At 41.5% G+C, this 71,177-nt stretch overlaps 4 protein-coding genes and 1 long non-coding RNA gene across 6 annotated transcripts; 3 read left to right on the top strand and 2 right to left on the bottom strand.

Moving 5' to 3' along the window:
* Positions 1–17,886: 17,886 nt before the first annotated feature.
* On the top strand, positions 17,887–25,711 carry cilp (cartilage intermediate layer protein, nucleotide pyrophosphohydrolase). The gene is made up of 9 exons (XM_086181413.1): positions 17,887–17,988; positions 18,827–18,995; positions 19,347–19,400; positions 19,495–19,764; positions 19,927–20,106; positions 20,721–21,026; positions 21,112–21,220; positions 21,346–21,494; positions 21,643–25,711. Exons 2-9 carry the CDS (start codon positions 18,932–18,934, stop codon positions 24,000–24,002), a joined length of 3,492 nt encoding a protein of 1,163 aa, XP_086037539.1. The 5' UTR covers positions 17,887–17,988; positions 18,827–18,931; the 3' UTR covers positions 24,003–25,711.
* Positions 24,326–32,644, bottom strand: eif3jb (eukaryotic translation initiation factor 3, subunit Jb). Its single transcript, XM_086181398.1, has 8 exons — positions 32,532–32,644; positions 32,297–32,385; positions 28,283–28,340; positions 28,075–28,181; positions 27,863–27,959; positions 26,678–26,848; positions 26,506–26,579; positions 24,326–25,490 (listed from the first exon to the last, which is right to left on the bottom strand). The coding sequence occupies exons 1-8, from the start codon at positions 32,542–32,544 to the stop codon at positions 25,362–25,364; spliced, it is 738 nt and encodes a 245-aa protein (XP_086037524.1). The 5' UTR covers positions 32,545–32,644; the 3' UTR covers positions 24,326–25,361.
* On the top strand, positions 32,020–34,151 carry LOC147269243 (uncharacterized). Its single transcript, XR_015109613.1, has 3 exons — positions 32,020–32,191; positions 32,859–32,926; positions 33,449–34,151. It is a non-coding gene; the product is annotated as an uncharacterized LOC147269243 (long non-coding RNA).
* Positions 34,152–34,640: 489 nt separating this feature from the next.
* Positions 34,641–51,471, bottom strand: strc1 (stereocilin 1). The gene is made up of 29 exons (XM_086196208.1): positions 51,438–51,471; positions 50,461–51,162; positions 50,336–50,360; positions 47,872–49,234; positions 46,983–47,798; positions 46,116–46,181; positions 45,909–46,019; positions 45,660–45,814; positions 44,097–44,283; positions 43,712–43,827; positions 43,113–43,242; positions 42,811–42,993; positions 42,244–42,282; positions 41,991–42,161; positions 41,327–41,467; positions 40,746–40,807; positions 40,409–40,544; positions 39,893–39,981; positions 39,537–39,672; positions 39,260–39,456; positions 38,987–39,077; positions 38,103–38,274; positions 37,204–37,379; positions 36,902–37,057; positions 36,192–36,334; positions 35,902–36,050; positions 35,685–35,782; positions 35,308–35,458; positions 34,641–34,750 (listed from the first exon to the last, which is right to left on the bottom strand). The coding sequence occupies exons 1-29, from the start codon at positions 51,469–51,471 to the stop codon at positions 34,641–34,643; spliced, it is 6,105 nt and encodes a 2,034-aa protein (XP_086052334.1).
* A 1,179-nt stretch (positions 51,472–52,650) lies between these two features.
* Positions 52,651–56,799, top strand: nsun3 (NOP2/Sun RNA methyltransferase 3). 2 transcript variants are annotated; one of them, XM_086194308.1, is made up of 6 exons: positions 52,651–52,874; positions 53,747–53,850; positions 53,936–54,444; positions 54,814–54,968; positions 55,156–55,277; positions 55,466–56,799. In XM_086194308.1, the coding sequence occupies exons 1-6, from the start codon at positions 52,848–52,850 to the stop codon at positions 55,788–55,790; spliced, it is 1,242 nt and encodes a 413-aa protein (XP_086050434.1). In that variant the 5' UTR covers positions 52,651–52,847; the 3' UTR covers positions 55,791–56,799. The 2 variants fall into 2 exon arrangements, with proteins under 2 accessions (XP_086050434.1, XP_086050429.1); XM_086194303.1 differs by lacking the exon at positions 52,651–52,874 and adding an exon at positions 52,881–53,143.
* The last annotated feature ends 14,378 nt before the right edge of the window (positions 56,800–71,177 follow it).

Here is a 71,177-nt window from a genome sequence, read left to right as displayed (position 1 = left end):
ATTTTCAGAAACACAGGAGGGTATCTATGAAAACGGCTAGCAGCGGCAATTTACGCCTCGTTCTATTTTAATGCAGCATTTTCTGAGCAGTAAATGTCAATAAAAGTTTTATTCTGGATCCTGTATTTAGTGTATTTCTGCATTTATATTGTTAAAAGAAAAGCAGCCTTATTCCTGATGGAGTCTCTCCAATGTCAGCAGAGGTCGTTTTATAGTCTCTAAGCCAATAAAGGAGCATCTTACACACTGTAACCTCTGACGATTGGAAATCCATCATGATTAATTGATCAGTACAGTTCAGGGAATATAACCTTGTCATACAATCAATTGACCTGGACCTGAGAGTGACAGGAATTAACCAAACTCATTTTCCCACTTTGACTGCTGAGTTGCAAAACCATCTTATAATCAATTAGAAAAATTAAAAGCCAACTAAACAAAGGGGAAGAAAATACACAGATTAATTATGCTCTCAATTTCCTTAACTGCCTGTAATGGTAGGTCGCTCAGGATTCTCGTTATGTCATTACGGAGCCTGACTGCGTGACACGCCTGAGATGATGGACAGATTTATCCATCTACACCGCCGGAAGGAAGAGTCCTCTAATGTTCTTCCGGAGAGGATCCATTTGAGGTGCCCCGCTGATGGATGGACAGATGGTCTGAAACCTGGGGCAAACAGATGGGAGGAGAGAAGATGTAGAAAACTTGGAAAAGAAACTAACGGCAAAAGGAAATATGTGAAGGGAAAGACAAGGAATGGAGAGGACAAGGAAGGAAATGATTTACCCTGTTGTTTTATGGTAAAAATAATGTTTTCTGTGTCATAGAAACATGTACAGGTGCTGGCAAAGACCAATTTAATTAAAAGGGAGTGTTTCTGTTGACAGTTGACAGTCAAAAGACCCTCTGAGAAACAAGGTGAGGTTGAGGAGAAAAATAATGAGATGGAAAAAGTAATTTATGTAAGCTCTGAAAATGCACAGCAATTCTGAATAAATGGTAGGTTTGAATCCAGGTAAATTCAATGACCATTGACAACACCATGAAAGAACAGAAACGTACACATTTAACAGTACCAGGCCCACAAATACAGTTGGCCAAGAGAGAAACTGGCCATGTTTTCAATTTTGTACGATTTTTTAGACATAGTTTAAAAAGAATTATATTTTAACTTACTTTAACGTGCCCGGGTCTGCCTTCATCCCTGGAGAACACAGATTACAGCAAATTACCAATGCTAGCATTTGCAGCCATGGCAATGAGAAATTGTTATCATAATTCAAAAGAGCAGTTGAAGTTTAAATTATGAATTGACTCTAAATCAGACATTCACGGTGTCAGCCATCACCATGACAGCAAGCGGATACAGTAACTTGGAGTAGCTTGATTCCATTAGCAAATCAGGAAGATGGGATATGTGTTACCCACTTGCAAAATTATATACAACAAGGCGCAGGAGAGAGGGCCACTGATGTTACATTAGGTAGGAATTTTGTTTCGGAAGCTTACGATGAACTTATTATAGCAATCAACTGTTAGATGGATTTGGGTCCCAGCTTTTTAAGGTCCAGCTGGGTGGTACATTTACAGGTCAAGCACAGGTACCTGGGTATTCCAGGCTCAAATGGAAATCATCAGCAAGGAGGTCGGCTTCAGCCAAATATCTGCTGAGAGGGAGGCAGGTCCTGGGGAGTCTGCTCACTGGGAAAATAAGAGATCAAAGTCATCTCAACATATGCCAGGACACCAGTCATCAGATACCCAGCCGCCAAGAGAGGAGAGGAACCACATATCAGTAAAGAAATCATTGCTACATCTCTTTTTTGTTACTTTAGTCAGTGAAAAAAGGCTGAGTGATAGAGCTGCCACCCAGGATGAGATCCACAAGTACCTCAGACACAGAACCCCTCAGGAAGAACTGCTGAGTGGGAGCTGTACCTCGGGCAGCAAAATACAGAGAGATGTGGGAAACAGCAGGCATCATGGAAACCTCTGCCCCTCCTTGGGATGTACAAGAGGTGGGGTTCACAATAATTGAATTGAAATAGCCCCCGTATTTTTGTGGTTGAAAAGAAACAGGGCAGTTGAGAGCAGATGAAGGTGAGGAAAGAACTCCAGTGGTAACACTCAGGGCTGTGACCCCCAAACAGGATGAGTGGCTCCATCAGATTTTAGAAAAATAATGCAATGTCTCTGTATGGAGGAGTGTCATCTGGGAACAGCTGAGGTAGTAAATAGAACCCTTTTACGCCCACGCCTGTGTCTACTGGACAGGCTGTGTCAGTACTTCCTTCGCAGGAAGTGGGAAGTAAACATTCATATTACTGTCATGTACTCATTATTCCATTTAATGACCCTTAACTTCATTTGAATGATTCCTACAATGCTATGTGGCATGCAGACCTGAGAGAACACAAATTTGGGACACAATTTGGGAAGAATATCTGAGAAGACGCTGGCAGTGTGTGATCAGAGCTTACCTTGAAGAAACCTATTTTAAACCTGTTGAACCTATTTTCTCTTCGCTGCAAAAGTTTTTCATGCACCGAGGATGTTTTTTTTTCCCCCAAATTTTGACGTCAAATGTCATTTTCCATTCATTTTCCATCAACCTTTGCTAATGCAAAGAATATTGGTGAAAACACCCACATGTTGTGGGTTTTTTTTTTTTTCTACTCACAGCTTTCCTGTCTATATGTCAGGCAGTGATTTGGAAGCCTCTGACTTTCACTGGAAGCCAATTGGTCAAAAACAGACTCATCTGATTAAGTTGGAAATAAAAGAGCAACTTGGGGTCTCGAGGGCAGTGGGAATACAATGAGTAGAAAATGCAGGTCAAAGGGGTCAAAGCTGTGTGAATAAGAAGCCATGATTGGTGGATTGGTGGAAGTACACTGTGTTCTGGTCGGACTCACTGCTGCAGACATGCGGGGGCACTCAATCAGTCCTTACAGTGGCTGAACGGTACACAGCAGAGGGATAAAATGAAAAGCTTTGAAAGTAATCTCCAAGATAATAGACTGCTGCTCTATCCAGAGGTGGATCAATGTTGGGTTGGACTGGGCAGGCCAGAGGACAGACATTTTCCTTTTTCATCTTCTAGAGATGGGGCCATAACACAAGCCAGTGGAGTCTGTGGGCTTCAATATCCATCTATCTGTTCATCCTCTCTCTACTCCAAACTGACTCTCTCTGGCTCACAGCAAAGATGAATGTAAAACATATAAAAGAGGGTCACGCGCTCCCTTATGAGAGTTCATTATCTTACACACAGAGGGAGGAAGAGACACGGGGGAGGCATTCACTGGGACCAACGGGGGATTTCATCCACGGTGGGGAATTTCTCCAAGTTCTAAAGGGGGGGAAGGAGGGATACTGGTCACAAAAATGCAGGTCAAGAGTGTCAGACACAAAACAGCACGGCATTCATGGCAGAAGGAACACTTCCACAATGCCAGAGAGGAAGGAGAATTGTAATTTATTTTACCAGCAACTGTTCCAGTGTTATGGAAATGTACATTTAAAAAGGTGAATTGTATGTTTTGTGTCTCTGGTGGTGCAGCTTTGTTGTTCCCTCCTGACATGCACTTAAACTAAGCAGGAGCAAAGATCTGTCCTGGTATTCGGATGTGCGTGTGTGTGTGTGTGTGTGTGTGTGTGTGTGTGTGTGTGTGTGTGTGTGTGTGTGTGTGTGTGTGTGTGTGTGAGATGAGTGTTACAGCATGCGTATCAGCTCGAAACTGTGTGTCAGTGAATGTGTACAGACGTCTGTTTGTCCCCTTTCTGTGTCCTGCCAATTGTCACACTGGAAGCTGCTCTTTCAAACTGCCAACAAAAGGCTCTTTCCCAAATGTTCGCTCTCTGCAGATACACTGTTTTCCTCTTGAATGAAGCAAAGCCAGTATTGCAAAGACAAAGCGTGAATAAACGGGGGAACACAAAAAGGATTTATCAACTCATGTAAGCAGAACTATCTCAAGAGGTGTGAAGAAAGAGTGAGACACAGAGAGAGGTGGTGGGGTGAACGGAAAGAAAGAGCGCCACTGTAAGTAGAGAGGGGAAATGTTCCCATAGCTGCTGTGTGTTTTCTCTGTCGTTATTTCTTCCCACCCGGACAGTTATTATGGTTTGGAGAGTTCTGGCTGCGTCTCGTGTGGTCGCTGTGACAGTGTGACCCAGTCCAGATGGCCTCTTCTCTTTCTCCTCTGTGTCTGCTACACACTGCTGGGACGGTGACAGACGCGCTGCATAGCTAACGGCCCACAGGGAGGATAGAAAGACAGACAGGAGGTGTTTCAAACCAGCGAGACAAGCCAGGAGAAACAAACACATTCATAGATAGGTGAAATGTTGAAGACAAACCTCAGGTAACAGAGGAACTAACAGATGAAGGTGTCAAACAGAGAAAGAGAGGTTACAGAATGATTTGATGTCAGTGATGCAGATTCTAAATATGAATCAGAACCCAAGTGCTGTCACCAGAATCACCAGAGACCACGTGCAGTCAACCACTTCCAGCACTCAGTGAGATGTGCAGGTGATTAAGTGCGCTGTAGGAATCAGGCAATTATCGAAAACATATACAGCATTTTTATGGTTATAGGAATGATTTATTAATTTGACTAGAGATAATACATTACAAAGGGGCGACATGGCTCAGAGGTAGAGTGGCCATCTAGCAATCAAAGAGTCGCTGGTTGCATCCTCACTTCCCCCGGTGACCATGTCAAGTGTCCTTGAGCAAGATACTGAACCCCTAATTGCTCCTGATGGCCCTGCGACAGACTGGCGATCTGTCCAGTGTCAGCTGGGAAAGGCTCCAGCCCCCCCCCCCCTTCTTTTACTTTGTAAATCTTAATGGCGCTGTTTCATTATCTCAATTTTTTGAAGAAAGGCTGATAAAGCTCCTTCCTCTTCTGTCTGAAGATTGTGAATAAACATATGCTTTAATCATTTCAACAAAATTTTGTGCTGATCCTTGATTACTAACAATCTGTACCTGTGTTGACCCTGAAAATGTTTTTTTGACTGACCCCCAGTGTGCTGTAGCACTTTTGACCAATATTTTCCATGCAAGATTTTTGACATCTTGTAATGATTGTTGTTAATTGTATTAACCATAATCATTAACTTTGTGGTTTTGTTTCCTAACTCTATATAGAACTTTCTCACAGTATTGTCGTATGGGTTCTGTCATTCTCTGTAATCACTCTGTGCATGTTGTCCACAGGTACTACACAACTCCTGGGTGGTTCTATACCTGATACTTCCCACCAGAAATTTAGAACTGAAGAAGCTTCTTGGATGAGGGGCGAAACGTCTTCACTTACAAGACGTGAGTCCAGTGGCCCAAATTGATTATTTTTGAGAATTGACCTGGATGACTGTGAACATACATAAAACACACACATCATCTGTTAGTGCTGTTACATCTCATATGATAGTTTTGAGTCCTTGTGTGTGTGTGTGTGTGTGTGTGTGTGTGTGTGTGTTTGTGTATGCGTGTTTACATGCCATATGAAAAGCTTCAAGTCCTCCCGCCTTTCTGTCTTTGTTACATATTGGCAGAAAATGTACTGCTATTGAGCAACTCCATAGCCTTGATGATGTGGAATGTGAAAAATTTAACGGCTTTTATTTTATTAATACTCTGAGATATTGAGTCTCTGAAGGTGACAAAAGAAATGCTTTTCCGCTTTCCTATTGCTATTTCCTATAGTTTTTTTCATTGCCAAGGTGCTTCAATGTAAATGTTCCTGATGCACAAAATGTTCTCGATCAGTTACTTTGCTTTGCCTGCTTTGTTTATTATTTCAGGGTGACAGTCACAGAGTTGGAGATCTTAATCAAATCCAAAATACCTTGATACCTGATACATCATCAGCCTGTTGCTTCTATTGGGGGAATGCTTTCAATTACAAGTAAAGCTACAAGGTACATTGTACAAAAAAAAAAAAAAAATGTATGAACCACTAAATTCCCAAATATAAACAGGTGAATAAATGGCTCCTAACATGTTAATATCAACATGTGGGAGAATCTCAAGACAAAAGCATTTTAAGATATTTTGGACTGGATGTACTTTAAAGAGGTAAATGTTATTTTGTAACTTCAACTATGATCAGCATTGATGCCAAACTGCTTTACACCCCTGAGGTAAAGGGAGATTAACGTGTAATTTGTGACATATTTCAGAGTGGATCTTTAAAACTGTAAAAGATACAGACAACACACATGTCTGACTGAAAGTAGAAAAAATCAGAACCCCCCTTCAAACAGGTGCTTTGAGGATGGTTTTACCGCTGAGAAAATTATTTTTCATCAAGTCTTAAATCTTCTGAGGTGCCTGAAAGGTTTTCGAGCGGTCCAAAATCTTGCTAAAACAGTTAATTTTTAACTGTCATTCCTCACCTATCTGTGTCAGCTCCTTCCATCTACCGTCGATTGGTCCTCTGCTGCTGTTTGAGGAGATGCCACCAGATCTTGTCAGGCTTGAAATAATCATAGTGACAGAGAGGGCTTCATAATTACAACCTCTGACCAACTGACCGTGAACTGCCGTCTGCCAGCTGCTCCTCTCTTCACACACCTCACGGCTACAACAGTGCATCTGGCCAGTCTATCCAACCTCTGAACACCTTAGGCCCCCTGCAGCCCTCCCCCCAATCCTGAAAGTCTCCATTCATCTATTAACACAGACAGGCAACTACCACACTTCACTCCACATTCAATAAGAAGTTCAAAAAACACACAAGATCTCCTGGCACCCTAACCCTTACCAGCCATCATAGATTCAACCCCCAATCCACCACAGATTTAATCCAAATTTTCATCTATTAACATCTTCTCTTACTGTAATGTTGTACACTATGTGATGAACCATCCTTCTTAGAAAACAGGTGTTCCTCAGGGTTCTATACTTTCTCCACTTCAGTTCAGTTGATACAGGTGTGATATGACAAACATGTACAGGAGTAGGCTTTCATTACATAGTCTTTTAAGTACAGTAAAACTACTTAAGTAATTTCTATACAGCTGTCTTAGAACCTATACCATCTAGAATTGTATTAAGAACATGTACATTGTAAAAATTATGTTTGGTATTCCTCAGGATTTGACCCTCATTAGATGTCAAAATGAGTAAAACTATGGTTGACTCAGACTTTGAGAAAACTAAATGTAATATTGGTATGAGTTACTTTTGCTTAATGTTGTCTTTTGTTCTATTTTTAAATGCACATTTCCTTTTCCTTTATCAAGGTTTTCTGTAAAGGGCTCATCTAGGCCTACGCCTTAAATTATGCAGTATTTGGTTTTGTGGCACAAGTCCCTTTAATGTAAAAATATAGATGTTCAACGTAATCTAAAATGGTCTCACTTCTTAACACCATGAAGGACATACTGCAAATGCTTTTCAGAGTACTTTTACCACTGATAGTTGTGCTGCATTACAGGACTTTATGGCATGATATAAATGCTGTGAGGATCTAATATACACCATCAAACTAAAGGACGAGACAGTATGGGAAAACAAACCTGCTGCACATGCTTTAATTAGGTAATTAGGAAAAGCCTGATGAGACATTTAGCGTCCCACTGGGAAGAGCAACGCCCATTACCTAGTGATTTCCTTGAGCATGACTGTTACTTATGGTATGTAAAAGCTTTGTGCAACAGTGACCGGTTAATTACATCCATTACTCAGGACTGGGTGGCAAGTTCACATGTGGAGAAATACACATGTGCATACTAACACACGCACATACACAACAACATGCTTTTGCTCACATGTATGCAGATGCAAACATGCAACGGTAAACAGTCTACATGTGTTTACACTTGGAAGTCGCTGCTCCCGGTCGTTTCTTATTTCCCATAGCTGCACACACTGATTACTGCAGCCATTTTAGACAAGAGTGATTGATTCCATAAGCTGACATATGAAAACCATTTTGTTGAGCGTTTCAAGAAACAAAGACATTTCTTCCTCTAAAAACATTTCCACTAGAAGGTTATGCCAGTTTTGACCTTTACAGTCAGCCTTGCTAACCTTTAAAAGCCATTATAGTTTAATGAGAATCTGCACTCTTAACAGAGCAGCAGAGTGGATGTGCTCTCTCATTCAGAACAGAGACTCCATGTTTGAGCTCTGCCCCAAGTGAAGGGATTCTTTGCTTGAACGATGGATCTCATATGAACTCTGATTAGTCATACCACATTTGCTGGCATGAGCGCTTCAGGTGGAATACATTACCACACAGTGACACCTACTGGAGAAACATAAGACCCTGATCTGCCAGGAATTGCATTTGAAATATATATTTTTTCGTGGATATCAGGTTCAGCAGCATCTACTGGAAGCAAGAGGGATTTAACCTTGCTAATCTGTTATACCGGATGTTGCAATAAAGACAAAAGAAAACTCTCTGAAACTGCTACACGATCACAAATGTAAGTCAATATTTCAAGATGAAATGTCTGTTCATGGCCCCATCTGGAGCACACAAAAGCCACAGATAATGTAAACAGTTCATATCTACGAAGAAATATTTTGATGATTCGATCATCATCAGCAGATCATCTGCAGCACATCTCCTCGCTATCGTTCAGTGTCGGTGTCACCCTTTGAGCCACTTTCTACAAATATTTTGTGGCTCTCACTTCATATTGAATCAGAATCAAGTGAAAAATAGCTCTTAAGTGTGTTACAACAGCAAAAAAAATTAGACCGTTAAAATGAAGCAGACTTGCTTTTTAAACGAACAGCTGGAATAAACTCTTTGCCACCTCCACATGCAGATAATGGGTTCAGACATGTTTATCTAAAATTCTGTTCAAAAGCATCAAAGTAACCACTACGAGCGCAATCTCTGTTAACTTTCACTGTAAAAGTCGGAGCATACAAATTTCCAATTGTTTGGCAATTAATCCTAATTTGAAAAATTCAATAAAACAATCAGGCATTTTTAATCACAATGTAATTTATTATTTTAGAACTTTGTTCTGAAACCCCCACTGCCACTAAAGAGCAGCAGTGCCACTTTGTGACCTGACTGGTATTTCAGCTTTGTCTTAACATATCATAACATTAGGACAGGAGGACAGTCTTACAGTTCCCAGACTAAACTCTCACCTAGATTATAAACAACACCAAGACAAAGAGAGCAGGAGAAATGCAGAACTACAATATACAAATACAAGGGCCAAGCACATGTAGGTACACAGGTACACAACACCCATGGAATGAATTTCTTTTTTTTTTTAATTTCTCTTATTGTCCTTTTCCTCTAAGTTAATGCAGTTTAAAAAAAAAACATGCAGTGTAAAATAGGACAAGAGTCCATTTGGAAAAAAAAAACCCATTCACTATATTCTTAAATTGTTTTAAAAATACAAACAATGAAGGGATAGACTTCAGAACAATCACATCATATTTATTTATTTGTTTGTTTGTTTTTTTTAGATGAACTTCTAAATTGGACAAAAAAGAAAAGTGTAGCTCTTCTCAGCCAGGACATGAACAGCGGACTTCTCAAATTCTAATCTGAAGTCATTTCAAAGTGAAGATGGTGTAAATATTACTGACTAAGAAAGAATAATGATCCGTGTTCTTAGTTTATTTCAGAAATTTGTTTAGACATTTTTATCATCTGCATTCAAAAAGCAAACCCTGCTGCTTAGATTGCTAACAGGTGTTGATCCTAGAGGACATGACAGCACACCCTTCCTTCCTCTTTATCTCTGCAATGTGATGTTTTCTTTTGTGATTAGCGCTGAGCGTCAGTATGTAAAGCTTTTCATGTCCGCTCGCGTACATCAGCACCCCAAGATTGTTGCCTACAATTTTCCAAAAGACTAATTTGAGGCAGCTTTACGCTGTGATTAGCAGGAGAAAAACTGTGTGACATGACTGTTTATCAGAGTGAAATATATCCTGAGCTTCACAGATGAAAGTCAAGTACCCGACATAATGGCTACCAGGTCGAAAACATATAAAGGTACTTTCAGAAACTCGAGCCAATATTGGGTTCTTGTTCAGTGTTGAGAGAGAGAATAATCAACGTCCTGTGGGGAATATCTGTTTTCCGCCTTGACGGTGGCAGCTTGATTAGTAGTTAGTTTGATGAGGAGAGGAGCTCCAGGAGCTCCTAGACGGTGATCTCATCGTTTTCAGGAGGGAAACACATGGAGCGAAGGTGATTGCGCAACGTCCTTCCACTGAGGTCTCTGGTGTCTCATTTTGCTGGCAAGTAAAGGGTGGGGAAAAAAAATGGAATATTGAAAAAAAATCTTAAAAGCAAATTAAAATGATGAACCGATTAAGAATAGTTTATTTTCCCATTATTTTGTACAAAATAAATTCTGTATTTTTCATCAGTATACATATTAAAATCTTACATTCATCCATCAAAGTCTGCATCATGATTTTATGATTTACTCATGGAAATATCTTTGTTTACCTCCAAGTGGGTCTGGTCTTACATCCCTGGCTGCCCCTGCTCCTCTGACCATGTTTCTCAACAAAAAAAAACAAAAGAATCTGAAAGGTTTACCAATCAACACAACACATATTTCAGCTGACCAATCAATAATGCTGCAACATGATTTGTTCATCGATTTACTTTCCCAACAGGTTTCTGGATGTAATATGACACGCAGACACTTAAGAGGAAAGAAGTCTATGTTGCAGCATTTTATCTGTTGCATCTCCCACCTTTCTTTTCTATTTGCAGCCTGATGTCACTGCTGCTAAAGGGTGTTTTGTCATGCTGTTTCTGGATATTTGATCGGTGTAAATTGCTTGAGAGCACTTAAGAAGCAACATTGTAATGTATTGCTTTTAACTCAAGATCAGGGTACTTGCACCACCACCCTCTGTCTTCCGCTGTCCTTGGCTTGAACATGAACTTTTCCCTTTTACAGCCTGCAACCGTTTTGCTCATTATGTAATGTTTGCCAGTCCACTGAACTGTTTCCTTTTTCATGTTGTAACTTTCTTAAATTAGACTTTCCAGGTCTAGCTAATGAGAAGACGAGAAGTACTTTAACACTGAAATTATTAAATGTTTCTTCCAGTTGATCATGTGACTTGTGGAATATCCCATGTTGACCTAATGTTGAATAATGGGTAAATCACATATTGTGCCTGTGTTTTTACAGTTGCAGATGCTGTACATTTACTTCAATCGCTCTCTCATCTACCACTGTGCAGCCTCTCATGGTAACTTGGTGAGACCTGAAATTTTCAGGTATGTACGACCTTTGACAACACATAGTTTTCTTCCGCTGACTCTGATTCTCGCTGTCAAAAGAGACGACCAAATTTAAATCACATGACATGGGAGGCAGGTCGACCTGTCCAGGGTGAACCCCACCTCTCGCCCGTAGCCGCTGGGATAGGCTCCAGCCCCCCCCCCCCCCCCCCCACGACCCTTAACAGGAATAAGCAGAAGACAATGGATGGATGGATGGATGGATGGATGGATGGATGGATGGGAGGCAGGTTTTATTTCATCACCCTCCATCTTTCTAACGCCAGGACCACCAAAACGCAACAATAGAACATTTTTTATGTTTTGTGTCACTTGCAAAAGTCCATATTTACGCCTGTGCATTGATAAAGACACAGATAAGGATATAGAGCTGCATGGAGCAGCCGTGCTCATAGTTTTACAGTGTAAGTCAGATCTGCAACATTTTTCTCAGAACTTTCACAGGAAGCATTATCCTGTCTTCCTCGCCTGGGTCTCTACAGAGCCTCCTGCCTATAAGTGACTCATCTGACTGGGGAACAGATTAAGTCTCATTGTGCAATACATCTTGCTCTCCTAAAGCTCCAGTTGAATAATGCCAGACTCAAACAGCCCGTTACTCGTGCAAACTCATGATTGTGGGAGCTTCCTCCAGCTGAGGAAGGTTTCCCATCTGTTCTCCGTCTAGGGACAGAAGTATGTAGAAAGGATTATCTTCACATCGACTGAAATTCCTTCTACCGCAATTCCACATGAATCTATAAAGGAATTACATTTAGAATTCTCGATCTGTTTCAGTTCATGTCAGACGATGTGACATGAACTTGAAAGGCCAAATTCATTTCTCTGGTGATGTCAGATCTGCTCACCATCACTACTGACAGTCAGATGGGATTGATCAATAAAAAAAAAAATGTTTCCAAGTTTTTTGCAATGTTGGCGCAGGGTTAGAAAATATTTTTGCCATTACACATCCAGTGCTTTGCCTTTTCAATGGATACATTCAACAGCGATGGGTTTGGATTTGATCATATAGAACCAAAACATCACCGGTATTATTCTTGATGTGTTAAGTACCTGGAAACTCAAGAGCAAATGGAGGGTCCTTGTTGAAGCTGCCAACAGTGAAGAGTGGACCCTGGTACCATGATGATATTTAGATTTACACTCACACGTGAAACACGTCTGTCTTGATGTATAACTTCAGCATAGTGACAATCACTGCAGTCAACAATCAGTGTAGTCAACTGAAGCAGCCACACTGACCACATTACTTGTGCGAGACACACACGTCACCATGAGGCACGCATGTTGGTCGACACATATCTGATTTTTGAGACAGTGTTTGTGCTACGAGGTGGTTAGAATAAAAGGAGGCAGTGTTGGCACTTCTACAGCTGACATGTCGCACAAAAATAATGTGTGCACTTGTCGCATCCACTACTAGGTGGAGCTTGACAACATCCATCCATCCATTTTCTTCCGCTTATTCCTGTTGGGGGTCGCGGGGGGGGGGGGGGGGGGGCTGGATCCTATCCCAGCAGCCTTCAGGCGAGAGGCAGGGTTCACCCTGGACAGGTCACCAGTCCATCACAGGACCAACACATAGAGACAGACAACCATTCACACTCACAGTCACACCTACGGTCAATTTAGAGTATCAATCAGCCTCGTCCCCTCTTGATGTCTTTGGACTGTGGGAGGAAGCTGGAGTACCAGAGAGAACCCACACAGGGAGAACATGGAGACTCACACAGAAAGATCCTGTGATGGAGCTGGGACTGGAACCTGGAACCTTCTTGCTGTGAGGTGACAGTGCTGACCACTGCACCACCGTGCCTCACATTTAGATCCATGCAAACATTTTCTTTACTTCTTCCCAAGCTTTCAGTCAGTCGAGCATCATCAGGGTAAACGGTAAATGCTAAAATGAGATTTAGTTACCTAAAATTCAGAATACTACAGCAGATACATATGTGGCTGAAGGCAGTTATACATTTTTTTTATCAGTATTGCTCTTGATGACATTCTTACCTAATGCCAGAGAAATTTCAGAAGAATAGTCTGAGGATTTTTATTAAATCTCAAAGGTAAAATCTTTTCCTCTAGCACATGTTTACTAGAGAGACTTCAGAGGTCTCCAAAACCTGGATCAAGAAGAAACTGGACGACCTCACAGAGAACATATCATCCGTCTTCCTGGTCAGACCCACATGTTTCTAATCTGGCCGTGAATGTCTTCATGCTTTAGTGGGCTGAGAGAGCTGACCGGAAAACATGAAGGACTCTCTAAAAACCTACATGTGCTCCCAATAATGTGTCAGCAGAAAAACACATGTCCTCTCCTGCTACCTTTCTTCAGGTTAACATGTTTTTACTGTCATGTAAGAGGGAATAGCTATGCTCATGTGTGGTCATGACAAGGGGTTGGACCTCCGTCTGCTCTGAGAGTCACTAAGTTAATAGTCGGAGATGTGCAGATATGCAGGGCTGTTGAAAGTTTGTCTCCCCCTGTTGCCAAATCAGTTATGGGACTGATTATGTTTTGGTAATTAAAAATGACTTACATAAGAGTGTGTGTGTGTGTGTGTGTGTGTGTGTGTGTGTGTGTGTGTGTGTAGACAGTAGGATATTTTTCATTAACAGAACACTTGATTTTTATCATCTCAGTCTCCTGCACGATTCTCTAACGTTTCACTGATAATTAATCTTATTTACTTTTTTGTCATATTTTAAGACTAAATTTGTTTGTGTGTTGTGGAACTAAAAGAGACATTCATTAGCTTTGAGATTTACTCACAACCTGACATTAGTTGTAGTGCATGAACCGCTCAGGTCTGCAAGTTACGACAGAGTTTCCATATATTTGTTCTTGTAGAAGGTAGTACAGGAATTTGTTATGATACATTCAAAGTTGTACTGTCTTGAAGTAAACATGTAAAGGTTAAGCAGTTGTTTAAAAATAACTTTGTAAAAGACAGTCTTTTACTTGGAGCATTTTAATCATCAGATGTCAAGGATGACATGTCTCCCAGACACACACAAACACACACTCTTTAATTTCCAGTCATGTTTCCTCCACTGATGCAGACACCTCCTATTTTATTCTATTGCCTTTGACATTGAGTACTGCAGACCGATTCAATGTTAAGATGTTTAATGCACAACGAAGTGTTACCTTGAACCAGGCGTCTATACAAGTCTGACATGGTGATTATTTGGAAAAGAGTGACGTCGTTGTGGAACATAAAGTCAGGGAGTTGAAGGTAAATGTCCTCATGTGTCTACATTTACTCTGAAAAAGTTTCTTGGACAGTGTGATTCCCCCCCCCCCCTCCCCCCTTACTCCAGCTGCAATTCTACGGTAGCAGGACTCCAGTACATCTGGGATAGACTGTTTTCTCTTGAGAAGAACTTCATATAAGGCTTCTAAATCGTAAGCTCAAACAAAGAGCTGCTATCAAATCATTTTGGTTCTTGTCGCTGCGATGTACACTGGGATTTGATTTCTGATGCCGTTACCACTGACAAGCTCATCTGCAACTGTGGAGCACAAACGCATCATCAGCGTGTCAGTGTTCTGCTGACTGCTGGTTGAACACAGGAGACGGACAGAGATTCTGGAACTTCATGAAATGTTTCTGCTGAACAGCCTGGGACAGAGAGGAGACAGAGAGGTTACGCAGGGGTGGTGTTGGTCCCTTTAATGACTCTACCAGTGAAAGTATGCAGAGCAGCTTCTGCTACTGTCATTAGGGGCCCGACATCACACAGAGGGAGAGGGCCTACTTCTCTTCCTTTTGGTCTGTTCAGGAAAACAACAAAACACAAAAGTGGTTCTGATTCAAGGAAATTTCCAGGACATTTAGAATGTAACACGTGGGATTTGGGACAAAAAAATCACAATGAGCAATTCTAAATCTGATGACACTGTATTTTGAGATTAATATGAAATCACTCACCAAATATACTTGAGTCCGATTTTAATATTCAACAAAATATTTGCAATTTGCAACTTTTTCACCACTGTGGCCACAATTAAAGGAAATTAACTTGGACATCCAGAAAGAAAGGCTAGTAGCTCAAGCGCAGCCCTAATAAGCTGAGGAATCTGATTATTGATGGGTTACATCCTACTATCTGTCCAAAGCTTGCTAATGTTTTGTTTTGTTTTTTGCAGGTAAGCAGCTGGCAAGAACCAGATATTTCCAAACCAAAAACAGAGTGAAGAGTGGTCTGGCTCACCAGATGGAAGCACAATTCTTAATGCCTACGGACATTGTAAATAAGCAATTGCTTGCTAACAAGACTTCCATGTTAACTTAACGTGATGATATGTCCTGGGTGTGCTTACAAATTTCTTCCAATGAAAAATGTATATAGAGATAGATTAGACAGACGGACAAAGTGATAGATAGATAGATAGATAGATAGATAGATAGATAGATAGAAAGATAGATAGATAGATAGATAGATAGATAGATAGATAGATAGATAGATAGATAGATAGATAGATAGATAGATAGATAGATAGATAGATAGATAGATAGATAGATAGATAGATAGATAGATAGATAGATAGATAGATAGATAGATAGATAGAATTTGGTAAAAGACTAAATAGGAACACAAGCAGAGCAGCTGAACAACTCACTGATAAATTGTGTTAACAGAGGTTCAGCAAATACCAGCCAAATGACAGACGACTTACATCTTCCTTCCTCAGTACATAAATGTTTTTAAAAAAATAAGAAAAGAAAATGATGATTAAGGTGTCTGGAGCTACTGGCACATGTGTCTCCTCCTTACTTGGAGACAGGCTTGTTGTGTGGCTTCCCCTCCCCCCCACATTACTCATCACCGCCGCCTCTGTCATCCTTCTTTAAAGTCCAGTTAGGACATGCAGGTTTCCAAATCGTTTCCTCAATAAACTCCTTTTAAATGTCAGAAAAAATAACCCGCTGTACAGAGCTTCTCCATCTAGTCTGACTGGAAGATGGGATGTGTGACGTTAAAAGGCTCAGAAGTCTATCCAGTGTTGACAAGTGGACAAATGTTACGTAAATATATGATTTGGGATGGAATTAAAAAGCAATTTAGTTCAAGTAGGATATTTCTACCTTTGGAAAATAACTGACATTATTGTTGCTTTGTCTGAATTTGGTCTCAAAACCAAACACACGTGATTACTCATACATTCAAGGGATTGTTCACTGGGAAAAAAAAAAAATCCTTAATTATCAACTCAATCTCATGCTGATTGAAGGTGGAAGGTCGGGGGAATTGTCTTTGCCCAGTAAAACCCACTGGAGTTTCACAAGAAACGGTGTTGCATTCATCTCCCAAACATGAAGTGAATGGGGATCAATATTCAACAGTGTGCTGGTGAGGTCACCTCGATCCATCGCTTCTGTTCGTGGATCATCTTTTCATTACATGTTTAAAACATGTAAGAAAACAGGAATACCAATAACATGAACAGACACACTTTCAGGAGGCAGTCATTTCAATTTTTCAAAAGGAGTAGAAAGAAGTAAATATTTATCAAATTTGACTCTTTTTATATTTTATCCACGAACACCTTGGTAACTTAAACTCACTTAAATATTCCATTTTTCTGGCCCAGATTGTCATCTCAGCAATTAGACGACAGTTATCGTGAAGCGAGCTTGTTTTTCTGCAGCCTTTTGCCTCGTACTGATTATTTCTCACAAATTGCCGACGCAATTGACTTGAGGTATAAAGCATTTGACCTCAAGTCAAACCTCCTTTCACTCAGCCTGGGAAGGAAGTGAGTGAAGGCTGGAAAGAGTTAGCAGCAGACTGGTTTTTCCTCCTGCCACTGCGTGTGTGCTCTTTGCCTGGAATTGACATGGTGAGGTCAGCTCATGGATTGTGTGTGGAACTCCTTCAGTGAATACCAGACACTGTTTACCGGATGATAGATGCAGTACACAAAATAACCTAGGAATGAGTGCTTTTATTTTGTTACAGTACCAAAAAAAGAAAAAAAATGCCATCAAATCTCTCAAACTTAGTTGTCCTCACATGTCACATCATCTCAACTTTTGTTCGGTAACTATTCTTAAGTGTTTTCTACATTTTAATTTTGTTTCTTTAGAAAGTTTTAACCAGCAGTTATGTCTTAATTGATGCCACTAACGCCAACTAATTAAAAAATACTTCACATTACAAGCAGTGAGGTGTTTTTCAGCTTTAATATGCACTCCGAAGGGGCTTGTCAGCATAGACAGAACAGTTAATATAGACTGTGCCACATACTTCCATCTTCTTTTACCATCACATGTAAAGTATCGCAATACAAAGAACAAGCCGTAGAAGAGAGGAAAAATGTCCCGTTAGACTCAGCATTGATTCTGAGCATTGGGGGGTCTATTTATTAACACCAGCATTTGTTACTCAGACTCCCTCCTGACTGTCCCTCATTCTTGTGAAGCCCTATCTAATAACCATTGGATGTCATGGCTGTACAATGAAGGTGATACATTATAAGGATAATAGAGAAATCAAAGGACACTGTGGCACACTGCCAAGAGAGGAGGGAGGGGTGCCGGAGGCCGAGCAGTATAAAAGAGACAGAGAAGGAGTGTGTCAAACTAGAGAGAGGACTGGAGGAAAAGGAGAGATAAAGCCACTGATAGAGAAGGACATTCCCATTTTAAAAAAAAGTGCTGCAAGAGCCATAAAATCAATAAGGTCCATCAACAAAGAGGTAAGAGAAATCCTTAGCTATAACCATGCATTCATATTAATCTGTTTGATGTCATAGAGGAGGATGTGTTCTCGCTAAAGGTGCTAACATGTAAGATTCAAGTAGAGGAATTATTGATTTAATGGCTTACGTTTCACATTAGAGAGTTGTTTCCAACTAAAGCCTGCAATCTGAGGTATGGACACTTGCTAAGTTACTCGGAATGTTGATGCATTTCTAACATGCACATGTGTTTCTCAGTCATCGTAATTAGAACCCTTAAAAACCAATGAAGCGTAAGGTGATGAATAATTTGGTTGTGCATAATTTCACAGTCTGCAGACGCAAAATTTGTGTTTGTGTGTGTGTGTGTGTGTGTGTGTGTGGGGGGGGGGGGGTGCTAGTGAATGCAGAAATGTTTGAGAGTTCCCCTGATGAATGGTGATGGCTAACACAGATGTGTAACTTGAGTGTGTGCGTGTGTGTGGTGGTGGGGGGGTTGTCCCGTAATGTTTTCTTCACTATAAAACATTAAATCCAGAGACATTGGAATCTATGCTTAAGACTCATTATTGTTTTAGTTGTCAACTATTGTTTTCAAGGTTTTATAATGTTTAAAAATGTGTCTGGTTTTTTTTTACACTTAACTGGGTGGTATGTCAAATCACTTAGATTAATTCATAATATCTCCAGTAGAGTGTGTGTGTGTGTGTGTGTGTGTGTGTGTGTGTGTGTGTGTGTGTGTGTGTGTGTGTGTGTGTGTGTCGTCATCCTCTAGTAATGAAACTTTAACTTGGAGCATTGTTTCTTGACGATGTCCTGTTTCCCTCCCATTCTTTTATCTTCATATTCCCACTAGTGAGACAGTGCTGCTGGACTTTATCTTCTTAAGAGTTCCTGGCGTCAAAACTCACATAACCAGAGGTGAAAGTTCAAGGGTCAGCCAAAACAGTAGAGTGTGAGAATGTCAGTGAGGCGGCTCCTTCTCATCCTGGGAATCAGCACAGCCTCTGTTGTTGCAGCTCAAGGTGGGTCTCTCACAAGGATGCTGAGAATCGTCTCTCCTCACTTGTTTATAGCATATATGTACTGAAAAGCACCACACCCTCTCCAGTACGTCTAAAAAAAACAGACTGAGGTACACGGGGACACTTGCAGATGTCTACAAAACTGATAAAGTTTTTCCTATTTGCCCAAACACAATGATCTAAAGATGTTCACACCGACTGCTGCAATTAATAAGCAGGAACACTGCCAGTAGTTTGAATGCCTTATTTTTCTAAAAGTTACCCAGATTATATTCTCCCTGAGAGGTATAGTGGCACCAAAATCATGTAAGGTGCAAAAAAGACATTCATCATTTAATGTGGCTCTTGCAGGAGGATGGAGGAGAGACAACAGAGATTCTAACCCTGCTGTGCACCATTCTGACGGTAACTTTGCTCCCAGACTTTGTACTGTTTGTATAACTGTTTAAGACGCTTTCGGTAGGTTGTGTCACCCCATGCTTGCTTCTGTACTGTCTAGACAACTATGAGTGGACCACATGGTTCAATGTTGATCACCCTGGAGGACGTGGAGACTATGAGCAGCTTGAAGCCATTCGTTTCTACTATCGTTCCCGAGTGTGTGAGAATCCGAGGGCATTGGAAGCCAGAACAACTGAATGGGTCTCGGCACGTGAAACTGGAGAGACGATCCATGCAGACCCCAATGTGGGCTTCTGGTGCCTCAATGAGGAACAAGGTCCAGACCGTAACTGCTCCAACTATGCAGTCCGCTTCCTTTGTCCAAGAGGTTTGGTTTCAAAGCAGATCTATTATATACATTTTTTTTCCAATTATTCCCAATGAAACTTACAACCAAGAATTTTCACTCAGTCTTCTAATACAAAACATGACATACAATCTCTTCTTTGGGTCACAGTTTGAATGTCAATCATGTTCTACTTGCTAGCAGATATTAGTGTGAACCTCCAGGATACCTGGGGTCCATGGTCAGACTGGAGCCCATGCCCCGCCCTCTGTGGTCAAGTGGGGGTCCAAATTCGCTCCAGAATCTGCCTGACACGCTCGATACCTTGCAGAGGATCCAAAGTAGAGGGGAAACCATGCAATGGACCTGAGTGCCTGTTGACAGGTGAGCTGGCATTGGTTCATCTCAAGCAGACTATAGTTTTAGCTGGACTAGCAGCTTGAGGGATGGCAACCATTTCATTTGAGCTTTGAAATCAACTTAACTCAAAACACTGAGTACAGAAAAACCTCTGATGTTTCCTCTGCCACCATGAGGGGTCACCATCCCATTTGTGAGAAGGGGTTTTATTAAATGTATAATAGATGAATGAAAATTGGTTTAAAAATTTGTGCCCACCACAAGAAGCATTGAAATGAGTTTACTGTTCACTTGACATTTTAATCAGTGCCATCATCTGATAAAATTTTCAAATTAATATTTTTATAACACATTATTTATATATTTATCAAATACAAGCAAATCAATCTATATTATCTTGTATTTCAACTTAGCACTGTGTTAAGGGTGAGTTAGCAAACCTTAGCATCCTTTCCTTAACATTGTTGATAGGGGGAGCAGGATATCTGCTTAAAATCAGCATGTATGACCATTACGACCACCAATATGACCACAGACTCTTTGTCTTGTACGCAGTCCAAGAGAGATTTTTATTTATTTTTTTACTCAGCTTTCAGACACATTCCATTAAAACAATCCTGTTCTATCCTATCTTTTAGATTGCTCTCTACATTGCACCATGGGAAGGGTGAATGCTGACTGTGATGCATGCATGTGTGAAGAGCACATCCTGTTGGGCTCTGTCCGCGGTGCTGGGGGTCTAATTGCTGAAGGGGCTGCAATTCTTCGTTCTGGCAAACTCCTGACCCTCACAGATCACAATGGACATTTCCGCATCCCTGGTCTCTGCCCTGATGGTAACATCACCCTGACAATTAGCCTGCAGGGTCACACCACCCATCGCATTACTGTCCCTCACACCACAGAACGTACCTCAGTCCTCAGCATTCAGCTGAAAAGAATAGGTACAGTAGCATCTCTTAATCTGTGTTTAAGAGCCAGTTATTGGAAGCTGTGAGGTTATTTTTCACTTTGATGTACGATTTGCAGAGAAGCTTCATGTGGTGAGCAATCCAGAGAGCAAGGCCAGACAGGAGGGACAAACTGCTGCCTTTTGCTGCAAGGTGGCAGGAACGCCTCAACCAGACAACTACCAATGGTGAGACTTACACTGTACTCCTGTACTCAGAAAATACCATTTTTGTGTCACATATTCATTTTATTTTTCATACATTGTTTCATTCCTTTGCTTCAGTTGTATTTTTTTCTTGCGTGAACCAACAGGTTTCATAACAACAGCCTCCTGGAGAATCAGTCGGAGGACATCTTGGTCTTAAAGGATCTACTTCCTGAGCATGCTGGGGATTACTACTGCCGAGCAAGTGGTTCATCTGGGGCCATTAAGACCAAACCAGCTTCTCTCAAAGTTATAGGTGTGTTCTCAATAAATTTGCTGTACTAAAATAATACAAAGATATGAGAAAAAAGACATTAAATTATGTAATATTCATGTTATATGTTTTAATGTGGTGACACGATGATGAAACTGAATCGTTCTTTTTATTTCTAAATCTCTCCCAGGGAGAAATGACCATTCATGCAACCCTACACCTGAATCCCACCTGATCCGACTTCCACATGACTGCTACCAAAACAGCACAAATTCTTTTTACTATGATGTGGGCAAGTGCCCCACAAGCACTTGTGCTGGGCATCTGGACAATGGCATCAGGTGCAAAGACAAAGTGTCTTATTGCTGTGGAGTAGCAAAGATGGAGGAGAGGCAGGTAACGTGCCAGGGTTACCAACTACCCACCATGGTGGTGACTGAGTGTGGCTGCCAGAAATGTGTGGACACGAAGGCTATTGTCCATGGTAGGGCAGTTGCTGCAGACAATGGTGAACCAATGAGATTCGGCCATATCTACATGAATAGTGTCAGAATCGGCCGCACAGGCTACAGAGGTACCTTTACCATCCAAGTTCCCCCTGAAACAGAGAGACTTGTCTTGACTTTAGTGGACAACATGCAGAAATTTGTGAACACCACAAAGGTTCTTCCATTTAATACCAAAGGGGGTGCTGTTTACCATGAAATCAAACTTCTCAGAAAAAAAGCTCCTGTGACCATTAGCTCCATGGAAACAAACACTCTTGAACTTGGGGAAGTAGAGGGCCAGGATCCGATGGTTCACATTCAGATTCCTCCCAATTCCTTCTATAAGGAGAATGGGGAAGTCTTCATGGGTAACGTCAATGCCAGTGTTACTTTCCTTGACCCCAGAAATGTCTCCACTGCTGCTGCAGCCCAAAGTGATCTCAACTTTGTAGGAAATGATGGAGACACCCTCCCCCTGAGAACATATGGGATGTTCTCTGTTGACTTTAGGGATGAGGAAACCAGTGAGCCCCTGAATGCAGGTGAAGTGAAAGTGTTCTTGGACTCTGCCCAAGTGACAATGCCTGAGCACCTCAGTACTATGAAGTTATGGTCACTTAACCCTGAGACTGGCCTGTGGGAGGAGGAGGGAAGTCTGAAAGTGGAGAAGAAATCAAGAGGCAAAAGGGAGGAGAGAACCTTTCTGATCGGTAACATGGAGATCAGAGAGAGGCGTCTGTTTAACCTGGATGTCCCAGAGAACCGCAGGTGTTATGTGAAAGTGAGAGCCTTCCGCAGTGAACGCTTCATGCCCAGTGAACAGGTGGAGGGAGTTGTTGTGAGTCTTATAAACATGGAGCCCTCTGCTGGTTATTCATCTAACCCACGAGCCTGGGGCCGTTTCGACAGTGTCATCACAGGCCCCAATGGTGCCTGTCTTCCTGCCTTCTGTGATGAACAGAAAGCAGATGCCTACTCGGCATATGTTATGGCCAACCTAGGAGGGGAAGAATTGGAGGCTGTCCCATCTGCTCCCAAACTCAATCCCAACCTCATCGGAGTGCCTCAGCCCTATCTGACAAAGCTAAACTACAGGCGCACTGACCATGAAAATCCCAAAGTGAAGAAGACAGCATTTAGCATCAATGTGGCAAAACCACGTTCAAATACAGCTGAGGAAGGCAACGGACCAGTGTATGCATTTGAGAACTTGAAAGAATGTGAGGAGGCCCCGTTCAGTGCTGCACACTTCCGCTTCTCCAGAGTGGAAGGAGATCGCTATGATTACAACACTGTGCCATTCAATGAGGATGATCCGATGAGCTGGACGGAGGACTACCTGAGTTGGTGGCCTAAGCCCATGGAATACCGGGCCTGCTACATCAAAGTCAAAATCAACAGCCCTCATGAGATCAATGTGCGGTCCCGCAACATGGGTGGCACCCATCCAAAGACTGTGGGCCAGCTGTATGGTCTCCGAGACACTAGAAGTATTCGTGACATGGACCAGGCAACCGTATCAGCTGTTTGCCTGGAGTTCAAGTGCAGTGGCATGTTGTACGATCAGGAACGGGTAGATCGCACCTTAGTGAAGGTGATTCCACAAGGTAGCTGTAAGAGAGATCACGTCAATTCAATTCTCCAGGAATATTTGGTCAATCACCTGCCACTTGCCGTCAACAATGACACGAACGAGTTCACCATGCTTGCACCTCTTGACCCGCTTGGCCATAATTATGGAATCTACACAGTGACAGATCAAGATCCCCGTACTGCCAAAGAAATTGCACTTGGACGCTGCTTTGATGGCACCTCTGATGGCACGTCTCGGGTCATGAAGAACAATGAGGGTGTTGCCCTCACGTTCACCTGCGGAGATCGTGAGGTGACGCGCCAGAGTGTCTTCCAGGCAGTGCAGCGGTCTCAAGGTCAGACAGTGACAAGTGTGGTGAGAGGAGACAGCAGGCAGAATAGACGTCGGCAGAGGGCCAACGCCCCCCGCAACAGTCGAAGACGCAGCACCAGAGATCCTACAGGAAGACGCACTAAGGCCACAAGCTAAATAAGATTCTCAAAATCAGGACCCCCGATCGACATTCACAGTAGAGATGGGAGCGGTAATGTTCAACCTGTTTGGACACAAATATTTCACAGTGACATTTTTACAGCTTAGGTGAATCTTTTATAAACAAATCGAGAGCTATTCCCTGAGTCTTCATGAAACTCACACTTAATTTCATATTTTTAAATGTACTGTGGTGATATTTACTTGAAACTGTAAATAGCATATTTATTGCACATGCTTTAAATCAATACTCATTGAACGGTGCTCATTAGATTCAGATTTTTGTCACTTATGTAAACAAGAGCAGAAACAATTTATCCTTTTGACCAGTGGTTTATTAAATTAGATGCTTATAAAACACTGCAGATGCTGTATCTTCATCACTGTTATGTATCCAACTGTTCATGTAACATTGAAAACTGGTCAACTGTTTAAAAAAAGAAGAGGAGAATAACACACCCCTTTCAAATAACTAGCCCATATGAAGACCTGGTGGGGTGAGGCCCATAAATCCCCGCTCCTCATCACACTTGATACAAGCCTGCAGAAGCAATGATTAGGAAACCATATCTAGCAAGTTAATCCACTTGCCACACCTTATTAGCTTAGTAGATATCAAATTAGTAAAGTACATTTTTGTCATGCACAAAAAATACCAATAAGCAATCTTTGCTCCAAATTTTCAGGGACATTTGAGAGATGTATCAAGAGAATGGCTATGAAGTTTTAAAGTCAGTTTTATTATAGTTAGCTATCCCTTTTATATATTACAATGAATGTCATGTGATCTCTGTAAAACTACAACAGAATGCAACATTTCCAGAGATAAAGATGAATGTTCTCAATAATTGTTCTGCATTTGGCAACCAAAGTTATAGATACTATATACTTTCCTGTTTAAGAATCATCCACAGGTAAGTGAGACCTATAATATATACATGACATTCTGGTCAAAGAATTTGCATAGAACCTTGTGTTTCTATGTCACTACACTTATAACCGCAATACTGTATCTGTTGTTTTGACAGTAGCAACATTTAATTAAAAATGGGCCCTGAAAATTGAGACAAGACCAGTTGCAAAGTATTCTCCTTGAAGCTGAGTCACCCAACAGATACTACATGATTATGTGTGTGAGTCAAGGTGGTATGAGAGAGAAAAGGCAATTCCTTATGTTTAAACAAAGAAATGGTGAGACTGAATGCTCCCTGGTATAGTCCCAATAATCACTGAAGCAAAATGAAGGGGGTGGTGACACAGTTCAGATTTTCCAGGATAGCACTGGACAGCATGAGAAGGTACAGCTGCATTGCTCAGGGTTGGATGGGGGAGAGGACAGTGGTGATAGAGCCAATGTCACATGAAGTCCTCATAGTCCTGGGCGTAGCCACCATCAAACTCTGCATAGTCCAGGTCGTCTCTCATCTGTGCTTTCAAACCGCCACCTGGTACGACTCCTTTCTTCTTTTTCTTTCCTTTGTTTTGCTGAAGTGGAAAATAAAAAGCTGCTTAAGCCACAAAGCATATGACATTTGGAGTAAAGAATAAAAAAAAAAAGTTTATTTTCACGAAGCAGAGAATAAATTGCTACTTCAAGTGTGACAAGAGGTAAATTGAGTCAAAACTTCCACATTTATGTTCTTGCAGTCCAAGATTAAATTTGTATTACCAACATTATTTCTTGCATTTATTATTTTGCATCTAAAAGGAGAAATCTGAATAATCTTGATATGTAGCTTTATAATCAGTATGGCAACTGAAAATACTGTGTAGAGCAGGGGTGTCCAAACCGGTCCAGTGAGGGCCGGTGTGGCTGCAGGTTTTCATTCCACCCGAGCAAAAGCAACACCTGATCCAACCAGTGAGCTGTGTGGACACAGCTTAGCTGATTTAAGTTGAATCAGGTGTTGCTTTTGCTCGGGTGGAATGAAAACCTGCAGCCACACCGGCCCTTACTGGACCGGTTTGGACACCCCTGGTGTAGAGTCATTAGATAAATCAATTTTCAAAATATCAAATTTATTATTACTGAAATCAGGCTATGAATATATGCAAGTTACAAGTCTTGGTGAAAGTAAAACGTTGGTAAATGTTGCTGAATTAGACATTTCTAGTTCCGATTCTGATCAAAATCACCACGCGGGGGTGCCCGTTTAACGAGTAAGACTAAATACAATTTTAACTTTATTCATTCATTCCCCTGTCTTCCATGACATGTATTATTTCAAATACACCACTGCTTGAGCAAACAAAGCAACTGACTTTTTAGCCCAAACATCAACATTAACACTACTGTGCATACAGCGGTTGTGGCCTCTTAGCTGGGTAAACATCACCCCCTGGTGGAAATAAAGTCTCCAATTCCACAATTTCATTTGGCAGATGCTTTTGTCCAAAAAGATGTACAACACGACCAAGAACGTAAACTGGGGGGGAAGCCTTAGTAAAGTCCTACTCAGAATTAATTATGCGAAAATGCACAGGGAAAACAGCTACTTACCTTTTCTTGTTTCTGTTTTTCACTAAGTAGGACTGACAGGGAATTACTGATTTTCTTCAAGTCATCTACTTCCACTGAGAAACACAGAAAAGCACAGTCAGCTCTGACTGAAACCCAAATCAGAACAGTCAGCCATATTGTTACTTAAACTGAAGGGAGATGCTGGACTTACATGAAATACAGAGTTCCCGAAACAAAGAATCCAAGAAACTTGAATAATGCACAGATTTTTCAAACTGTGATATCTTTTCTTTCAGCAATTTTTCAAACTCTGTGAAATCTTCTTTGGAAGATGGAGACATGGCGTCAATGCCAGCGACACTATTTGAAGTGCTGCCAATACCTAAAAAAAGAGAAGAAAAAAAGATTCACGTCCGTTTTGAGTTTTACAACAATGCAGTGATGTCACACACGTAAATATTTATGTTCAAGTCCTTTCACACATGATACACAAGCTACAATTGTAGTTTTTTTTTTAAATTTGATTTACAAAACTAACAAACCCTAGTAAAACTGAGAATGTAAAAATAACAACAGATTAATTTGTATTGATGAGAAACAAAGATGAACAGTTTTCTAATCATTTCTTTAAAGTATGGGAACTAAAAAGAGACCACTGACTCTAGCCTTGACTCTAACCTTGAACGAGAGGACGCACTCAAAGATTGGCATCTTGATGTTTAACCAAACTTTGCTTACCGGTCAGGATTTATTAGTAATTACATTCAAGGAGCTCAGTGCATCTTTTCTGGGTCTTAAGATTAGCACATATCTTCTGAGTCGACACACATTAAAAAGCAGGACCCCGACGATACATCAGCCCTCATCCTCCTATCACAGGTACACTGTATCGCTGTATGTTTTCCGAGACATGCAAATATCAAACTTAGTTTTGTTTTGTTACATAGCACATAAAATGCAGAAAACAATGCCTATGGAGATGTGAAAATAGTGCAACAGTGGATCCAGTGAACAGCGCCCCGTGCCTCCGCCTTGGTCTTTATTTCAATTGTCATGTATGAAGATATAAAATATCCATCCATCCATCCATTTTCTTCCTCTGATCCTGTTAAGGGCCGTGGGGGGGCTGGAGCCTATCCCAGCGGCTTTCGGGTGAGAGGCGGGGTTCCTTCTGGGTAATTTTTCATAAATTGCTGTTTCAGTAGCACATATCAGTAATCAGTGATCATCCTGCTCTAAAATCAGTTTTCTGCTCAAAAATCCCGTATCAGGCAGGCCCTATTAAAAAGACTATATTTAATACTGTCAAGTTAAAATGTGAACTGGTTGAACTGTTTTACAATTCACGTAACTAAAAGTGCACTGTTGAACTTTTTGAAAGGTGATCTTGTAATACCAAAAGCATCCTTTGCAAGCTCCAAATCTGCATCTTCCTGTAGCTTCCTCACTCGTAACTTCTCTGCAAGTTCTTCTTCAGCAGAAAGTTCTTCCTCCTGTAAAAATGGATTGAAGTATGCATGTTAAACAAACACCATTTTAATATATCAACTGTAAATCTTTTTTTTGTTCAGTGAGTAAATAATTCAAGTTACGGCAGGAAAAACTGACTTTGTCCAACGACTGTTTCATGTTCAGCTCCTGCTGCTTTTTCCTTAAGCGGTTTTCTTTCTCTTTGATCTTCTCACTCAACTTTTTCTTTTCAGAAACCTTTGTCTCTGAAAATTTGAATAAAGAGGAAAAATAAGAGAGCATTACTAAAAAACAGGATCGTCAACAGATGAATAATCATTTGTGAAACCAACAGTGACTCACACACCTGTTTTTTTCACTTCTTTTTTTTTGGACTCCTCGTCTTCCTCATCATCCCAATTATCCTATGAAGAGTAAAAAAAAAAAAGAAAAAAAAAAGGGACATTTATGGGACAGGTAAAAACAACATATCAAACTCAATATGTCTATAACAATGTCAGCTGTCAAAAATGATTGGTCTTTGCTTGAAAACAGCTGGATTAAGGTCCTGTTTTCATTTCATTATTATTCCAAGTCCATGAGCCTCTTATTCCCATAACAATCACATAAATTGCAAAAATGGCTAACATTTTAACACAAACACACAGACACTGTGCAATCCTCTAATTCAGTTATTAATTCATCCTGATACAAACTAAGAAGTGTGGAGAGGAGCATTTATCAATGTTACCACACAACTCGTAGAGTCTGTAGGTGTCTGTTTGCCTCTTAGACGGCTGGCAGACATTCCGATTCCAAATCAACCCACACCAATGAAGATGTTGTTCTTAAAAGTTGGGTTCATTTCAGTTACATTACTGCGGTGGTAGGATTTTTTTTTTTCTCCAAATCACTTCTACAGTTATTATACAGTTACTTCAACAGTCAAAAGTCTCATCCTGTGTCAAATGACAGTGTCCTTTTATGAGAGAATTGAAGCTACAGATTCTGTTCTACTTGATAAATATATCAAAATAAAAACAGTTAACATGTAATTGCTCTTGTTTGATTGACAGGTCACTTGTTGCAGGTCTTGATTACATGGTTTAGCCCATTTTTGATATATAAAAAAAACAAAACAATCTTTTGCTACCTCATTAGCATGCTAATATGATCAAATAACAGCTCTGCCCTAGACTTATTCACTATAACTAGACACAGGCAGATAAGGGTGGGGGAGGAAAATAAACACTATGATATGTTGCATGGTCTTTAAAAGATTTTTTTTGTGTGTGAAAAAAATCAATAATAACATTTCAGCATTCAGATAGCCTGGAACAGGAGTGGTATTTCCTTAGATGAGGAGCAGTGAAGCAGTGTGAGTGTGTGCATGCCTGCTCTGCTTCAACTCTGTCCTGCATCAGCTTTAACTGTGAATAAAATAAGAGCCAGTTACCAACTCTGAGTCCACCAAACAGAAACAATGTGAAATATGGCATGACTTCAAAACATGGCCGACAGGCACCAAAACCTGTCTGTGGAGGATGTTTTATTGCAGAAAGAGGGATTCAACAAGTACCACGCAGCAAAGCCTCTCACTCTGACATGCCAACATTTTCAATGTGTCAGTGCAATGTGATAGATGACAGATGACGTAACCTCATTATGTCCATTTTTCCATTGTAATTAAAGTAGCCTGTGAATTATTTTGTGACTATTACTACCCATTTTGCCCCCTCCTTGTAAAAAAACAAAACAAAACACATTTTATATTCAAGCTGTGCTGCTATTAGTTATCATGGCGTGCACATGAATGTGCCATGTTGAGTGCAGACCGCAGCTAACAATGAATAGCGAGTCTCAATTAACATGTCTACTAGGGATGTGACGATACACTCAGCTCACGAAACAAGACGAGAAACGATATTGGGTTCACGAGAAGAGACGAGATTTTAAGAAAACTACAATGACAAAGTATATGACTTGACCAACAGACTTTATTGAACCGAGTTGCACATGCATTTTGAAATGTAACTCTTGACTTGCATGATGTAAGCATGAGCCTTTCATAAACTTCCACAAATTGAAAACAAAAACTAAAATGTATAAAAGTTAAAATAAAAATACTTTTTTCCCAAGTGCAAAACAAAATAAAAGTTCTACTCTGTCAATACAGAGCCTGAACATGTATGGCACTGACAACTTGCTACACTACGCAACCATGTTTCGATGAAAACACCTATGTCTCGTGTTCTTGTTGTGGCTCTGGCGCTTGACTATGGAAGCTGAGGTCTGAATGCGTTGGTCAGCGTTGTCTGGCCTGTTAGTGTTTTCTTCACAGGTGCAGTTGATTTGAGTTCTGAACTGTGGTGGAGCTGTACATGTCCCTGCATTGTGCTCGTATTAGCTGCGGTGTATGGCAGTATTATCATACTATGCTTGCATATTGTCCGTGTCTTATCAGTCACTCTACTGCCATTCATAATTTCCGCTGGGAAACCAAAATGCTGCCAAACAAAAGATTTGAAAGTGGCAGGGGCTTCTTCAATGGTAATACTACTGGTCTTTTCGGACGTCATTGTTGAAGCGATCCTTCCCTCCTTCTCCTCAGCTCAAGCTCCTCCTTCTCTTTCTTTAGGCTCTGGCAGGCTCGACGTGGCAAAGGCGCATTACCGCCCCCACAGGTCACAAATATTAGTTCACAAACCTCGCGACTGACATTTAACGTGAGGAGAAATATCGCTGAGTTTAATCTCGCGAGATCTCGTGGCACAAGATTTCGTCACACCCCTAATGTCTGAACATGTATAAAAAAATACATTCCATAATTATACAATCAATTACTAGGATGATCAAGATGAATCGATAATTGTTCTATCATACATACATGGCGCTCTGAATAGGCTCACCTCTCGAGCTGTGATAATGGATCATATCACTGATGAAGTGACCAGTGAGGGTGTAGATATACTAATATAGTATATAGTACTAGTAATACTACTACTAGTAATACTGTAAAAATTAGAGGAACACACTCACCAGTTCTACTTGATACAACTATGCAAGATAGGGTATGGAAAAGTACCATTGGTGGAATCCACTCCAACAACAACAGTTATTTTAGGCTCATCCTTTTCTGTCATATGGTAACAAATATATATATATTTGGTTTCCCCACACACCTCAATTTCTCCAAAAATTAAAAACTCACAATTCCAAGTGAAAAAAATCAATTTTAAACAGCGGTATTCTCATTACTGCACATTTGGCACAAGTTATTTGTGTTGATATTTGACTTGATAACACACCAGCCCACACGGAGAGGTTTTTGGGCTATTATTAATTGTATTAGCTACTAGTCTGGCATCCAAAACAGTGTAACCACAGTGAGTTAGGAAGTCAGGAAATAATCAGCTTCTTTTGGGAATGAACCATATGTCACAGAAAAATGAACAATTGAAGAGGCCTCGATCTAGCACTTTCCCTGAGTCAATTATGTGAGGTTTCTGGACAGAAAACATGTCAACATTCAGCAATAAAAAGCACCTGTATTGTAGCATCAATTGGACGCTAGCTTCCCAGTACACGTCTATTGGACAGAGGGAAAGTTCTAGGCCTATATCTTGGTTGAGTTGAGTCATCAACCCAGATGATTTCATCCGATAGCGGCTAAAGTTGGTTAGCACGCTAACGCTGCCTCATGCTGACCATAATCGAAACTCAGGACATGCAAACAAGTCCCACACGCTAATGTCATTAAATGCAACCAACTTTAGATAATGATGGGATTTGCGACTATACAATGCGCAGTATAATTCGATTAGACTGCTTAAGTTATCGACACAGACCGTCGAGGTTTCCTAGCATTAAAGCTCATTTTCTGAAACAAGCCGATGCCGTAGGTAGCGAGTTTGCTAGCTCGAGTGGCCCGGCAAGAGGTTAGCTTACAGCTACGTTATCCAAATTTAGCCTGGCATTAAAATAATTGACTCGCAACTGGAAACGCTTTGATAAGAAGTCGTACAAATTTACAGATATTGGGTAACACTGGCCGCATTCAGCTGGAAAGCAAACTAGCGGGTCGTTGCAACGTTGTGTGGTGTGTTAGCATACTGTCAGCTAGACTGGAGTTAGAACTGACTTCATGAGGGAGCCACACGAGTTAGCCGTCAGCTAACGTTAGCATATAGCTTAAAGGGGTTCAGAGTTGGGATCGACTGTCAGGCAGAACCCGTGGCGAGAACAGACACCATGGCCGGGGAGACAAAGACTTTGTGTGGGTTTGTCACGTAGCAGAGGCGCCTAACACTCGATTGATGATTGAATACTAAACGTACTGACATCATGCAGAGAGATTTCTTGCCCTAGGATTTAGATATACCTTAACATCTTCATCTTCGTCTTCGCCTTCCCATTTGTCCAGCGCTGCCGCCTTTTTAATCGGCTCGTCCGGTTCGAAGTTGTCAGCGTCTGTAAAAACGACAGCAAAAGATTTGGCAAGACAAACCACATCTAACGGATAAGTGAAACAATACCGGGGAGATGTGCCCCTGTAATACAGACAGTAACGAGCGGATGATGTACAGATAGCTCTATATCACAACTTAGTTTCTTACCCCAGTCCGCCATGTTGGCTGTGTGGGTTGAGTTTGACAGGCTCGCACAGTCAGTGCTGCAGCCCGTTGGCCACGTTCAGACCCAGCAGCGCCCACCTCCTGGACGTCACTGCCCCGGTTTATCTCACGTCCCCCCACCCCCCCCCCCCCCACACACACACACACACACACACACGCGCGCGACCTCCTTCTTTACTTCAAGCAACATGACACACATTTGCATTTATGAATTAACTGGTTAACAGAATAAGGAGGGTTTTTATCATCAATTATTGTAAAGAAAAGACAAATTTTTGATTTTTGGGGTGATGATGCTTGTTTGTTCAGGAATTAAAGACTCAAGGTTGATGGTTGTGATGATGCACCGACAAGGTTGGAATGTCTTGACCCTGAAGGTGAGTGTGCCCACATAAACCCTGTCAACGTCCCTGTAATAGCATTGCAGCTATTCGACAGAATCTTGACTTTATGAAAATAAACTTTATTATTCCATCACAAAAATACATAAAAAAATTACAATTTGTAACAAGAACACGAAAAGGGGTTGGTCCATATCCTTATATTCCAGAGAGGAATGTAACTGTGTATATTCATTACCGGATAGTCTTTTACTTGTAAGTTCTTTAGGTGTTGGCACACACTAAAGTGAGTATGTTGGGTGTCTTGTCAGTTCATTTACATTTGTCATGAAAGACTTTTCTATGTAAAATAAGAAGAATTTAAAAAGACATATCCATAGCTTTTTCCTTAAAATAAACATAGAGCGAATCGTCTTTTTTGGTTGTTTTTAATGAAAAAAGACTATGTTTGAGGATCTATACTTCTGAGCAGCTTTATACACAGGATGCCTGCTAAGTTTGATGTCAGAGAAATAGTCTGATTGGATGATTTTAATCAGCTGATTGCTTCATCTGCAGTTATAGGTTGCCACTGGATGCTAAGTGCTAAGTTTCTACAAAATGAGACCAGAATTCAGCTGAGAAACAACTTTGGTTTATCACCCAAACACCTTGACTGCTGTCACCGCAACGTTTATAGCATGAGATGGAAGACACAAGAATTTAGTGAAGAAGGATTTTTCCACCCTGTGACTCAGGAAGGACGTTTTGGGACATCTCAGAAGCCATGGAGCCCTTAAATAAGGGTGCTGCAAAACATCCAGGTGCGGTCTGGCCCCTAAAACAACTGTACGCAAGGAGTGAAGGGCAACAGGGGCATATAAATAACATCAATTCCTTACTCATCTGTAAATCATGGATAGGGCGAGACTATTTTGCTGTTTGTACAAGCGCAAAATTCAACAAAACCAAGTCAATCAAAAGCATAACATTTCAGTTTAATACTTCAGTCCTATATTTATAACACTACAATGTGTGCACAACAATACAAAAACTCACAACAATAGAGTGAAGATGAGCATGATTAGGTGTGGTTGAGCCCTATGTACCAGGTTAGATATGTAAATATAGCAAACATTACAAGCAACAATGCTGCCAAATATATTTCCTTAAAGAAACAAAAACAATTATATGGGTAATATGCCTGCTAAGAATAAGTGTAACCTAGTGTCAAGTGTTTGGGTTGCTTTTATGTGTATGGCGTCACATCCCTGAGAAGACTATATTGGGACAGGTGGGATTTACAAGTTTCTAATATATATATATATATATATATATATATATATATATATATATATATATACATATATATATATATATATATATATATATATGGAGAGAGAGAGAGACAGAGAGAGAGAGAGAGAAAAGGCATGTCTGAAACAAAATAATCCAGAGGAAGAAGCAATTGTGTTTAAATAGATGTAGATTAGTATCTTGATGTATGTGTGTGTACCACAGTGTTTGTTTCCCACCCTATTGTTACTACCTATATTTCTTTTCTCAACTCCTTTTGACGCTAAACACTTTTCCTTTGGTTCATTCAGTGCTGACAGTTATTTTAAATCCAGAGTTGCACAAAAGAAATGACAATTTCATAGTCAAATCAAATGCAGTCAACAGAAATTCTGAAGTGCTTATTTCATAGAGGCGTAGTAACCAAGTTAATCTTGGTTATGTTGGTGAGGACTTTTCTCCTGATCCATCAGGGTCAGGAGCCAGGCCAGATCTGCTCCGGGGCGGACAGGATGATCAGCAGCATCAGCAGTCCCAGTGTCAGACACACAGGACTGTGGCTCAGCGCCGACCCCAGTGACTTCCCTAGAGGAACACAGTGATCAGTACAGTGGCTCTCTGGATTTGTTCAGTCAACAGAGATGTAATATTCCAGTATATCTGTTTTGTTTTAAGAGCTGCAGAAACTATAGTGAAGTAAACTGGGATCCTTTTAAAGTTGAATATGATGTGTGATATAATCTTTCAATTTCATATAATGAAGTGTGGTTAATTCAATATATTTCTCTAAAATTAGTTTCTAACAGATATGTGTGACATACTTCATACAACTCTAATAAGGAGCTCGAGTATTGAATGCATTCAAACTCGGAAAAATGAAAATGAAATTCCCTTTCTGTAGGTTTTCCAGGTGCATGGCTTCATGTTCTTGTGATTATTTCAGGTTTTCTTAAGTGTGCTGCTGAAGTACTGTTTTCTAATTATGCAATGCACAAAAGCAGCAGCCACTTTTGTTACATACTATATAGCATCAATTTGGCAAGAAGTTTGAAGGGAATGTTATACAAAATGGAATGATTTATGCAAATTTTGAATTAACAAGCAAAAAGTGGACAAAACAGTGAGATGGTTGTGTCAGCCACCTCTGAAGTCCACTGGTCTGTCCTCCCAGGGTGTCAGCACCATAGCCAGAGCTGTTCTCTGAACATCTGACAGAGCTAAGAGCTGCTCCTCCGTTACTGCTGCCGCTTGCTCGTACGAGAACACGCTGATCTGTCTCTGATGGAAAACCACCTTGAAGTGTCATGTCAGAGAGAAACAGAGAGAAGAGGACAGAGAGAACAAGATAGCAGCATGTGGATATGAACACGTCACCAACAGCGACTAGGATTATCCATTATGGATTACACTCCAGAGGAGGGTCCAGAGGAGGGACCTGATGGAAAGCTGTGAAATTTTTAATCATAAGGCCTTTATGCTGTCAATATTGTCGCAATTTTCTAGATAAATGTCAACTTACAGCAAACTTGTCAGGGGATATAAGGGAGATTGCCATTGGTGTGACTCCTTCAATTTGTTCTTTCACCAAGGCAGACATGGCCATGTCAGGGAGACCAGCTGCAAAGGGTTTCAAGTGAGTTACACCGCACAAAGATTCACTGGAATCCAGATGTAGTTGTGACAATAATAAAATATCTGTACCAGCCAGTTTATTGTCATCTGCTGTGTGAATTTACCTGCCAGGACTCCGATCTCAATGAAGACATCACTTCCCCATGAACTAATGGGTCCGAAAGCAAGGCTGTGGGTTAGCAGGCCGACCAGTGCCAGCAGCTGCTCTTCTGAGCAGGACAGCCTGAGCTGACTCAACCAGAGCACCGCCTTGCTGCAGCCACCAGGGGAAGATACAGTATGTCAACAATGAGGAGTGGAACTGGAAATGTCTATGACTGAATGTAGCCAGCAGATGGGTGATGGAAGAGAAGAACTGAACACTTGGATTCAAAAGCTTCAAAGGTTTACTCACCTGAACTCTACAGCGTTAAAAGAGTTCATCTCAGAAGGTTTAGCTCCGCACACGATGTGACCCATTGCTACCAGAGTACTGGAGTCAAGCTGGCTTGGACTTTGCTTGGTGGAGTTTAACACGGTGATGAACAGTGCAGCCAGCTAGGATGACAACAAGAGTCGTGGTCCTTCAAACAAAAGCTTTTCAGTGATGGAGGAGTCAGCATGCATTTCACATTGTTCTGTACATCAACAGTACTTGTTTGATATAAAGTTATCTACTAACTTCATTCAGCTCAGGGATCCCGACAGAGAGGCACTTATTCATTTGAATAAATATGGAGTATTTTTTATTGAACTGAACATTTAGCATCATGTGTATCCAAATATAACATGGGCATGTGGGTCTTTGATTAATAAATGTGTCTTACAAAGGAACAAAGCAGCAAAAGTAGAAATTTGTAAGAAATGATTTGAGATTTGGGGACAGACAAGCAAAAAAGTATACATATAAGTAAGAGATGGTACCAAAATGTTATATGTTCCAGAACTGAATGACACTAAGTAGACATGAAGAGTAAAGCTTAAAATTTGTTATAGTCTCTTGCCTTATAAGCTTCTGCATATCATCAAATTAAAAATACGAGCCCTTATTTTAAGCTCTATCCTTTTTTTTTTTTTTTTTGGTTTACCATTTAGACATGTTGAGCAGTTTCATAAAGCACCTACCTGTCTGTCACTCCAGGCACTGACAGCGCCCATTGAAGCGATGCTGCTGCGTTCAGTCAGTCGCAGGGAGCTCAGCTCCTCCACTGACATCTCTAATGCTAGTCGGCCCAGCTGAGCGATCACAGACTGGGGGAGAGAGGTGACGGGGCCGTGCATCTTCAAACACATGCCATAATCCACAGGAGCCCAGAAAAGACAGAGCAGACACACACCTTTACGAGCTGGAGGGGGGACATGAGGCTGGCCAGTGCACTTATTAAACACATATGTGAGTGTGTTGATGGATCACAAAAGAATCGGACCTGTTTCACTCGTTTGAGGACCTGGTTGCGTTGGTAAGAGGCGAGAAATGGGTCATTGCCCATCAGCTCTAGACAGTTAGCGAAGGCTGACGAGGACATGCTTGTCAGACTGTTTGAGGTCCAGGCGAAGGGAGCCGTTGTGTGTAGAATCTCACAGGTCGGGACCATAGGAGCCGCTAGTGAAGGCCAGACACACACAAATAAGCTGATAAATGTACTGGTTACATGTACAGTATGCACTGGGACAACCCTCGTAACTGGGAACAGATTAGGGATGCAGGATAATATCAGCATATCATCAGTATCAGCAGATATTGATCATTTCTTAAAATATATATTAGGATCAGTCCGATGGCCGATATTAATTTGTTTTGTTTCAATGCTCATTTTTGTTTAAACAAGAAGGTTTTTTTTTTAAATGTGTTGGAAAAAAAGAAAAACCTCATTCTTTCAAAAGTCCCTTTGTTAATATAGGTTTTCCACCATGAACAAAATGTTCATATCATATAGATGTAGATTGTATCAGCATCCAAAATATCAGCTGTCTGCCAAATCAGTTGTAATCTATCAGCATTTTGGTAAAAAAATTCAATATCATACATCCCTGGTGCAAATGTTGTATTTGATCTGTCTGTGCAATTATTCCTTCAAAAATGTCTGTTTTGACTAGATTGCCATATAGTGAATCCTTCATGACATGACAAAGTATGTTGGTATAGTGATAAATATGTTAAATTTGTACAAAAGACAATATTTTCATAATGTTCCAATTTTGGATTATTATATATTTTCCTAGAATAGACAAAATCAAAATTATCAGAAAATTCCCAAAATAGCAGACAGGGACTCTCAATGAACAAATGTATTTTTAGGTATTTAAGAAGCAAAAGGAGGCTCACGGGACAGAGGATGTATTTTGAGGAAACCCAAGAAGAACTGAAGGACAAACTGCTGCTTTTCAGAAAAACGCCTCCTCTCGTTATCGTCGGAACAGTGGACCCCCACATCTCCATGCTCCCACTGACGTTGATTCATGAACAGCTTCTCTATACGCCCAACAGTCATCAACGCCTGTGGGAACACACATACAAACACACACCGATGGTTTCCGTGTCAACAGGAACTTCACCACCTGAGCCTGACACCTCTTGGAGATGTGACACCGACAGGATTTATTTACAGACTCTACTGGCCTAATCTGTCACGGTATCAAGTAACAATCCTGACACCTCACTGGGGATTTCTGGATGCGGAATCATACCGGAATTGTTCTCTAATAGAACTGCAACATTTAGAAGATTATCAGATTTTCAAATGAGCAAAACATACTTTGAAAACTCTTTGAAATTTGACAAAACATTCAGGTCAATTCCCAAATGTTAGAATTTGGAAAAGAACAGAATTGTCTTTATTGTCATTGGTATTGCTCATCATACAAGACCGTGGATTTTTAAAAATTTAACACAAGTACAATATGTAAAAGAGAGGAAATATGATGTCCAAACTGCATACAGTATATATGAGTAAAAAAAAAAAAAAGTACTGGTATTAATGTAGCTTGATTTGGTGCAGTATTATTTGGTTTATTGTTGGATGGGGAAAAAAAACATTAAAAATTGCTTAAACTCGGATTGCAATATGCATCTTTTCTAATATTTTAAATTCAAAGAAAAGAAACAGCTAGATAAATCAGTATTCCAAGTACACAACATACAGTTGCCAATACATCTGCATGGCAAACTTGTGCTATCTCAAGGCAACCAGGAGGAATCACTGAGCTCACCAAGGAGATCTCCTGCAGCTGGTCATCAGGCAGGAAGAAGAGAAACCTGTCCACCTGACTGAGTGTGGTCTGGTTCCAGCTCTGGACGGGGCTGTGAGGAAATGTAACACCATAATATACATATTACATTGTGGTGGGAGCCGCTGCTACTTGTGATTCGCAAAAAAAAAAAAAAAAAGCATTTGCAAAAGCTTATGTGAATCCTATCGTTAAACTTTTAAAAGTATTCATATTGTTTTGATCTTAACTTTGTGTTTGATGCAACCCTATTACCCGAAGGTGGCAGGTTCCAGCAAGATACGAGCCACTATATCCATCTTGCTGCTGCTATAGCAGAGTCCCTGGAGCAAATCCAGATTTTCAGTCAAGAATCTGCGATCCAGCTGGATGAAGACCTCATCCACTACAAACGTGGCCATGATGCCCAGCGAACGGAACTCTTCCTCAGTGAACATCCCAGTGTACATGCCCTGCAGACACAGGGAACATCAACCATTTCCACAGCCCTCTCTATTTGAAACTGACAGAAATAGAAATGTTGACTACTGACCATCCTCTGCACCATCTTGTCCACGAGGAGCTGCTGTTTTGTTCTTGACAGCAAGAGAAAGTGATGTGGATCCTCAACAATCATCTTCCTCAGAGTGTCCATCATATCAGTAGGGAACTTTTTGATGGTGCTCACCCTGAAACCAAACACACAAAATGAAACATTATCTTTATGCATAGTGAGAATCCATTAATTACCTGAATCACTAGGTGGATACTGTTTTTACATTAAGCAGAAATTGAGGCAAATGAACTTTTGGTGTATTATTAGTCTTTAAGGACTTCAACAAATAATTCTCTTCCATTTATGCATGTTAATAGACTTTTGTGGTTGGTTGGTATCAATTGTGGACTCACGGCATTGACAGGGCGATCTCAACTCCAAGATCTTCAAGCAGCTCAGAGAAGAACTCAAACTGATACAGCTCCTCGATTGCACACTTTTTCTTTCGGAACAAACACAAGTTAGGATGCCTCCTTTTATATCATGTGATGGGAACATTTTCGCCTTATTGTTGCCTGACCCTCCATATGTTACGAGCTTAGGAGTCTCTCAAAGCAACATATAGAAACAACAGGTGAATTAACACAAGTGAAAATGCAATTATTGTAGAAGGAAATAGATTCAATAACGAAACAATAAGAGGAGGATGCACTAACTGAGTTTCTCAGAGGAAAATATGTTTTAGCGGTTCTTCTGAATGGATTTGACGTGTGATGTGTCAGATTTTGCGACGCTGCTTGACTGAGTTATCTATCAAGGCCTTCTAAAGGGGGTTTGCATTGGAGGGGGTCCAGACGTAGCTGCAGAGCAAGATACAGACGGTCTCAGCAGGCTACCTTATTGTCAGATCAATCAAACATGTTGATTACCAGAGAGGTGTGCAGGGGACTGGGCTGCTGCCTCAGGAAAACCAAGATGTCCCTCACTGATGAAGGTGAGGAATCAGTTCTGAAGCGTTCTCGTAAGACTTCACAGCTCACACCCTGACCCACTGTTCCCAGACTCCTAGTTACGTCAAGAGGTCAGAGTCAAATGAACCATGTAGTATTTATGTGTACACACACACACACACACACACACACACACACACACACACACACACACACACACACACACACACACACACACACACACACACACACACACACACCTCACATTAGTGCATCACCCGCCAGAAGTGTTGAGAAATGTTCAAACTGCACTTACCTAAAATCCTGTTTAATGATGTTTGGTTTGGTATCAAGCACCTCTTTGAATATTGCTTTAGCCTGGGGAGGAAGACCTTCTGTTATATAGTTGTAGAATACAGGTTCCAGGCAGCTTGCGTTACAAGTGGGTGAGGGGGTGGGGGTGGGGGTGTGTGACAGCAATATGATATGAAGACAATTCTTGTCTTCGTTGTTTGCATTCACAGGCAAGTCCATTCACAGTGTCAGCGATGTCTCTGCTTCTGTTTTACAACTTAATAATTTAGTAACTAGTCAAGATAGTGTCATACACACCGTCTGGAGACAAACTGAGGAAGCACATTTAATTAGAGGAAGCATGAAGACATCAAAATACACAACCAGCTCAGGGTTAAATTCTCTCACTAATTTAATGGGAAACTTACTTTTATATTCATATTTACTGTAATTTTTTAGTGTATTTTCTAGCCCCTGATGGAAAAAAATAGACATAATTCCAAGAATTATAAAGTAGAGTTAACAAATATTTTGCATGCAAAGCATGTATATTTTTCATTTTCTATCTCCTCTATTTGATCAGAAAATAGGGTTTTGTCATACCTGCTGTGTGTTCCAGGGTTTTGTCGATGCAGTAGTGATGTTGTTCACAATTAAACGAGTCCTGGGCTGAATACTGAGCAGTGGCGTGGAATAGAGCAGAGGCTCAACATCATCCAGCCAGAAATGCACTTCTGGAAAGCCCTGATCAGAAAGGTGGTAAAATATGAGTTGAGGCATCTTCATTCCATAGTTGCAATGTTCTCATATGAGTCCAGCTGGAAACATTTATTGCATGTCACTACCAATCTTTTTATCTATCTGCCTCCAGACATACATTTCACCCAGAAATATTAGCATTCCACAGAAAGCAGAGTCACAGATGTGGTCTTCTGATGAAAAATGTGCATAACTCAAGAGATCTTTGGTGTGGTTTTTAAATGTGCACATGCTGAACCTGTGAAAGGACAATTTCAGTTGCTTGTGATGACAATACAGCTTTCTGGAATCTTAAAAATCTCCAAAGAGAAAGTGTAAGTACAGTTTTGTTATCATTCATGCATTCCTGGTCTCCTTGTTCATGTCTAAACAATAGTACCATCCAAACCATTACTGTCTCTAATAAGCTATTCATTTCTGCATTTTATTCAAAGTGCATTGTCCCATTTTCTTTCCGTTTGTCTTCAATATGCATGTATCCCACTCCCTATGTATGTGTGCGTTTTACCCATAGTTTGGTCGATATAGCATTTGCTTGTGGTGGGCTGAAGCCTGGTGTGTGTAGAGCCATGTCAGGCAGGGATGACAGCAGCTTGTCAGAGGTCAGCATCAGCAGTGTCTCTGTCTTTATCCCCACACAGAGGGAGCCGAGCTCCTGCAGCCAACCTGGAGCACTCAACTGGGCAAGGAGGAGGAAGAGAGAGTGGAGGTCAGGACTCACGAGACAGAGAGGACACTAGGCTCTTTATAAAGGTACTCACTGTGTTACTAGAAGACAACTTTTCTACGATGACAGAAGCCTGAAAAATATAAAATGATAGCAAATTTTAAAAAAAGGAAACTTTCAAGCTGAATTTGTCATTAATTCCACACCCTCCTCATCTAGCTCTTGGTGATATATTCAACCGTACAGTTTAATGTTTTTAATCTTTGGTTGAACTCCTGTTAGTTCACACAGCCTTGATGACGGACCTATAAAGGGTCTGTGGGCTGGAGGAAGTTAACCCTCATATGTCTTGCAAGACAACAGCTGTGAGACTGAGGTAAGAGTGAAAGGCTCCAGTTCAGATAATTGCTCTGAAGCAAAGCTCAGGTCTTTGACTTAGGAGCCGTCTCAGCTCAGGAGTCAGCCAGCCTGTCAGCTGTTCCTCAAGCCTACAAGCCCTTCCAGCTGCCAGGAAACCAACCCATGTTTGACAAATGGGGTCTTGTGCTGGGGAAAGGACTGACATTTTATTTACTAATTGGTTCACTAGAAAGAAAAAAAAGTGCCTGCATATGTCTAAGAGCGTGTCCTACATCAGGACAGGCTGAGCTCACTCCTCTACCTGGGCAGGACTGAAAGACACAGACTCAAGGGCAGGAAGTACTGCAAGTAGCTGTGACGGGGTGAGACCCTGCAGGAAAGTCACACCCAGTGAGGGCAGGAGGTGGGTGAGCTCTGCCAGGCGGTCGGTAGAGATTGAGGATGGGACCTTTAAGTCTGTGCTGTTTATTAACAAACTGGAAGTCTGGATATGAAAAAAATAGATAACACAAAGAGACAGCATCCATGATATTGATTTGTTGAGTGGTACAGAATATGAAAAACAATGTAGTCACTCCATGTTTTGTTACTTTACTTTCCTACCAGGTGGCTCGGTAGGCTGTATCCCTCCCGTGTGCAGTTCATTATAATGTCCCAGATGACACTGAAGGCCTCACTGGTTCTGTACACCAGAAGGTCCTGTGAGTCTGCCAAGCACGAGAGGTTTCCCAGCCTAGAATTACAAACACTCATTAAAACACTCATACACTTGTACTTAGTTTTTAGCTTTGAATGAAAGCCGATCACTCTTACAATCTGAAAGAGTATTTTAAACAAAACAATACAATTTCTGAGTAAAATGCAATGCTGTGTTGTAGAAGGCAGTGAGGGTCCTGGAGGCCCAGCAGCAGGCCAAACATTTTACTCCACGTTTTATTATCATTACATTATATGTAAGCTGCGCATTCATTGTGCATTAACTGTTTTGTTTCATGTGAATTCCACAGAAAGTCAACATGAAAATAAGCTTTTAGAAGCATGACATAGTAAGTCAACTGGATGGTCTCAGAACATACTGCATACTGCAGTATTTCCTAATGTCCATGTAAATTCTCCAGACTGTAAGTTAAAACCACCATCAAATAAAACTCCATTTAGAAGGACAGAAATGTTTGTGTTGCCTCTGGACTGTGTTCCCTGACCTGGTGAAGTCCTGAGCTGTCAGGTTTCGATAGGTGCCAACGATGCTCTGAGCAATGAATTCCTGCTTTAAAGGGGTCAGGGTGTTTTTTCGCAACACATCCAGTCCGTCTAATAGCTGGGAATATTGAAAAAGAAAAAAAAACAGTTAGAGTATCATTCCCCAAATATGTACAATCATTTTATGTCAAATTACTACAAGTGGTCACATACAGTTCATATTTCATGTGTCTCTGTCTTTACTGTATATTAGCAGAGGCACTACAGGACTTGGCTTCTGTAGAACACTATGACAGGTAGCACTTTTGTGCCCCGGGCTGATGGAACTGACAGAATCCTGGCTTCTCCAGTTTCTTAGCCAGGTGTCAGAGCTCAGAGTGCTGTTACCTGAGCAGGTGAGAGGTGCTGGAAGTTGTGGAAGGGCAGGTATGCGATCAAATTTCCTGTGTCCCTAATGAGTGACTGATGACCTCTGGTGATGTCGGAGGGGGGCATGACTTTGCTGTACCACAATCCAAATGCGCGCCGCTGATCCAGGGACATACGGCCCACGTTTCTGTTAATGGTGTCCCTTCTAAAAAAAAAAAAAAATAGAATAGTTTACAGTTATGAAATACACTGCCATTAATGTTTTAAATAATGAAACACTGTCTGTGTGATTGGAAGACTTGATTCAGCATATTAAATACAGTGGGTGACTGGGAAAAATAATTTGGCCTATATCTACCACTGTAGGCAGGTGCAATTAAAAATTTGATGTACTGTTCTCATTGTCCTTGCTTCATCATAAAATATGAAGCCTTAGGCAATGGATGATTAGTTAAGCTTGGCAAAAAACAAGATTGAAATTCGTAAAAAGTCAACAAAGTCTACATCTCTTAAAATCTGCATCTCTAAATATCACAAGTTTCAGGTTCAATTCATGCAAAAATTGACTATTTTTGCCATCAAACGTAACGTGTGAACTCGTGTTTGCAACATGAAAAGTCGGAGCATGACCTGTGGACTTGGAGCTCTCAGCACATTTCCATTTTCAAGGTCGGGAATGACACAAGAGGCGGCGTTCATTTGGACTCTTCTGGAGTTTCCATTCCTTGAGCTAAGCTAAGCTAACACTACCATGGCTGATACTGAATAAGCAAACTCACTCATTTATTTCTACTTTAAGGCAAATACTTACACAGCATGAAAAAAATAATATTGTTTTGCATGTATTTTATTGTTCTGAATTCAGATGTTAGTCAATCTCTTGCTTGGCTGTCGCACTGCAATATGATGAGACGCGTGTTTATTCTTTTTATAATTTTCATTCTAGTTTGAAACCAACCCCTCTTGAATTTGTACATTTAATGTGTGTTCCTGGCACCTCAGGGCGCATTGTCACATCATCTCTCTCATACTTCTGACACCAGGGACTTACTCACATCTCTTTTTGGAGGAGGGACACATCACATAATTCTGTGACATTCAAAACAATCATGCTGCTCTCTTCATGCTCTTAGCTGGTGTCATAAATATAGAAGTAACATGGGATGTGTTTGGTTGTCAGAGGAAACATTCACCAGAATCTGTAGAGTATTCAGTACGTGAACACGTTCAGTGTCAGAGGAGGACGAATAACTGTCCACACTAAAGTGAATGATCTATCAGCATGGAATTCTGGCTGGTTTATGGCTGTGGGTCAGTTGCTGCCATGTAATAGGGTTGTGTTAACCACATTCACACACACACACAAACACACACACACACACACACACACACACACACACAAAATCCACACTAATGCCTCTTCCTGTGGTATTCACAACCTCTTTAGTGGAAACTTTGCTTGAAGTTCATAAGGTGTGTACACAACCTCCCACGCTGTTAACACGAACTCAGGAGTTCCAACAGAATGCACACAGGAGAGTTCATTATGTAAAAGCCCTGTGACATCTAACATCCTCTCACACATTGAGGTTGTTTTGCAGTGAAGGCAAAGCTTGGATGTCAGTTGGACTGGCCACCTCCAGAAGAGGAGCCAGCTCAGGGAAGAGACTTCCATCCTTCACCAGGTGGCTCTGGAACAGCACTGACACCATGGTGGACAGGTACTTATCTGGCATCTGGCAAACACAAGCAAAGCCAGTTGTGTGAAAAAAGAGACAGTATCAAACTACTACATAAGGCTCGAGTATGTGTGATGATCTGATGGTTCACCTGCAGTGTATCTTCATTTCTTCTGTAGTATTGCAGTATCAGTCTTACGGTGGTGATATCAACTGTGCTGAGCACTGACCTAAGTTTGCTCAGGGGTATGTTGAAGTACTCCTAAAAAAAATGGGAAAAAGCAAATACATTTGTCCAAACAACCATGAAACGTGATAAATCTCACGTCACTGAAACTGGGGAAACTACGGGTGTCACCTTGATGATGAAGAATTCATCACTGGTCACATCTCTTGCTGTCTGCATCAAACTGGTAAGCACCGTCTACAAGGAGGAAACAGACACACGGATACGGTTGTAAAACCAGAGGGATTTAAAGCACTATATAATCTGGTAGTCTGTTGTGACACATTACTGTAATTGTCAAATCACATGTGAACCAGTGGAGATTACACACAGAGGAGGAGATTCTGTCGATATCGATGGCAGGAATGTAACTCTACACCGTGTCATCATGTTGTATTGAGTAGGTCAACAGTTTGATATTGACACTAACGGTTAACTGATTATGGATTAATCATTAGATACACAGAAACTGACAAGCCGAATAAACATTGAGGAAGTTCAATTTATTCAAATTACTCTGCTCAACCTAAAGAATATGTTTATTTTTCGGTATAAGAATACACATATTCGTCTAGTACTTCGCTTTGGTACGAATTTACTTGATTGTTCTAATTTTGTTGCACTCTACATTTCTTACCTGCCACACTTCAGTCACAAATTGGGGACATCTGACTACATTTGTTAACCAGATTTATTTGGAGGCAAAATTAAGATTCTATACACAAAAAAATGATGAAAATACTTCATTTTTCATCTTCATTAATACAACAGTGATATTAATCATATAATATGAAAAATAATATGCCACCCATGGGGGTATTTTGCAGAATTAAATTTACTTTTAAAAGTTTTAGTACATTTTTAACATACTGTTAATAAAGGTAAGTTTTAATTTCAGAACTTCAATGTGTTGATTTTGTGTTCCTGAATTGGTGCTTTTACTCTAAAGGTAGAAAGTTATCTGTCAGTGCTCCAGTGCCTGACAGTCAAATTGCTTACCCCAAAGCACTGCAGCAAGACCCTCTTCTTCTCAAAGTTGTTCTCTCTCTCCAGATAGTGAACAACAGACTCCAGCACACTCAGCCTAATGTTCTTGGTAACATGCAGTGAGATGTTCTTAACCTCCTCTAAAGCCAACAGCACCACAACTGTAGTGCTTACTGCCTGCTCCAACACTGCAGCTACAGGTGGAGTCACCAGGTATTCCACCCTGGACCTCAGGCTCTGCACCCAGCAGTGCATCATCATCTGCAATGCTAAATTCTGACTGGCTCCAGGCTGGCAGGCTGTGGTGAAGTCAGCAGAGCAGGTCAGGTTGAACTGCCTCACCAGGATTTTGGCCAAGCAAAAATTATCCTCAGTTGTGTTGTTGGCAGCGGTGGTGTAGTTGGTGTAGGTGGCACACATCATGCTCACCCACATGCTAGAGGGCTCCTGCGCTAGCAGGAAGAGGAGGCCAGGATTGGGGCAGATAGATGATACAAAATGGGTCTGATCATGCTCCCAGCAGAGAGTCAGGAGTGCTGCATCTGGTAGGGATATGCTCCAGGTGGAGTACTGGCACTGCTCTGTAGGTTTGAATCCTGTCACAGCTCCACCTTGTCCTCCATTCTCAACAGGAGGTGCCCCAGGCTTTGAATGGTTGGCACAGAACTGTATCAACCATGTGTTGTCCTGATTGGCCAACAGGTTCTGGAGGACTGTCTCATTGGAGCAGACTTTTAAAGTGAAATTATTTGGTTCCAACTCAGCGCAGAGAGCGAGCTCAGTCATGTCCACGATGATGGGACGGTTCCATTCAGAGAACTTGCACACCTGAGGTGAGAGATTATGTATCAAAATAGAATTTATGTACATAGACGTAGGCTGGATACATCTAAATACTTACCTGTGGTAAAACCTCTATTTCCTCCACTTCCTTGTCCATGCAGACTGACTTCAGCCATTTGTTCTGTGGGTTTACTAAAAGCTTTTGAAACACAGATGCCTTGCAGCAGACATTCTTCTGGAAAGCCAGCTGATCATGCTGCCAACACAGGCCGACCACGGAATCATCCACCTGCCGTTCTCCCCACGTGTGGTAGTCACACCAGTCTGCAATAATGAAGGGCTGTGCTGTGGTGTGTGAAAAACTCAGAGCGGTGTTGCAGTGATCCCAAAGCCAAGCATGTTCCTGCTTTCGTAGCAGGTCAGACAGGAAAGTTTGGTTCGAACAAACCTTTTCAGCAAAACCCCTGGGATCGTTACGAATGCACTGTGACAAAACATTAGTAGTAATCTGCATCACGTCATGCCACTCTGAGTAGCGGCAAGGGTCTAACGCAAGCAAATCCTGGCCAGGGATTGGAGGTGAAGGAGGCAAACTGCTGCAGTTAGGCATGAACTGTATGTTTTCAGGGTTAGAAAATAAAAGCATGAAGAATCCAGTGTGTTCACAGATGAGTTTGGTCAGCCTGGGTCTGTCCAGACTCAGGCAGAACTCCAGTAAGTGTGGGTCCACTGGGACTGCAGGCTGGTCAATCCACTGCTCATAGATGCAGAAGTGACTCACCATGAAGCCAGGGTCTCCTGAGGCATTTGTACAGTATCCATACAGCCAGCTGTTCATCTGGTCTACTAGCAACATTCTCATCAACAAAGCACTGTGACACACATGCTTCACAAACTCCTCACGCTCGTTATCGCTGCACACAGAAACAAGGACAGCATCCACCGCCTGGTTTTCTAGCCAGCTGTGGTAATTGCAGGCGAGCTCTTGGAGGTTGGAAGCTTCTCTTGATATTCGCTGAGGTGCAGAGTGAGGTAAGAGGACAGGAGGGTCGACGGAAGGGAAAGGATGCACGTCCCCATCGTTGCAATCCAATGACTTACTGAGCAGTGGTGACATCAGCGCTTGAATAACATAACACATGTTGCTCCACACATGCTCAATCTGCTGCGGGCTGAGGGTGCTGAGTGCCTGGCACAAGCTGAGCACAGTTGAGGAGGACCCTTCTCTTGAACCTTGCAGGATTTCAGCACACATTGTGTCATTGAGTGTGGCCAGATTTTGGCGATCACACTGGAGAGGGATGTAGTTGCTGTTAACAGTGTCTGCCCCTGGGATGCTGCGTTGGAGGGGCACGCTGGGAGGATTCTGGCACTCTGGACCCGGATATCTGCATAGATTCTGTTGAGGAGCCAAGACGGTTTCCAATAGAATGTTGATGATCGAGTTACCGAAGGACCAGCTTACATTGTGCCTTATTCCCCTAAACAAGACAAATACAATGATTACATTATATGATTTGGTTAATAAGACATTAATATAAATTCATAAACTTCTCAAGTCACACCAAATCTTGATCAGGATACTGTAAAATCAACAGCAGCCTCAGGGACTAAAGGCCAAAATGCACTGCAATAATCTGACGTGCACATTTGCCAAAAATTGCTGAAACTGTACTCACAATGTACAGCCACATAGCCCATTACCATATTATTGAGACCCCTGCTCTAAATTGACCGTAGGTGTGGCTGTGACTGTGAATGGTTGTCTGTCTATGTGTTGGCCCTGCAATGGACTGGTGACCTGTCTACCCGTCCCATGTGCCCCGCCTCATGTCTGAAGGCTGCTGAGATAGGCTCCAGCCCCCTCGCGACCCTTAACAGGATAAGTGGTAGAAAATGGATGGATGGATTTTCTGAGAAGCAGAATTCATTCTCCTCATGATCAGCTGCTCTCTATCAGCTCAACTGATGGTTTTCCTACGGCCTCATTGAGAAGTCTGCGGTGTCTCAAATTACTTGCGATACAATGAGGTATTAGGGTGGCACGGTGGTGCAGTGGTTAGCACTGTCGCCTCACAGCAAGAAGGTTCGGGGTTCAAGTCCCAGCTCAGGTATGGGATCTTTCTGTGTGAGTCTCCATGTTCTCCCTGTTCCTGTGTGGGTTCTCTCTGGTACTCCAGCTTCCTCCCACAGTCCAAAGACATCAAGAGGGGACGAGGCTGATTGATACTCTAAATTGACTGTAGGTGTGACTGTGAGTGTGAATGGTTGTCTGTCTCTATGTGTTGGTCCTGTGATGGACTGGTGACCCGTCCAAGGTGAACTCTCTTGCCCGAAAGCTGCTGGGATAGGCTCCAGCCCCCCTGGCAACCCTTAACAGGAATAAGCGGAAGAAAATGGATGGATGGATGGACAATGAGGTATTCCTTTTCAACATTTTCAAAAGGTGTGTGGCATTTCTGTCGTCATATGCCTAAAGCATCACAGCATGGGGCTTCAAAGTATACGCAACTGACGCCGATCGGAAGTAGTGAAAAACTACATACGGTACCTTTAGTGTGAGGAGCGCTCAGATGACCTACCACATTATGAGCTGCTTCAGATCCCCTGTGGAGCAAGTAGGAGAAGATTGTCATTGTCATACAGAATTAGTTATAAACTACATGATGATGCTTAAATCATTGAACTGATAGAAAACAAGATTTACCTTGCTCGCAGGTCTCTTTTCCTTCCAAAGTTGGGATTCTTATCCCAAACTGTAAGGCTATTTTGATATAGTCTACTGGTACTTGGAGTATTGTTGCCATGAAATTTGAGATGTGAGTCACAGCTACATCCACCATGCCACTCACTACAGTCATTAAATTCCCAGAAAGTGGGAGACTTGACAGGATATTTATAAATGTCTGCTGAAAACCATTTAATGCTGCCTCTGCTGAGTCCCCCATCCTGAGGTAGGCCCTCAGGAAACTGCTTGACTCTGCATCAGTACCATCGCTCAGGGCAGTGCAAGTCTGTTTCAGGGATGACATGAATGCTAGTAGCGGTTTACCCAACTCCAGAGACACCGTCTTTGTTAGCTCAGCCTCAAGTCCACAGTCCTGTCTCCCAGATAAAATGCAAACTAATGTTTTGGGGAGGTCATCTATGAATCTCTCTCTCAGCAGCGAATGGAACACATTAAACATGTTTCTCAGAAAACTATAATATGAATTTAAATCAATACTCTCTTCTGTGGAGGAAATCTTGATGCCTCGGGTGTTGTCATTTCCCCTGGACAAGGAATGAATTTGATTGATAACTGCCTGGATGTCTTCCTCTAAACTGGTGCCACCACTGAGAATCTGGTCTGGCTTTTTTTGTATTAGTTTGGTTTGAGAAGTCACTTGCTTGACATCACATATAATTCCTGCGGATAAACAAGAATGAATTTATGAGTATCATTAATATTTGTCTAGAATTCTAGAGTTAACATCATTTTTTGTCTTTTAACTTCCTGCAATTGTTCTGAAACTTTAAAACATAAAAATTAGGTGCAACCAAGCATGATTTATTCCTGAAGGTGGTTAATTGAAATTTTACAAAAACTAAGTGTGAGATAAAATGCTATATTGCAGTTACAACAGTACATCTTCATGTAATACTACACTTTGAATGATCCATGCTGGGTAGTTAGTTACTTACCAAAGAGGATGTACACCATACAAGCAGCCAACATTATTCAGGTTATTTGAGAAAAACCACTCCAAATGTAAATGTAATATATCTTCTTAGAATTATCCGTTAGAGGAGGAGCTGTTCAGTTGAGGCAAATAAACAGGATTCAGAAAATGGACGTTCATACTTGTAAACAGTACAAAGTCAGTCAGAGTTCACTCATCAAGCGTCATCCATGCTGTGAGAGGCTGCAGGCTCCTCACCTCCGCATGTACCTGCAACGCAACACCTTCTTTAAAAGCAGCGTAATTAAGGACGGGGTCGGAAAAGTAGGTGCGAAATGAGGGCTGTGAAACGCAGAAGGGATTTCGGCAGCGATCCATCCAGTCTGAATTATTAATAAATCATGTTGATGAACTCCTACTCTGAAACACGAGTCCTGCCAGGAGACACCGGCGGAGGATTGACGTGACATCTGCTACAAACACTACAGGGACAGTAAGACGTTTATGAAGACTGAGACACGTGTTCACTGATAATGTTAGAGATGTGATACAGGGTCACTGTCAGCCCCAAGTCTATCTGACACTATGTTACACGCCTGAGTGTCATCGATAGATTCATTCATGCAGCACCTGTATGATCGACGGTGCACTGCAGCGTCAGGATGAAATTGTAGTACACGATCTAACCACAGGGTGGAGCAGTTTACTAAAGGTGTTAAGTGCTCTTTATGTCAAAACGATCTTGGAAGTGATTATCCGATGAGTTGACATGGGAAATACACAAAAGCCCTAACATTTAGATGAATTCACCGATTGATTGTAATAGCAGACAATATAGTTTGGGATTAAAAAAAATTATCATAATTGTTCTAGCTAGAAAGTTCAAATGATCTGTGAGAGGTATGACGTTGCAGTCAAGTCTGATATTTATATCTGGACTTCATTCGGAGTCACTTGGTCCCATGACATTCAAGCTTTCAAAAAATAAACGATTAGTTCTCCCAATTAATATAGATATACAAGTAGGATATCACAAAACAGAGCGTGTCTTATTTGTTCAGACTAGTGATATAATAACTCGTTTTGACTGGGGTCTCCAGGTCACAATATATGGACGCAATTGAGAAAAAAGATGAATTTTCCATTCTCTTTTTAGTTCAAAGTCAGTGATAACTGATGGAATTAGATAAACCTACTAAAGTAGAAAAGTACTTTGAAATGTAGTGGAGCAAAAAAAAAAAAAAAATCCCCTAAAATGCAAATATTCATATAAAGAACAGATTTGTTCTCGGTTGAGTAAAATACTAAGTCACGAGGAAGACAGCTGCTTGATCCAAGGTGATGTTTTAAAATTTAACCTAAAACTGTCTTCACCGCTTTGGCTTTGCTTCACTGAGAACACACGGCGGTGGAACGGTGAAGGCTCAGTCCAATGCGGCAGGGGAAGGATTTGAGGAACGTACGTGTTTATCTTTTTTTTATTTAATGTGGTGTACTGAGCAGAACATCGATACTTCCTAATTTTCCCCTCGTCCGCCTATAGAAGTGAAACAAATGTTTAAATTACAGATTTTAATTCGTCAGTCTTCAGCGACACGGAGGATAATTAGCTGTAGAAGTGGGAAGCTAACACCGGGACCTCTGCGGTGCTTCTGTTCAAATGACTGTCAGTCGGGATCTGGGGATATACTTAAGCCGAAAAAGAAAAAAAGAGCCTCAAATATTCCGGTAAAGATAAAAATATATGTACATGTTTTTTTTTTCTCTCCAAGCTTCATTGCATTATCATATCGTATTTTTATATGGTTTAGTTATACTGTTTAAATATTATAAAAAAGACCAAATGTGTAACAAACCGTTTTCTGACGTATTAAACCATAAAACCTGACTGCTTATGAAGTGACGTCAGTCGGTAGGGAGCACGTTTAGTCCCATCGCCACACGTAGCTGCTCTCATTAATAATAGAATTTGATTTACACTTTATCCAACAGGGGCCGCCCGTTTCAAAGCTACATGTGCTGCAACTGTCTACCAGAACGTAGAATGTTCAGTAAAGAGAGGTTGTGGTCTATAATCTCATTAGCTGGATATATGATACAGACATCACTTTGATGAACCATGTGTGCAGGTGTACGTTTTGGTGTTGCTCACTCTCTACTTGATTCTTACTCTGAATGAGAACGCTTTACACAATTATAGCACTCTCAACTCGGAATCCTAAAATATCCCCCTATGAAAGCAACCAGTGTCTTCATAATTTCCTTTGTAATGTGGTATATCTGATTACTGTATCTCTCTGTACCATGTTCTCTAAACTATGTTTGAAATAGGTGACAAAAATACATCAAAAAAAACGATCAGCATGTCAAACCATACTGGACCATTTTGACTGGCAGTACGGTGAGGAACTTGGAGACCTGTGGACATCTGCAAGGTGAATATTGTTTTCAACATTATTGCATCTTCCATGTTTTCAGTGTTTATGTATGTTGGTCACTGGGATCGCTTCTCTATCTCAGAGCTGTGCTCCTGGACCGTCACTCCTGGCAGTATGGAGTCTTGCTCAACCGCTTCACTGCAGTGGCTGAGGTCAAATGCATCCTGCAGTCACAGGGCTTCTCCACATTGCTGCCTCAAATAGAGGCCTCCACACTGCCTTGTGAAGTAGACAGTTCAAAATCCCAATCGGAAAAAGCCTGTCTTCTGTCAACTCCATACATCACCACTTATCCTTCTGATGACCCCCAACTCCGGCCTGTCAGCAGCTCTCATGTGCTCAGTCAGCAGTTGCAGTCAGAGCCTTCGCCCCGTCTGCCTGGTTCTTCCCTCCAGTGTTACATCCACCCATCTGCTGTGCGTCTACCAACCCCGGCTTACATACCCGGCCAGCTGAAGGAGTACTACCTCCTCAATGCAGCCTCCCTGCTCCCAGTTCTTGCCTTGCAAGTCAGAGATGGGGAGAGGGTTCTGGATCTTTGCTCTGCTCCGGGGGGTAAAGCCTTAGCTATAATGCAGTGTGCTACTCCAGGTAAATCAGCTAGATTCTATGAACCTCACAAACCGATTACAATATAATCAGTTTTATGTAAATACACAGAGACGCTACACTGTGGGATTTGCCTAATGTTTTTGAATTGAATTAAAGAATTTCAATCCAACTGACATAAAATCTTAGATATGGGCTGTTTGGCATTTCAAATAGCTTGTATATTTATTGAATGTCAATGGTTATTAATTATTAAGACTGACCTTCTCTAAACCGTAACTGTATGAATAAAGCGGTAGAAGTGTTTGACAGGAAGAGTTCTGCCTTCTTGTAGAACCGATGGAGATGTGAAGCAGGTGAAGAATTTGTTTGCGTGAACTCCTGGTAACACTGTTCTGATCTTTGCTGCAGCGTTTCTCTGCTGTAATGAACCAAAACCTCACAGACGGGACTGGCTGGCTAAAACTCTGGAGTCTTTTCTGCCTCACTCCCTAAACAGCCGAGTGTTTCTATCAGCGCTGGATGGACGAGCCTTTGGGCGAACTGAGGCAGGAAATTATGACAAGGTGAGAACACTACTTCATGCATTTGACAGAATTACACTTCGTTGTCCTATGTATTGCACGTCTGAAATGTTCCAATTCTAAAAACCAAAATCCCTCCTGATTAGGTGGTGAGTGTAAATATACTTTAGCTCAGTTGAACATGTAGAACGGACAACATAAGAGTGGCTTGTCTCTCTCTCTGTCACAGGTGTTGGTTGATGCTCCGTGTTCCAATGACAGAAGCTGGCTGTATTCTTCTGATGGCCAGCAGGTGGAGCAGAGATTCAAAGAAAGGGAGAGCCTACCTGCGCTTCAGGTCCAACTCCTCAGGCAAGTACAGTGTGGCCATGAATTTGAAATGAAAGGTTCCAGCACAATTTTAACTAGAGTTTGTATCACATTTGGTCAAATAGCAGCTGCACCAGTCAAAATGAGAGAAAAACCCAGCAGAGATGTGACAGACATATTTTACAGAATTGTAGAAAGCTTGAATGTTAATCCTAGTCTGCTCCCTGCAGGTCTGCGCTGTCAGCAGTGCGTCCAGGTGGCGTCGTGGTCTATTCCACATGTACACTGTCCAGCTCGGAGAACTACGCCGTGGTCGAAAAGTTGCTGAGGGACAGTCCTGAAGCCGAACCTGAGGACTTATGGGAGGAGATTGCTGTTCCTTTGTCCAACTACTTCACATTTAGTCAACATCAACGGGTACGTGGGGATCCATCCCTGCTGCCACCGTATGGCGCTGTGTCCTCTTACGACCACAAACTCGGCATTTTAGTGGTTCCTCAGCCCGGCAGGACCTGGGGACCTATGTTTCTGTCCAGGATTAGAAAGAAGAAATGACCTGATTGTTTTTGCAGTGTAACTGGCGTGAACTTCTTTGATGAGAAAGTTTTTGCAGTGTTGTTTAGATCGACTGTGGCACACGTGTCAGTGTCACCATTTGCAGTCAAAGAAAGACAAAACTTGAAGACATGCACCACAAGCAGGCGAGGGTGTTTTCTGCTTGATAAGTGAAGTCTGTGTTCAAGGTCCTAATAAAAGAAAATGAATTTGCCATTTATTCTGGTATGTACAGTAAGTTTTGAAACACTCAAATCAGAGCAAATATGATGCTGCTCAACACCTTTCAAGTAACTAAGTAAGATTGAATAGGAAAACCTGTCTTGATTGGTTAGATATTTATCGGCTGTTGACTGAAGTCGTCAGTGGATGAATAGAAACAGATGCTTTTCAAATCCAAAGGTTTTCTGTCTGAGAGTTTAATAAGTGTAGGTGTAACAGCAGTGGTGTAATTAACCCACAGATCCCATCCTCGGGAACTATCTCTGTTAAACCCCTCCGCACTGTCCTCCTCTGAAATAACATGTGCTGCAAATCTCACAGCTGGAATCTTCCATCTCATCACACCATCTTGTGATGTGCTTGAGCAGGCAGTATCGGCTCATTACCTGGTGGCTTGCTCTCATGTCATGCTTGAGTGAAAAGTAGATGGTATTTCCATCCATCCAGCCATTTTCTACACCACTTATCCGTTAAGGTTTGCGGGGGGGCTGGAGCCTATCGTAGCTGACATTGGGTGAGAGGTGGGGTTCACCCTGGATGGGTTGTCAGTCCGTCGCAGGGCCATCAGGAGCAATTAGGGACTTCGGTTGCTAGAAGGCCACTCTACCTCTGAGCCATGCCACTCCTTAGATGGTATTCCACTGAAGTAGATTATTTTTTTATAAAAAAAATTAGAATTCATCAGACCAGAGTTGTGAAATATGTTCTTGCTTTATATTATCCATCGTCCATCGTCATCTTCCGCTTATTCCTACACATTAAGGGTCATGGGGGGGCTGGAGCCTATCCCAGCTTTCAGGTGAGAGGAGGGGTTCACCCTGGACAGGTCACCAGTCCATCACAGGACCAACACATAGAGACAGACAACCATTCACACTCACAGCCACACCTACAGTCAATTTAGAGTATCAATCAGCCTCGTCCTCTCTTGATGTCTTTGGACTGTGGGAGGAAGCTGGAGTACCAGAGAGAACCCACACAGGGACAGGGAGAACATGGAGACTCACACAGAAACACCCCGTGCTCAAGGCGGGGCTCGAACCCAGAACCTTCTTGCTGTGAGGCCACAGTGCTGACCACTGCACCACCGTGCAGCCCGCTTTATATTATTTCTTTGAAATTTTAAGCAAAAAAACAAAGTTGTTTTTTTTGTTTTTTTTTTCCAAGAGGCGGACAAAGGAAGCTGTTGTTAGTGTGGCGACTCGTATTTCTGGCTCCCATAAAGCCGGCGCTTTAGAGAAAATTATGCTCCACTGTCAGGGCTATGATTACTGAAATAGGAACTCTAGTAGAGCCTTGCATCGTTCTTCTCAGCCTGGACACAGGCACAAGCATTATTGGATGCATTTATATGGCTATTTTTATTGGCTGTCCTACTTTCGCTCCACGTCGGAGTGTCTTGGAAAAGTAGCTCCAGTCTCTGATATTTGTGCGTTATTATGCCAACACACCTTAAAACTATTGAGATGTGGAGCTATATTGGGGGGCTTCATTGAGGCTAACCATCCCACTGACCTTTGTGTGAACTCAGGTTTGTTGATGCTCCCCATGTTGCAGTGTTTCCTCAAGGGGAGAATCTCTAAGCAGCTTTTCCTCCACTTCAAAGGGGGAGAATGTAGGCCTGCTTTGCATAATCAGGTGGGGAACAGCTTTTTGCCAGAGAGGCAGGAATTAATTTGTGGCACCGCCAGATGTAATCATTAAAACCCGAGTCATCGACAATAAGGGGAGAGGAGGAGGGAAATTACAGCAGGGACTGTAGCAGAGGATGGCCCTGCAAGAGGGAACGAGGAAACCTGGGCGCTGTTAAAGGACCATTCTGTGAAATGGCAGCAGTGCAATAATATGAGCCAATCGTCTGTGTCAAAGTCTTTTAATTATACGGGCTTGTTTTTAAGCCACTGTTGAGCTTGAATTCTTACCAGCAGAGACAAATTTAAATAGTTGATGCATTTCTAACTTGTAATGGAATTCTAATGGAGGTGAGTCACTAATGGAAGACAACATCCTGAATGGAGCTGGAGGTCCGTTATGAAATGAGCTCAGTGCTGCAGGAGCAACAGTCAGCAACACCAGAGCTCCATAGATAAGTTGCTAGTTCTTGGCAATAAATCAATAATTCATCATTATTGGGAACTGGGGGCGGCACGGTGGTGCAGTGGTCAGCACTGTCACCTCACAGCAAGAAGGTTCTGGGTTCGAGTCCCGGCTCCATCACGGGATCTTTCTGTGTGGAGTCTCCATGTTCTCCCTGTTCCTGTGTGGGTTCTCTCTGGTACTCCAGCTTCCTCCCACAGTCCAAAGACATCAAGAGGGGACGAGGCTGATTGATACTCTAAATTGACCGTAGGTGTGACTGTGAGTGTGAATGGTTGTGTGTCTCTATGTGTTGGTCCTGTGATGGACTGGTGACCTGTCCAGGGTGAACCCCGCCTCCCGCCCGAAAGCTGCTGGGATAGGCTCCACCCCCCCGCAACCCTTAAAAGGATAAGTGGAAGAGGATGGATGGATGGATGAATGGATGGGTGGATGGATGGATGGATGGGAAATGGGGCAGATATGGTCTTATATTTTGAATGTTAAAGGTTTAGTATTGTGGCCACTTCAAACACCAAACCACCTTTTCCTGAATAAAATGCTGTTCTAAGGTAAGAAGACCAGCTGCAGGCAGTGTGGTGGTAACGCTATTAGCTCTACAAGTACAGTAAGATATTCTGGAGGCTAGCAGATGTCACAGATACTAGACATGATTTCCATTATTCAGTCTCTGTCTGTTGATGCAACTTGAAAAGTTCAGTGGCAAAAACAAAAACTTTGAGAGGATGGAATCTGACACCAATACAGGATCACTATGGAGCCGCTTTATGGTCATGATGTCCCATATTGGAAGGGTTCTTTTGACAATCATATGAGAAAATTATTGTTAAATCATTTAATGCTATTAATCAGCCTGTACATCTATCATTCTGCCAGATACTGTATAATGCGAGTCTTTCTATATTTAATGTGTATGTACTTTCTGTATTTGTATGGTGAATACTCAGCATGGCAGAGTTACTAAAAGCCTTTTTAGCAGAATGTGTAGGCTTGAATCAGCATTTACAGGCAGCAAGTGCACTGGAGGTGTAAAGCTCACTTCTCATTAACCTCCATTGCAGCAGCGTTTACAGCAAAAAACCTCAGATAAACTCATACCTGAACAACAGAGCTCACACACACACACACACACACACACACACACACACACACACACACAGGTTAATGACTACATGGTGAAGAGCGTAAATCAGCCATTTTTTTCCATTCTCTTTTTTTGTTGGAGCACCATGATAAAGATATTTTGCTGCTTGTCAAAAATGAAATGTTTGATAATAAATGTTCTCAACAAGTAGGTCTACTACATTTTTTTGGATATCCATCATTCTTTCATCAACTGTTGTCATTTGTCAATATTCCATCAGTGGATGTGAGAGACAAAGCTTGGTGCTTTCGATTGATTGTTACATGACCAATCTCTGAGGGCAAAACACCCAGTAAAGATTCAATACTTTGAAGGGCTCAAGTCACACCGCTGCTCGTCCGCCTGCAAAAACACTCACCACACAGTTTTTCTCCACTTTATTGGAAAGGATTTGTGTCATACTGCACATCGTATGTTTTTATTTATTGCAATTTCTAATTGAAAGTCTACAGAACATCCAAAAAAAAAAAAAAATCAGTCTCCTCTGAGGAAGACATAATGACTTAAATGTTGTGTAAAGAAAATGTAATAAACTGTAACCTTAGATACATAAAGGATAAATTGTTTCGATAGATGTGGCAGATGACTTTCTTCTTGTCATTGTTTTACTGTTATTGAGTCATGGGGTGCCATCAATGTCACAGGCACAGACGGCGCTGGAGGAAAATGAATGGAGCGGGGGTGAAAGTGAGAGAGGTAAACTTATAGTTCAAGGAAATGAAAAGAGTCATGTTGGTTGTGTCTGTCTCACACACATATACACACAAACACACACACACGGAAGATCGAAGTCCAAAAAATAGAAGTGATGCATGCAAAATTTGGCTAACTGGCACTGATCATTCCAGCTACTTGTGTGATCGTGACTGCGATAAATTCCTCTTTTGACCAGATGGTGGTGCTAGAGGGAGAGTCAACAGCCAGTCATGGAGGGTTTTCAAGGTGTTTCACCCCAAACCATGTATGTCAACCACTATGATGGCACTGGAGTAAAATATGCAGTTTCATTCAGTGATCGTCTTCTGGGAACCATGAATCAATCTTGCTGACAACTTGACATTTCACAAGAAAAAGTTGATGTCCTGATGGTGCTGGGAAAAAAAATCAAACAACAATCAGATGTCAATTTAACTCATCCTATGTGCACTATGGTAATCTGTGCAAAATGTCATGGGGGCCAATAACTCCTGAGATGTGTTGGAGCATTTTTAAGTAGTTTATTACAGTGTAACACTGAAAAGGTCAGCATCCTTTCATTCAAACTTTCTTCCAGCTGTTCATCTCCTGCAGCCACAGACAGGGACTTAGTGGTGTGGTAGTTAGTCTAAGCCGACATAGACATAATTCCTGCCCACTTTTGCATTCAGTTACTGAAGAAATGATGGTTTGATTCTCCTAAATCTTCTTAAATCCCATTTCATTCTAACAGTGTCCATGCTGGTTTATTTATTTATTTTTTGAAAACTTGTTTGTTGCCCGGAAGGATGGATGAGTGTCTGGTCCAGGGTCATGTGCCCTCACTTTAGTTTGTACAGCTGGGTCTTTTTTTTCTCGTGCAGCTGCTGTGGTTGTCTCCCTCCCTGCAGCTGTTGAAAGTGATCGAGGTCTACAGGACAAACAGCCACAACAGTCACTACGTCTCCTCTTGGTTTATCAGATACAACACTGCGTTCGAAGCTCACAGTTCTTTTTGGAATCATTCTAAATGGTAATCATAGATGCTCAGTAAACAGAAGTCCAACGTGCTGTAGCTGAAAAAGACCCTGTTTGCATCACACGACTGACTCAGTTAGGGTCCTTTTGACAGAGCTGTAGAAGGAGCGCTGACAGTAGTCCTGACACTTGACTAACTTGAGACTTTGTTCTTTAAAAACGTGACTGGACATGGGACTTGAAAGCAAATTTAAAAAAAAAAGAAAAAAGATTCACTTCTGTTCTGACCTAGTCCCGGAACAACAAAATATAAATAAGTCAGTGCAGACAGGCCTTGCACAGACACACACCTTGAATATTGAATTATGATACCTGCAAGGCAAAGAACCATGGCTTTGTAAAAAGCAGTCTGACAAAGGGTTGAAATGAACACATTCAAATGTCAGCTCCGCTATTCCAAGGCCAGGAAAATGAGTAACGTGACTTATTGTTGTCATTAATCAGCATGATAATAACAAAAGTAATTTAAATACATTTTAAATGAGCGCCAAACTTTTCATTTTTACTAGGAACCTACTGAAGCTGCACTTCCCTGAACATGTTCTTGTAACTGTAAGCAGTGTTCACAGTTACCAGTGCAGAGTGAATGTTGGTGGGTTGGTTATTTCCTGGTGTTCATGATCTTCGTAAGTTACCGTGGACACCTTCCTTGTGTTTGAGTAACTATTGGTGATAAGAACAAATCTATGTGCATGGATTTTTGTTGTTCTTTATCTGTTTTTTTGTGGTTTTTTTTTATTGATAAGTGTTTGTTGTTGCTGCTTCACTGTCCAATTGTCCAATATTGATTGATTTCGGAGGTACGAATCTGCAACTTGTCCTCTAGGGGTCACTACAGGTCCCTTAATAGTTCCATTCATTTTCTTCCGCTTATCCTGTTAAGGGTCACGGGGGGGCTGGAGCCTATCCCAGCAGGGTTCACCCTGGACAGGTCACCAGTCCATCACAGGGCCAACACATAGAGACAGACAACCATTCACACTCACAGTCACACCTACAGTCAATTTAGAGTATCAATCAGCCTCGTCCTCTCTTGATGTCTTTGGACTGTGGGAGGAAGCTGGAGTACCAGAGAGAACCCACACAGGAACAGGGAGAACATGGAGACTCACACAGAAAGATCCCATACCTGAGCTGGGACTGGAACCCTGAACCTTCTTGCTGTGAGGCGACAGTGCTGACCACTGCACCACCGTGCCGCCCTAATACCTCATTGTATCGCAAGTAATTTGAGACACCGCAGACTTCTCAATGAGGCCGTAGGAAAACCATCAGTTGAGCTGATAGAGAGCAGCTGATCATGAGGAGAATGAATTCTGCTTCTCAGAAAATCCAGGAATAGTTCCATGGACTTAATAGTTACTGCAGCAATTTTTAATCCTTTGGTGACCTTTGAGCTCAAAAATGTCATTTCTCTCAAACTTTGGTTCATTTTAGAATAATGAAAACTCTTGCGCAGTTGCAGCCATCACATCACAGGTGTTCTCTGATGAGGTCAATTAAAGGTCAGCGTAGATCGGATGAACGAACTTTGAACGCTGACCTGTCTGGCTCACACTGAATGTTTCTTATATTGTCGCACTTTTTTTTTTGGTCTATCTTAGTTGCAAATTTAATTTAATGTGCCCGCAACATCCAATTAACACTTTTGAATCATAATAAAAAAGGTTAATACTTTTCATTAATACAATAACAGCCACGTACCATACAAAATGTTAATTATAATATGGAAAATATACTGTTTCCAATTAAATTTTTTTTCCCCCACCCGATACTAGAGACATGGAATTTAACGCTACCTATAAGTTTACTTCGCTTATTCCAATATGTCTCCTGTCATCTAACCTCTCAGAACTGCAGTTTATGTGTATTCGATCCTGTAAGGAACCATGTGTTAACACTTATTTGATCCCTGCAGTCCATATGCCCAAGAATAAAGAATTCATCCAGAAAAGAAGTCCCTAGATTGAGTTGCCTCATCTCAATTTCTACTTCACTTATGTTAAACTTCCAGACTTCAAACCTTGTCGAAGTGGACCTCCCAGGGTGAGGGGAAAGCATGAATAATGGATTCTTCACCCAAAGGAAAAGGGGGGAAAGAAAGTCAGAGGGGAGAGGAATGGAGGAGCTGATTAAAACCGATACATTTCATACCAATACTTTCAGTGTAAAACTCAATAAAACATTACTGGGGGATGTTATTCACAGGATCAAATGGGTGATGTGTCCTCAAATATTTTCACAGACAGGTGTGAGGTAATTGTGAAATAATGGAGCTGTCTCAGCCAGCATACCTTATAAATGCTGAGGTTGGATATTCTATAGTCTATTCATCACATTTTATGAAAGCACTTAAGCGATAATATACGTATTACTCATATAATGGTTGGACTTAGGTATGCATCTGGGAAATGTTGAAGAATGCAACCTCTCATTTTTTTTTTGTCTCAATATGACCTTTGACTTTAAAGTCTGGCGTTTGTAAAGACTGATGGAGTTTGCTACTCTAATCAACTGAATGAGTCAGTTTTATTGTGTCTACCACACAATTATATTATTTTGTTCCTTTATAAAAGGAGAAACAAGAAATATATGATGGGTTTGATTTGTCTTTGAACTTTCCTAAAAGTTTTATCTAACTGCAAAGTACGTGGATGCGAACATGTTGATTGTTGGCCTATTTCCAATTAGCATGACTCAGTGGTCACGAGTTAAATGCCTGCCGTGTTTCAGGTGTACAGAAGGTGACACGGAGGCCAATGCAGCGCATAATCTGGAGTCAGCCATAAGGCATGAAGGGAAAAGACTTCTATTTTTTCCTCCCTCCTTGTCAATTTTTTCTTTACCTGCCTCCATGTCCCTTCTGTGCTTTCAGAACTTGCTATTCTCTCTGTCTCCTTGTCACTGGATGACTTTTTCTCTCCCTTCCTCTGTGCCTATGTATCTGGCTGTCTTTCTGCCCCCCCGCCCCCCCTCCCTCCTTCCTCCCATCCCTCCCTCCTCCTCTCACACTCAGCCTTTGATCCTGCCAGTCCTAGCACAGAGGTAGACAGTGATGGTGTATGGCTTTTCTCCACCTATTAATGTCTTAACTCTTTCCCTGCCTCATGCAGTAGGTCTACTAAGACATCATTTCCCAACGCAGTGACAAGCATGGATGTCCCCTAATCTCATGTTCAGCAGTGGTGCAAAGATTAATTTCCCAGTGTGACAATCTAAATAATGATTTCCCTCACAATCTTCATCTTCATAAAAAATAATTACAGCTTGAGATTTATTGAAAGTAATGTGACATATAGACTGAAAACAAAATATCCAAACATGATCCCACATGCAAATTTGCCTGAATGGTTTTGTGAGGTCACGCACACATAAGATGGCATAAGATGCCGCGACAAACCCTCTTGGAAGCTCCTGTGACCTTGGACTTCACGTTGCCTCACGCAGTGGTTAAAAAGTCCCTCCACAACCACAATACAAGCAACATACTGTGAGTAAAATTTGATTTGACACTGATTACTGTGCAGAAAAAAGCTGCATGTTGTCGGTGTGTATGGACGCTGTTTATGTGACTTTTACATCACTGAACAATCGGCGTCATGGGAAGCCTGGAATGTTGCAATCACGTAGCCAAGTGTAAAGGAGACGACTGGAACAAACGCCATTAAAAAGTATCATCCAGTGGAAATGTGAGAGACTTTGGGAACCACGTCGACTTGAAAATACAGTATATTTGAGAGAAGTGAAAACGTAGAGGAAAAAAAAACAGACGACAATCAAGTTAAGCCGTTTTAGGTAAAGCATTAACTTGATGGCTGACAGTATTTTACTTTCCAAGGAAAGATATTAAATAAATAGGCCAATTAAAAAAAAAAAAAAACATTAGAAATGAAAATGTGGCAAGAGTGAGAGGACTAATAAACCATCCACAATGATGAATTTTATAAAAGTAGTATAGCATGTGACCATAGTTAAAAGATGCTCTTTCTTCTCATCTTCCTCTTCTGTTGCTCTTTCCTCTCTCCCTGCTGTCTACTCATCTGTCGGTCTCTGCAGGAGAGATGGCTCAATTGCCATTCCTCACGCTCCAGCTTTAGCAGTGATCAAAATGGAGCAAGGCGTTATTTGCCATGTTAAAAAAAAAAAGGAGAAAGGGACTTTTAATTTTCCCGACTCCCCCCTCTGTGGCTGTCAGAGTTCACTCAGCTCAGCAGTGAATTGTGACACTGGTGATTTAAGATGTTTCTGGGCTGAAGCAGAGCTTTGAATCGATTCAGTGAACTCAGTATTTAATGACCAAGGAGGGGAAAAACTTCGGAATGAATGTATGAAGCAATTCATTACTTATAAACTCTTGGTCTTCTAAAAGTCATGTGAACTATGTGATATCATATGTTTTGAATTAAAACAGTGATATGACAAAAAAAAGCATTCATTATTATTCATCTACTTTCCAACTGCTCATCCTCCCTCTTCTTTCTTTCATCTTTCTCAGGAACCTGCCCCCCCCACATAAACACACACCACCACCACCACCACCACCACCACCACCACCATCACCACATCCTCCCTCTCCCTAAGTGCTCCCTCCCAGCCTCAAGCCTCAGGGATCCACATGACTTGATTGTGTTTTGATGTTCTTGTGAAAGTCACAAGTGCACTCAGCACTCAAGACTTATAACATACGTTTTCAAGGCCATTCACCCAGAAGAAAAGAGACGGAGGAGAAAGGAAGACTATTTACAATCACGTCTGTCAGATCAATGTACATACTCACCGCTGCATAAGCACACACACACGACTCTCTACACATCTGCACATGTGAGGACAGGCAAGGACCTTGCAATACCAGTCTGATATTCATTGTAAACCTTTGCCCAAGTGTCGGTGAAGAGTTGTGCCACTGTGCGCCAAATCAAAGATGTTTTACTGCTGTATACCCTTGTTTTCTTTTGTTATCCGTGCTTTTCTGAATTTTTTTCCTTTCATTTGATGACATTGTTTTTCTCTTTTTAACTTTACCTCAGTTTTAAACTTAACTTATAGAACTTACACAAGTGCAACTAAGGTTTATGCCAGTCACACATTTCTAGAATTTACTGTAAGTCCTCACAAAACCAAAATATTTGATTTGATTTTAACTGATTCATTGTAGAATGAATACTGAATACTGAACTGACCCACGTCATCACACAGGTGTTTGATTGGTGGCTGATTACATCGCCAGTCAGGTTGAAGATGGACGGAGGAAAGCTGGGAATCCTGAGATGTCACCAATTCTATGCTTTTCTTATGGGGTCAGCTTTTACCATATTCACAATTCCTCACTTTTGAGTAACAATTTTGTAACCACAAAAACGTGAAATTTGACTAGTTAAGGTGAAAATGTAGCTTATGCTGATATTTAACATTTTAATATCAAATATAATTGCCCAGTTTCAGTGCCACTTGGAGGAGTGAACCCACCAGGACCACCCAGACCGTGTACAGCCGCAGCTTCTTCGTGCTATGGTAGGGTGATACAATACAACTCTTGTAACACTGACTGTTCTAACCAGTGTGTTTGGCCTCCGAGAGCCTTTTTATTTTCCAAGTTTACTGAGTGTTACATTTCTATGTTTCTTTCTTTTTCCTGGAAACAAAGAGATGGTGATAAAAGGATGACTTGGTGTGTATGTGTGTGTGTGCGCGTGTGTGTGCGGGGGGTGCAGGTGAATCGCTGTTAGTCAGAATCACAAAGCTTAGCTGAATGAGTTGTTTCCTTTTTCCAGTATATTTTGCTTCCACACGTTATTGAATTTGTCTTCTGATCAAGCAGCTTCTTTTTCTTTCCATTTTGGTTGCCATATGACTTCCCCCTGTGATACATTGATACAAACCCATTTTGGATTCTTTTTCAATTTGGTAATTGATGAGCAGACTGTCACACCTCTGCAAATGTCAGCGGCTGTTCAGTATTCTGCACCGGGGGGCAGATTCATGCGTGCACTGTGGTAAAGATATCATGCTAAGTGGTGCAAAACCTCCTATTTAGTGTACTGCTGTACTTAATGTGAAGACAACATAGTGTAATATTTTTGTTTATCTAATGGCGTTTGTTACATCGGGCTTACTTCCTGTAACCGCTATGACTTTTATTCAGCATGTAGGCGTCTTCAGGTTGGGATAAAGTGATTGACTTTTGGAAATAATTCCAGTAAAATTGGAAAAATAGGAAATAAAACATCTGACCATATCTGAGTCCCATTACAGCATTTTCCTTTTCTAGAACGAAATATCCAAAATGGCTATGATAACTCAGCCCTCACAGGCATCAGTGACTCGTCATCAAACTCTTAAGGTGTTTCTGATCACGTTGAGATGGAGCTGGTCCAATCTAGGAGTATAGCAACATTTAATAAAAGCAATGATAAAATATGTAATTTTCTGTTTCCACCTGGTGGCGCTATTACTAATCTATTGTATTAGTTCTTCCTTGCCCCATATTACACCCCTCTACCAAGTTTGGTGAAATTTGACCTCACATCTTTCACATAATCCTGCTGACGAACGCCGCCTCCTTGGCGAAGGTAACAAGAAAGACCAACGGATGCCTCGGGGACAACGACGCAGGTGACACTAAACGAGAGGGTGTGGAAACATAAACAGACTGTTTTATTATTGTTGCGGCTTCTCCACATTCATTATGCACCGCTAACTTAAATGAATAATGCAGGTGACAAAATGGTTCTACAGAAGTACTTCAATTATCATCATGAATAATAAATGTATCATCAAAAGGTGCTTGGTGATGTTAGTGACACTGTGAGACAGCGTACAATCAGCTGAGCTCCTTCAAAGCACAAAAGATCCCCGCAAAACACCTTCTTAGGTGCAGAAAATAAAATCAGACTTTATTTTTCCCAAGTAAAAGATGCATCCTTAGTTCTCCACAGTCAAGCGAGTTAGCCAACTTAATGTGACACACCTGTGAAGAGACTGAGTCACCAGCATGTTTGGGAGAGACTGTCAAGAGTCCCGTGTCGTCGCCTTCTTAAAATGATGGTCTAAGTCACTTTTTCAAGTTTTTCCAGAAATCACAAAAACTGGAGACAAAAACATCATAAGGAGTTGTTTTAGGCAAAACAAAACAAAAAAAGTCCAAAAAATGACTTGGGCAGTTATTTTGAGAAGGTGACGATATTTAAACTCATGAGAAGTTAATCATCAGATTTTCTTTTCAGACTGTTATTATCCTAATTAAACAATTAGTCTGGATCACATTTGAAAATGTAGTCTACTTCGCCTCTGTTTCACCAGCGTGTTTCACTCAATTGTCACATCTGCTAATATATGAAAATTAGATGATTAGTTCCAGACAAAAGAGTCACCGCTGTTGTCCACATCACTCATCTGCCCTGTTTACCTCTTCGAAGGAAGTGATGTGACTGCCTCACTTTGTTTGAGAGCCTGTCTGAGTTTTAGTGTAATTAGCTTACATGAAACTTGGGGTGAAGTATGGGTCAAAAAAATGCTCATTAAAATTTGGACCAGCTCAAGGAATTATTTTTCTTACTTCCTTTAAGGACCTCTTCAAAGCCTCTTTACCCTTTTGAACATCTCCACAGAACTGGTCTAAAGACCACTGGTGATGGCGGCTGTTATTGGCAACTTGACCGGGTGGTCAAGGTGGTTGCTTAGGGTACAGGTGAGCCTGCAAACTCCACCGTAGCCCAAAGAAGTATATCACTTTTGACAAAGCTGGAGAGAAACTTCACCCACAACCCAAAACAAGGACAGGCCTCCTCTACACGGACTGGCAGCTGCCCGTGGAATGAAGCAGCTGAGGACTCCACATCCCACTCTTGATCATCAATGAGAGGAAAAATAAAGAGGGCTGATCGACCCATAACTGAAGCCACAGAGAAAGCTAACCGGTGACTTTGGATCAAGAGGGCTGATCCACTGGCAGTTGCTGCAGCGACACAAATCCGGACTGATCAACCTTGGATGGATCACCTGAGTGAGGCTGTTTTGTGTTGAGTGACCTGAGAGTTCATCCAGAAGACGTATTTCATAAGATTGTGTGATAGCACATTTATGGATATTTGCTGTGAGCTACCAGGAAAAAATTTCATGAACTTTCAGTCTGTTCTATACATTTGCACCTCCCCCCATCCCCATGGATGGATGGATGGAGGGAGGCACTGACATACGGATGGGTGGATCAATGCAGTGCAGAATGGAACCTGACAGTATGATTTGGATTTCAGGTTGTTCTACTGGATAATTACTTGATTAAACAAGACTGATAATATGAATAATACAGCAAGAAAGGCTTTAAATCCTAAAAGTGAAGATTAATGTGAAAGAGGTTATTTTTAATTGTGAAATTCAGAATAAAGACCCAAGCTTGTTAAGTAGGAGAAAATGACATGGACATGGATGTCTTTGTAGAGGAGCTACAGCTGAACCAGACTCTCATCCAAACAATGCAAATTAGGCGGAGCAGAAAACTGATTTTGTTGGGAGATGGTGCAACAGGCAGTGCACCTTGACACTGCTGTAAATAAATGTTAAAGATGGATCTTAAGGTTATGAACTGGAGGCAAAACGAGTAGTCACCCTGGCAACGCACGTAGTACGATGCATATTTTCTTCCTGGATGAGGAATACTTTGATCTCCTCATTGGTCCCCACTTATCTGTTATCTGTAGTTATCAACCATGTTGTCACACATTAGAAAGACGCCATCAGTGGAAGCAGCAGTCACGTAAGTTTAATGTTCACTTTGTCTGAACTTATCAGGCAAATGTGTTTGCATTTCCCAATTTGTCCATTATCTCGTTTTCCATCCATCGTCATCTTCCTCTTATTCCTTACTAGTAAGGTTCGCGGGGGGGCTGGAGCCTATCCCAGCATCTACGGGCGAGAGGCGGGGTTCACCCTGGACAGGTCACCAGTCCATCACAGGACCAACACATAGAGACAGACAACCATTCACACTCACAGTCACACCTACAGTCAATTTAGAGTATCAATCAGCCTCGTCCCCTCTTGATGTCTTTGGACTGTGGGAGGAAGCTGGAGTACCAGAGAGAACCCACACAGGAACAGGGAGAACATGGAGACTCACACAGAAAGATCCCGCGCCCGAGCCGGGGCTCGAACCAGGAACCTTCTTGCTGTGAGGCCACAGTGCTGACCACTGCACCGTGCAGCCCCATTATCTCGTTTTCGTACAAGTAAAAAAAAAAAAAAAAAACACTTCATGCAAGCAAGCATAAAACTTTTTTTCCTGAATTAGAGGATATTCTCTGCAGATTTTGCCATTTTCATCTCATTTTTCAAATGCAATATTTCAAAATGCACATAAAACGAGTGTGAAGGAAACCCAGCTATTGAAAGCCACAACTGTTAAAAAGAGAACATGTATGGTTTGCGGTTCAGTTTTCATCAATGTGTCTAGAAGTGTGTTGACGTACCAATAAACAGTAAATACCCAGGTTCCACTGGTGCAGATGAAGGTCTGATATCTTTCTATGGAATAGTTTACTCTTGCTTGAGTACATTGTGGGAGGATCAAGCTTGCCAAGAGATGCTGTGTCGGCTATCTTTGTGGTCAGCGAGAGGGCAGCAGCTTGCTGCCACCTTTTTAAAAATCTCCCCTGGAGGAGTGATGCAAGGGTCTCACTGACTCATCTTATCAAACCAGGGCTGAGCTAATCCTCATCAGGATGCTTTGCTTTGAAAAGAGACAGTGAAAAGACATCTCATGGGAAGGATCCAGGTCTGGATTGCAGTTCCTGCCAAAGCTGTTGGGGTTTGAATAAAAAGACATTCTGTGTATCTTTGTAGAACATCCTGCGTAACTAACAAAAAAAACTCTAAATGTAATCTACATATAAAATACACACTGTGGCAAAACTATCATTTTTTAAGCTTAAATTTCAAAATAAATAAAACTCCAACACTCAAAATCAGTGTTAAATACTAAAACACCTTCTGTAATTTTGAGGTGTGAAAGCATGTTACATCTATTTTGGTCTTCATGAAACGTTTGCTGCCTTTTTCACACAGGCAAAAACACCACTAACAACATGCCAAGTGCTAAATTACAGTGAATAAAACAAAAACAACAAAAAAAAAGAAAACGCTTGACAACATCATGCAGGCAAGATGCAAATGTCATGTGTTCCTCCATAATGACCCAGGCTACCTCTCCAGTCCAG

This window comes from Aulostomus chinensis, chromosome 2 (genome assembly GCF_037954235.1).
Source record: "Aulostomus chinensis isolate RoL2024-O1b breed Wild chromosome 2, RoL_Achi_v1.0, whole genome shotgun sequence".
Lineage (NCBI taxonomy): Eukaryota > Metazoa > Chordata > Actinopteri > Syngnathiformes > Aulostomidae > Aulostomus > Aulostomus chinensis.
This window is presented reverse-complemented; position numbering and strand designations above follow the sequence as displayed.

What these genes read in the sequence shown, in the direction of transcription:
- cilp (XM_086181413.1), top strand. Translation starts at nt 18,932, where the DNA reads ATGTCAGTGAGGCGGCTCCTTCTCATCCTGGGAATCAGCACAGCCTCT. An exon ending in CTCTGTTGTTGCAGCTCAAG is followed by an intron (nt 18,996 to 19,346) that starts GTGGGTCTCTCA and finishes TGGCTCTTGCAG; the next exon opens with GAGGATGGAGGAGAGACAAC. An exon ending in ACCTGAGTGCCTGTTGACAG is followed by an intron (nt 20,107 to 20,720) that starts GTGAGCTGGCAT and finishes CCTATCTTTTAG; the next exon opens with ATTGCTCTCTACATTGCACC.
- eif3jb (XM_086181398.1), bottom strand. An exon ending in AAAAGAAGTGAAAAAAACAG is followed by an intron (nt 28,182 to 28,282) that starts GTGTGTGAGTCA and finishes TCAAATTTTCAG; the next exon opens with AGACAAAGGTTTCTGAAAAG. An exon ending in TCGGGAACTCTGTATTTCAT is followed by an intron (nt 26,580 to 26,677) that starts GTAAGTCCAGCA and finishes TGTGTTTCTCAG; the next exon opens with TGGAAGTAGATGACTTGAAG.
- strc1 (XM_086196208.1), bottom strand. Translation starts at nt 51,471, where the DNA reads ATGTTGGCTGCTTGTATGGTGTACATCCTCTTTG. An exon ending in TGTCTTTCAGTCCTGCCCAG is followed by an intron (nt 42,283 to 42,810) that starts GTAGAGGAGTGA and finishes TATATTTTTCAG; the next exon opens with GCTTCTGTCATCGTAGAAAA. An exon ending in TTTAACGCTGTAGAGTTCAG is followed by an intron (nt 36,051 to 36,191) that starts GTGAGTAAACCT and finishes TGGTGGCTGCAG; the next exon opens with CAAGGCGGTGCTCTGGTTGA.
- nsun3 (XM_086194303.1), top strand. Translation starts at nt 52,970, where the DNA reads ATGTTTAAATTACAGATTTTAATTCGTCAGTCTTCAGCGACACGGAGG. An exon ending in AATGCAGTGTGCTACTCCAG is followed by an intron (nt 54,445 to 54,813) that starts GTAAATCAGCTA and finishes TCTTTGCTGCAG; the next exon opens with CGTTTCTCTGCTGTAATGAA. An exon ending in CTTCAGGTCCAACTCCTCAG is followed by an intron (nt 55,278 to 55,465) that starts GCAAGTACAGTG and finishes TGCTCCCTGCAG; the next exon opens with GTCTGCGCTGTCAGCAGTGC.